The sequence below is a fragment of the Genypterus blacodes genome, unplaced genomic scaffold (assembly GCF_046128005.1).
Source record: "Genypterus blacodes isolate CSIRO-AG114 ecotype Tasmania unplaced genomic scaffold, CSIRO-AGI_Gbla_v1 ptg000055l_1, whole genome shotgun sequence".
Lineage (NCBI taxonomy): Eukaryota > Metazoa > Chordata > Actinopteri > Ophidiiformes > Ophidiidae > Genypterus > Genypterus blacodes.
Window position 1 is genome coordinate 2897798 of NW_027466867.1, and position 60948 is coordinate 2958745.

The 60948-nt window shown below is 47.4% G+C and overlaps 3 protein-coding genes across 4 annotated transcripts; 2 read left to right on the forward strand and 1 right to left on the reverse strand.

Moving 5' to 3' along the window:
- Positions 1-18724: 18724 nt before the first annotated feature.
- dlx4b (distal-less homeobox 4b) lies at positions 18725-25817 on the forward strand. Its single transcript, XM_076152331.1, has 3 exons — positions 18725-19319; positions 20243-20436; positions 21738-25817. The coding sequence occupies exons 1-3, from the start codon at positions 19007-19009 to the stop codon at positions 21984-21986; spliced, it is 756 nt and encodes a 251-aa protein (XP_076008446.1). The 5' UTR covers positions 18725-19006; the 3' UTR covers positions 21987-25817.
- Positions 25818-29070: 3253 nt separating this feature from the next.
- On the reverse strand, positions 29071-31861 carry dlx3b (distal-less homeobox 3b). The gene is made up of 3 exons (XM_076151483.1): positions 31321-31861; positions 30371-30555; positions 29071-30096 (listed from the first exon to the last, which is right to left on the reverse strand). Exons 1-3 carry the CDS (start codon positions 31661-31663, stop codon positions 29779-29781), a joined length of 846 nt encoding a protein of 281 aa, XP_076007598.1. The 5' UTR covers positions 31664-31861; the 3' UTR covers positions 29071-29778.
- A 10793-nt stretch (positions 31862-42654) lies between these two features.
- itga3b (integrin, alpha 3b) lies at positions 42655-60535 on the forward strand. Of its 2 annotated transcripts, XM_076151909.1 has the most exons (26): positions 42657-43016; positions 50977-51104; positions 52283-52365; positions 52455-52704; positions 52908-53006; positions 53640-53838; positions 54376-54569; positions 55189-55277; positions 55368-55504; positions 55626-55715; positions 55808-55875; positions 55958-56100; positions 56187-56333; positions 56417-56514; positions 56738-56906; positions 57055-57129; positions 57219-57298; positions 57384-57461; positions 57562-57664; positions 57880-58056; positions 58883-59017; positions 59112-59225; positions 59335-59433; positions 59516-59641; positions 59813-59968; positions 60399-60535. In XM_076151909.1, the coding sequence occupies exons 1-25, from the start codon at positions 42802-42804 to the stop codon at positions 59921-59923; spliced, it is 3207 nt and encodes a 1068-aa protein (XP_076008024.1). In that variant the 5' UTR covers positions 42657-42801; the 3' UTR covers positions 59924-59968; positions 60399-60535. The 2 variants fall into 2 exon arrangements, with proteins under 2 accessions (XP_076008026.1, XP_076008024.1); XM_076151911.1 differs by lacking the exons at positions 58883-59017; positions 59112-59225; positions 59335-59433; ... (1 more) ...; positions 59813-59968; positions 60399-60535 and adding an exon at positions 58279-58853 and having other exon boundaries at positions 42655-43016.
- The last annotated feature ends 413 nt before the right edge of the window (positions 60536-60948 follow it).

Here is a 60948-nt window from a genome sequence, read left to right on the forward strand (position 1 = left end):
CTTTTTGTCATTCATAATCTCATAAAGGAAAATTAACGACAAAAGCATTTAACGTCATTTACGATCTTATAAATCAGAGCTAAATGTACAGAAGGTGTTTTTATTGGGTTCACAGCTTGAAAAACGATCGTCAAAATACTCCATGTCTGTGCGTTAAGCTTCATATAGCATAAAGGCCCTGGAGGATATGTGGATACGCTGTCATGCCAACATGTCAAACTCCCTATGTAGCCTTTGGGGGGCGTCGTGATGTCACACAGTGGGTCACTGTTGCCACCCTGACAGCTGCTGTAGAGCGCCGAGCCACCTGATGAACAACCTCAGCACCGTAAACACACCTGATGGCGCTCCCTGCGGTCGAGGGCTCTCGGGAGTCCGTGCAGATGACTGGGTGATCGGTTTCGGGCAGCGTTCCAACAACAACACTGGAAGTCAACGGAAACTGAGTTTGAAAGCAGAGCTCATAAAATCACCAATCACACTTTTATGTTTTCTAACCGTCTGCTGCCGCGGAGGAGAAGCCCTTTAATGAGGCCGTGTTCAGTTATTCATAATGCACGGCTCCGTGATAGAAAACTGCTGTGTTGCTATTGCACGGTTTCACATTTTTGAACGATATCCAAGCCAGTGAAGCATAAAACCATACAAAGCTCTCGCAAATTCAGCCTGAAATTCAAGACTTGGGTGTCTGGTCCCGCTCCAAGATCTCTAAACGGCGCTCAGGAATCCTGGAGCGAGAGAGCTTCGCCAGACACTCCCAGCTCCATCCTCGGCTCCCTAATCTCCCTGAGAAACCAAGGTGGGACTCCTGGGTGAAAAGGTCGCCGTCCCCCCGGCATTCCTGGCCTGGCAGGGGGTGCAAGGGTTTGGGCTGGGCAGGCTGAGCATTGTAGGTGAGCAGGGGGCGTTGTATGTCCAGGGGCAGTAGCTCAGTTGGGACAGGCCCGTTGGCTTTTGTTGATGTTTTTTGTTGTTATTGTTGTCCAGACTTAATACGATGTTCCCCCTGGCTCTATACGGGGCGCTGGAGAAAGGTAGCAGTAAGGAGGGAAGACGACAAAACAGATGGGGTTTTAAATCTTGTAGGGGCAATTGATGGTGACCCCCCCCTCCTTCTCCTCCTCCTTGGCCTTGTTTTCCTCCAGGGCCTTGGAACTGCATGACAATGACAGTAAGACACCAGTAACCTGAGGAAAGATTGATGAGATACAGCGTTTGTCTCTGTGAAATCTGTGACGGAAGGTGAGATAGGAGATGGATGAGTTCACCTATAACTTCACTCAGAGCCAGAGAAACCTTGCACAACTGGTGTTCTTACATGTTTTACATTGTCAAGGATGCCAGATTGACTGATCGCTGCATTACGCCTGTAGAGGGTGAACTTGGAATTCAAACATCTGTCTGAAATGATGACTTTTAGTGCATTTTGTCTATCAAGGAGTCTTAATTAAAATTTTAATCCAATGAAAAAGGGGCCAAGTAGAGGGAATCCAGAGAGCTCATACCTCCTCCAAGGCCCTGCAGTCCTCTGATTTTGCCAATATAAACACAGAATATCGTAGTAAGAGTTTGCAACATCTGGATCAGTGTATGGATCAGTTTGTATGACCTTATATCCTTCTGACAAACCTGGACAGACAGATGGATAAAAGCCATCATCCAAGATAAGAAGAAGAAAACATCATTACTCTCTAACTTCAGTCTGCTACTATTAATGTTAATGATTTACAGCCAAAATAGGAGATAAGTGAATTTCCAAATGTGTTTCCAAACTTCCCTGTTACACTTTTACACAGTCAAGATTATACTCAATCATCAGATATACTAAGATAACAGACTTAATTCATTTCAATACATTTCACTGTCTCAGATTTTTGTTCCTTTATGCGTTAAAGCTTATCCATCAATCCAGGGTGATACAGGAAGCAAAACAATCCCTTAGATCCTCCAAATCACCCTCAACAACACAAACCCTCCTTAGTTTGCCTGCAGTGTCTTCGTCGGAGCTGATGGGGGTCAAACTCTGGTCAATTGATGCTTTGCCTACCTTCTTTTTTTTTTTGTCTTTGGTGTGTCTCAGCTTCTCGACGCTGTTTCCCAAGGCGTCCCGGCCCTCAGTTTGCTGGCCTGCCTCCGTCCTCCCGAGGCTGCTTTTAAAAGAGATTACAGGTAAATAGGTTGTTTTAGCCCCGAGCCTCCTGTCACTGAAATATGGATGCGTTTGAAGTGCCTGGCTCCTACGCAGGCCGACGAAGAGGTTACATGTTTAGGGTATGAGCGGGATCAGTCACTGCGCTGTGGCGTTATCACGGCTAGTTCATCATGTCTGCCAAACTAAAGCGCGGCTGAATTCCTCAGTCCTAGATTTCTGTCCTCAGGTCAGCGTTTGTGTTTTTTACTCCTCAGCTTCTGTGTGTGCTGTATGGAGACGCTTGTCCACATAAGCGGTTGGATCCGCTTGGTTTCTGCAGTTAGGTATTAAGCTAACTGGCGTACAGTGGAACCGCACAGCCGCCCGGCCGCCACAAGGCATATTTGTCTACACATGCAGATTTTTAAAGCAGCTATTTCTGTTATCTGAAGGCTTTGAGAGACTTTCCTTTCTGCCTCATTCGACCAGGAGATCTGCCAAAGCGCCGTCCATCAGATAAGACATTTTGTTTTCATCTGAGGAACATTTCGCCCCGAGCGCTTCTATGCCGTTGCCATTCAGAGGTTTTTCATGGCCGGGCCCTTGGGAGCAGATTATGACTAATGAGGCCGAGTTAACGTGACCAGAGGAGGCAGCTGGCGAGGAGCGGGGCCCGGCCTAACCCTTTATCACCACATCGCTCCAAGGGCCAGACGGAGGGACAAACCCACGGGAAGTACATCGCTGCAGACGCCGGTCACGTCCACCACCAAGCATTATGAGCCACACTGACTTATAAGGGAATGTAGGAGACGGCGGAGAGGCTTTGGGTTCACACCAGCTGCTTACTCCAAAGAGGAGAGTTTCAGTAAATCAGCTTATAAAGGAACACGGGTAGTTTACTGTTGATACTGGTGAATCATCTCAAGACCGCCATTTGAGATTATTTGATCGTATCTGATCTTATGTTGTCTTGTTGAAGTCTAATCCAACAAAAAACACATCTCAAAAGTGGACTGGATTGTTGACACATTGATATCCAGAATATCCATTATTAGGTCTTATTTTCTTAAAAGAAGCTTATTGTTGCCCTTCATTTCATTGTTAACCTTCATCTCAAGAAACATCTTCAACGTGGCTTTGAAATCTATTATTATTAATAATTTATTTATTTTTGCTCATACTTTTGCTTGATACTAGGATGTTTTCTTTTAAGTTATCTAATGATGTCATACTTCAGGCGTGTGTGTGTGGTTTGGTTTACCTGAGCTGATGAAGAGCTGTATATGCTGCACACCTGTTCCCTGCTCCCCTGTGTGTTTGTGTGTGTGTGTGTTTGCGTGTGCTTGTGTTCTTGTTTACTATTGTTAACATCGGTCACAAGGGATAATTAATAAGGGAGGATGCTTCTATATCTCAACAACTACTATACATTCTATTTTTACTATAATTACACCACCCAAAAACAAAATGTGTGTTTTAAATCAAAGCCTCATCATTCTTTCCGTCCGCTGCAATGTATTGACAAGATGATTAGGACAGTTTCTCCAGTGCTGAATCTGTGTGTGTGTGTGTGTGTGTGTGTGTGTGTCCCCTGTGTGCCGTTTTGTTTTCCCCTCCTGCTGGCTTTATTGAAACCCTGTTGTCAAAGCTGACAAACAGAAATAAGTAATCAGTAATTGTTTTGTGGTTCTGGGGCTTGGAATCTATTATTATGCCTCCCCTGCAATAATTTCCTGGCTGATTTAAACGTGAGCTCCCACTTGGTAAGTCATCAGGGCTAATTGAGACCTGGGGAGCTCCGCTGCAGGACAAACTGTCGGCTCTCTATTGGCTCAGTGTTGCGGCGCACCGCGGCTGAGAATTGTGTCAGTGGTAGCATCCAATAACACAACTTACTTTATACTGTGAGCTTCACCACCACCTTAGGAATTAAAGGTAAATCCAAAGTCTAGACCCACATTTCCACTCATCACATGTCCAAGAATGATGGAGTCGGTGAGTTATGTTTAATTCTCAATAGAACTAATTACACAAAAAGCTTTTCTCAAGTAGATTGATCTGATTTTTCTTGTCTTTGTCTCATCGTCCTTAAACGCATAATTTTCACTGTTGACCTGTCTTTGTTTGTTTATACATTTTTATAGGCCAATTATATATAGGCTCAATTCTCAAGTCACTAAACTTTACATGTTGAACGTCTGGACCAAGACGGACAAAAGCTTCATCTTTGTTTTTTGATATGTTTCGTTTTGCTGCCAGAATTGAGTGGGCGTGGCTCAACCTACAAGAAGTCCTGTATATCATGAATGAATGGATGAATGAGTCTGTTGTCACCACATGTTGTGCACATTTTCCCACTTCTTAGGCCAAACAAGGTGACCTGATGGTGGCCCTACAACAACAGCAATAGTGACATTTTGTCAGTAACTTTTGAACCTGCCACTTTATACTTGTGTACCTTCTGTCTGGTTGCGTTTCTTGTTGATTTTAGCCTCTGGATTAATTTGTATTTTGGTGTAGATCTGGTCCTCCTATTGAGTATGTGGGCTACAAAGCCTCTTAAACCTAAAGCAAACTATGATTCAATGGCGTTGTGATTATTGACACAGCTCACATCTAAAGCACATTCACTCTACCTGCTCACCACAACTCTGACTGCCACTCACGGTGCCAAGGTGAGAGCAGCAGGTGTGGGAATAAGCCGGGACCCACCCAATTCGGCGGGGGCCCCTATTCACACTCCTGCCTAAGCTGCCAATGGGCCATTGTGTGGCTGTGGCTGAAGAGGAGCAGAGGAACAGGACAATTATGACATTAGGACTGGGTGGCTGAGCAGAAGTCCCAGCTGGTGAGAAACAGAAGGGAGGAATGGGCACCCGGGGAGAACTGGTTCCCACAGGAAAGCAATCCACCACATAGAGAGACGGCGCTCGGTCACCACTGGGTGGATCTGATCCCGGGTCGCCCTATGGGGATCGAGGCCGAGGGTGTAACGACTTCATCAAACATTTGGCTTGTGATTAACTCTCTCATCACAAAGCTGGGGCGTTGCAAAACATCCCATCTCTATGCCAAATATGTAGAACAAATTTAAATTAATTGGTTTGACTTCTGACAATAAAGCACAAACAAATGTGCCGCTTGTGTATTAACACCTACAAACATTTTATTATTAAACATTTTATTGCCAACCTGTTAAGCAGTAGGCCGTAATTCACTCACGTTAGTACTTTGTCACTGATTTACGCTGATGAATACTTCCTTTATTTTGAAATATCAAGCCTCAGATTTCCTCCCGTCTATGATTGGTTATTTTTTATTAAAATCCCGAATGTGTCAAATTTGATCTTTAAATATGAATCCAGTCTTTTTTATCTCCACTGTATGTTGAACATTTACGCCATCTTGTACTTTGTGCCTTTTGTATTGTAAAACCTGTCTTAGATCCAATTAGAAAATAATGGACAGTAGGTGTTAAAGAGGTGTTAAAGTGACATGAGATTAATCCCTGATGGGCCTCATTCCCTCCTAAGGGAATCGGGTGATTGACAGGAAGCAGAGTGATGTAATGAGAGCACTTCAAACTTGATGAAACGGAATCTTTGCCAAAACTAAATCAAGGCTCCATGTTGTCCTCAATAGGTGATGCAGCTCAGGAAATCTGTGAGAGTTGTTTCATAGTATGGACGAGGAGAGGGTAGAACATGAAACGTGGGAAAGTATAATCATGTGTACAGTAACACACCTGATCATATAGACTGACTTCGAGGAAAATTAGATGTTTTAAATGTGATTGAGAGTGTAATTTATAAGTTATGAGATGTTAATTATGTGTTTAGATGACACATATTATCTCTATTGTTGGCTAGAACTAATTGCTACAGTAACAGGTGAGTCATTGAATACGCTCACGCAGGGAGTGAATACTATCTTTGTAGTGTTAAATACATATTAAGCATTCTAGGTATCGATGTGTGCATTCAATATTGAATGCCAGACTTGGAGCCACCAAGGTGCCATTGTGAACTGTTTACCTTCTGAGCAGCACCTTCCTTGGCTCTGCTCCATCCAGGTGTGTTGCTCATGTTGTGTCTCTTGTGTGTCTCTTGTCCACTAAACCAGACCGCTGACATCAAAGCAGAGAGCGGAGGGGGAGGTTCTCAAGGCCGGAGAGAATGTCACGGGAGAACGATCCCGGGAGAGGCCGGCCCTGCCCCAGGACGCTGTGGAGCCACCTGAGAGGAGAGGTCAGTGCATTCCACTGGAAAGTGGGCAAGAAGCCCTGGCGTGTCTGAGGTAAAACCCGTTTCACAGTCATGCCTGAGCTATAGAATACTGCTGGGTGTGCCCGGCTTGCCTTCGCTGGTAATGTGTCATTAGAGCCACTGTCCCGAGAACCAGCACACGTGATCCACCTCCTCAACAATTGAGAGTATGTCACTATTGCCAAAGCACCTCTGACATGTCAGTCCTGCCCAAATCTGTCATGTCAAGGACTTTTCCACCCTGTGTGGCCTCGTGTCGGATTAAAGATTTGATGGTGTCTTTTACCTTCCACAGAATCATGAGTCAGTTGTTAAAAGCGCAAATTTCCCAATGTAGGTTGGAAGGGCTCGTTGTAGCCTCGGTGTTGAGACTTGAACAGTTCTGGCAGCTGAATATCTGAAGTGGCCTCGTTGGTCAAAGTGGTACTCTGCCTTGCATGCAGCCTCCACAACATGAACGCGGATGAGCAGCAGATGAATAGATGAATTTTCACCAATTGTTTTGAATTAATAGTGTGATTTTTTCCTAGCGCCTTCTAAATATGTTTTTTTTGCACCTTGACCCTTGGTTGGGGGCCCCCTGCTGGTCACATGGTCCTAAGCAGCTACTAAACATGTCTGGCTGCCACTGGAGGGGAGGTCAAAATAACATATTGTATCCAAATTAGTTATGTCATCTGTGCTTAAAGTGACCAAAGTCCATGCAGCAAACAAACCTTCCACCTTAAATGGACACGAGCGACGTCACTGTTTTGCCTTTAGGGGTCAGCGCTGGTGCCCTCTGCTCCGTCCGGTTGCATACCTGAACTGACGGCGTGAGTAATAAAGCAGGACCTCCTTTGATGTGATGTCCCACCCAGAGGCTTCTCCCTCCCAGCAGACACAATGCTCTAATTCATTACTGGACCTGCCTCTTCAAAGCTCAGCCACTCCGCTCAGCGCTCTGGGAAACTCTAAACTTACGGCCCAGACGCCCACCCTACCCAAACCGCCCCCACCCACCCCGGGGCTCTGAGGTGGCGGCAGGATGAGTCCACATGCATAAGTCACGGTGGCCTGCTCGCATCCCCTTCTCGGCCCTGCAGCGCCACACCTAACCCCCCCAGGTGACAGGTGGATTACTGGACATTGGTATTTCTGCATTCTCGCTCTCTCTCCCTCTCTCTCTCTCGCTGGCTCTCTCACTCGCTCGCTCTTGTTTATAAGCAGGGCCGTTAAGTGTGGGAAAAAGAGGTTGCGGTATTTCCAGCAAATTGTTGCTTTGAAGAGATTTCTGGGTTTTTTTTACGTCATGTGTAAATGTTGGATGTTGTGATGTCAGATCGTGACACTATAGATCGTGGCTCAGGTACATCGGGTCTTGATCTAATAATCTACTAATTTAAAGAGATATCTGTGAGAATTTACCCCCAGTCCAAGCATAGATTTTAGTCTCGATTTTGCTCTACGTGCATAATGGGACCAAACTGATCGATTTGTGGTTTTATTTCATCTTTCTTTTGAGGAACTTGACACAAATATGCCCAAAGAAATCGAACAAATTTAAGGAAAAAATCCCCTGCTTGGTTCCTGCCTTTTCTTCCTTCCCTTCCGCCCACATTCGCCCAAATCGGTCCCTTAATTCTCTGTCATCACCAAAGAACCAGATTTGTGTCTAAACATTGTGCACGACAATCCAATGAAAGCAAACCTCGCATTTCTTCTTCATCAGGTGTGTTCAAAGCCTCCATCTCTTCACACTGGCTGGTGTTTGTTGTCTCTGTACGTAATCCCTTGTTATGGCCTCGGATGGTTGGGCGCTGAGAGGACCGACCGGCGAGCCACTTGAGTCAAACCGAGGTCGAGTGGCTCGTTTCAGAGAGAGAGGATCAGCGAAGTGCTCAGCAGTTTGTCGTCGCCATAAATCTACCGGTTTAGTTGACATTTCTGCGTTATGACAGCCAGCGTCTTTTGTTCTATCGGGCCTTTCAGAGTGTGAGCGCCGTAAAGCTCTGTGCGACTGTAAACCAGATTAAGGGCTCCGCTGCTAAACAGGGCTTGGATTAACTGGATTGTTTTTGTCGCATATGGGAATCAATCGGCAGTAACACCTGAGATTTGGAGGAGATTAAGCCAAAACAGCACGCACACACACACACACACACACACACACACACACACACACACACACACAGTTATTTAACTCGCTGCACAAATAGAGATGTGCTTTACCATCATCAGTGGGTGGTAAGAAGCAAGACAAAATCTCACAGAAACCTCAGCATCTCATCTTTCTCTCCCTCTCTCTCTCTCTCGCCCCCCTGTTTACTCTATTCTTGCCAAGTCTGATGTCAGCCCCTCTGCACACACACACAGAGTCCCTGGGCGAGGGTACAGTTTCTGTTTTGACACCCGTTCCTAATTACACATGTAAATGATTGATCACCTGGACTTAGCGAGGCAGCAGTGATGGAGGTTCTTCCTTACATGATGGCTGTGCGGTTACATCCCGAGTTCAGGACGGGCGACGCTGCCGGGAATCGCGCGGTCGTGTTTGTGTGCGGGGGGGAAACGGATACCTGCAAAGGCCCGAGAGCCTCAGAGATTAAGTTCTGAGCACCCGACATTTGGTCCAAAGACTCTCCCCCCATTAGCGGCGGTGCAGGAGCAAGTCGCACAGGTGTGGCCAGATATCTGTGGCTCTTTGTTTGGTCTAATCCCACCCAATTTAGAGCAAGGCTCACTGCCCACTCTGTGACACCTGAGGGGAGCGGCCGCTGAAAGCTCAACTCAGCTACTTTTGTGAAATGTGATTTGGCTAATTGATTTTGGAGTGGCCAGTCTGAGTGCCTGAGGTGAGGAGCGCCGACGGCCTGAGAGACGAGCTGAGGGGGAAATATCAACAATCAAGTATTGTACTTGTTGTTTTGAGCTGCTTTAACTTTACTCCACCACATTTAAGACAAACTAGCTGTTGTTATTCGTGACTTTGCATTATATTTTTATGCAAATCACTTGTTCACTCGGGTCCCAGTTGAGAGTTGCATCTTTTTTTTCACCTTGTCCATTAAAAAAAACCTTATTTTAATTTTTGTAAAACTTTAATTGTGTAATTTTGGTGATTTTTTTTTACTGACACGATTGTTCAGACCGTTAATTCTGGTGACTTTCACTATCACTTTTAAATTATTGGTAATATTAACTAATAGTAACTTTATATTGTGGTTCTCAAACTGTGTTCCTGTGGCTACTTCATTGTGTGGAAATCTGTTGTTGTGGCTAATTATTCCTTGTTTTGTTGACACTCCCTGTGCTCTTCTCAGCGTTTGTATGTCTGCGTTGAGATGTTTAGTTTTGTGTGAACGCAGCACATTCTGTCCTCTTTTCCATGATGGTGTGAGCTCGTCTAAGGTCGTCCACCGTCGCAACACGAGCAGGAAAATCAACCTGCCGCGTCAAGTGTTCCGTCGTTTTAGGTGCAAAGTTAAGCGAGCGTCTGGCAGCGAGCGCGTTGATATGACATGCAGGCATCTTTGCTCTGAGTGAGAAAATAAACAGCTGGCCGCAGCCAGGAACCCTGTAATGCTTTAACAGATGGGGCCAGAACCTTTGTTTCCTTGCTCTGCCTAGCAACAGCTGCCGGTTCGTCTACACTTTGACTCAGGTATGGAGCCAATCTTAGGGCCAGGCGGGTTTTAACCCCAATCTTCTCCCCTGTCTGGCAGCCTGGCACACATGGGCCGTGCAGCTGCAGCTCCCATTGATCTGCGGGGCTCCCTGGATGGCTGGCTGGAGGGAGATAGATTGGAGGGGAAATGGCTTAATTGTCTGTACTCTCACTGCTGGAATGCAAATAGCTCTCCACCGTCGGCCTCCACTGTGAATAGAGCCCAACTCTGAGAACGCTAAAAGGCCCCGTTTTGTTGTGGGCGCACACGGAATCACCCCGGCAGCGTTTCACATTTGTGCCCATGACGCATCAGCTGGATTAGTTCAAGCAAAAAAAACGCCTTTTCAGATTTTTGTTTTTGCGTTCGACAATTCCCCCCATGAGCCAGAGGTCGAGCCGCGGGGTCACGCATGGTGTAGAAAGGGTGAGAGATGAAAGAGTTAAACCCTGACGCGTATGTATCCTGTCTGACTTTGATCTCTCCCTCAGGTGACTCTTTCATAGCCATCCATCTTGGCCAGGAGCTGACAGGAGGCTGCACCCTCTGAGATCGGGCTTGCTCAGACCAAGACTGGCTCCGCGTCTTGTCAGAGCGCCAGCATGACATGTAACACACATACACATTCACACACCAAGCTGGAAGCCCACAGAAAATTCGGCATATCATCTTCTGGGATTAGACGGTCGTACAAACAGACACGTTAAATAGGAGAAATCAAATCAGACCTCCAGGAAAGTTTGAGTTTTTTGAGCAAAGACCTAAAGGAACCCCGTGATGTGTGGCAAGAATGCAGGGAGGCGGGGCCGAGGGTGTGTCCCAGTGAGGTTCAAAGATGATACGAGCGCGTCTCCGAGGCTTTGATGTTTCTTGGCAGGCTTCAGACAGCCACAGACAATCTGACGATCTGGGGACGGGCCTTTCAAATCCCCGGCCCGTCCCGGCCCTCCAGTGACAAACGCTTTAATATGACAAGGTCAAACACCTGAAGCACCACAGCCGAGCCGAGGGGTCAGGGGAGCACTTTAAACCTCAGTGGGACTCACACGACAGGTCGCATCTTTATTCACCAGCTCAGCCGTGTTCATTAAAACACTAATGAGTTTCTGTACAATCTGCCTTTGTGAACGCAGAGTTGCTAACGTCAACATCACCTCGCTGTATACAGGCGCCGTATCGGGTGACAACAGGGAATCCTATATACAGCACGAGGAGGCGTGTTTTCCTTTACATTTTATTTTGTAACTGATGATTTAATGATTTAAAAGTCACATGTTGTTGTTAAATAGCTCAAATCTGTAACCACGGCAAAAATCTAAATCAGTTATTATTGTTTTCTGACGTACTTTAAGGTTTGTTTACATCGTTCATGTGTGTAAACCTACTGTAAAACAAGTATTATGATATACAACGTGACACAAAAGTCTTCAATTACAGATGAATTTTGATCATTATTACACTTTTTGTTTGTTTTTGCAGTATTATGCATAAATTATGAACCAATTTGAACACTTATTGTAAGAGAAGAACCCATAACATTACATAACCTCTCCAATCCGCAACAATTTTTAAATTTGGAATGCAGTATATTATTAGAACAACATAAATTCTGCATGTAAAAACCTGCATCTGCCTTCCAGAATTCTTTGTTATGACTGAATTCATCTCCGTTCGATCGTGTTAGTGTTTGCCTTGGAATTCTCATGGAAAGCACGAAAAACAAACAAATAACAGAGCGAGAGAATAAACCTTACAATGGCAGCATATCTTAATATCAGTTTGCCAAGTTTTTCTCTGTCACCCGATAGGCAGCAAGGGACAGGCTGGGTGCTGTGGGGCCATTGTGTCCTATTGTAGGTCACAATGGAACTTAACACTTGACAGAGCCGGGGCTTGTTGTCAGGAGCTGAACTTGATCCCGTCAAGTTGTTCCCATTGAAGAGCCATAAAGAAAAGGCTTTGACCTCACGGCTGTGCCAGCTCTATATCAAAACCAAATATTAATTCTCCATTCAAAGCGTATATAAGGAGTATGTGTGTCTTTGTGCGTTGCCAGAAACCTGTTTTGACATGTAGGTCACTTATAATTGTTTAGGCTTTTTCCGAACGTCTCCGCTTTTTGATATCTGTCGGATACTGGGGGGAAGATTAACGCGCCCGCCGGTTCTTTAGAGCTGTCAGTCGCCCGTGTGCAAAACTGGCAACCTCCCGTGACACATCGGAGGCGGCGGCAGCGGCAGTGGCGGTCCCCCGACAGATGTCCCCGTCCTTCAAGGCCCCCGTCGCCCCTGTCACCTCTGGCGTTTCCAAAACCGACGCTTATCTAACACACTGTTGCCCTGCAGACCACAAAAGGGGCTTCACGTTACCAGAGGGGGGCCGGTAACTTCAGATGGATAATCCTCCGACCTGGTAAACCGGTCTTTTTTTTAACGGGGCCTTATGTCTAAACCTGGCAACCCCAAGCCGCGTGTCATTGTGCGTTGATTGGGTGTGCATGCGGCGGCTCCCCTGGGCAAATCATTGTCCAGTATGTTCACTATTTCCACCGCCGTCTGTCATCTCAGCTGCCCGGGAGGAGGAACGCGTCCACGCCTCTCCTCTCAGTATGGAGACGCACACGTTTACTAAAGTACCAGTTTGAGGTACATGAGTCTGATTGCTTTAGTTACTAGTTTCTGGCAACTAACTGCGTTCCCTCCTTTTCTTCTCTTTTTCTCTCTTTCCTACCTTTGATCTTTATCATTCCTTCTACAAATGAACATGAAAATCCCCCAAACCTGAGTCATGAACTCTGCTCTTCTTTTGATTTGAATACTTGCATACTTTGTTAAGTGTATCAGCGTACTTGTTGGGTTAAATGTAAGATACCTCACTGTTACTTTTAATGGAGTATTTTTCCACTATGATATTGCTACTTTTCTAAATTCCTCCTTTCACCGCTGTCTCAACATCTGCAGCATGTTAATCCTCCAGGCCTTTATAGTGACTTTATGGGCTTTGTGAATCTCTTTCATTGTTTCAGAGGAGCTTTACGGGCTCAGTATATTGTTTGTGCGCTGCAGTTTTCTCACTAAAGGCCTCGCTGGATGGGACTTGAAACGCTCCCTCGTTGCTGCCATCGTTGCGCGACCCTCAGACGTCTCCTCGTAAACGGACCACGTTAACAAACCCGGCGGCCCTCCGGCTCCGTGCTGCCACTCCCCCCCCCTTGCCCGGGTTGCACTGACCTCAGCTGAACCCTCGCCTTGCCAGGCTGCCGCCAAGCCAGGCAGGATTCTCACATGCAACCCTCTGTCCCTCCTAGCCACTCCGCCTCTGCCACCCTGTGTCGCTCCCATCGCTCCATGCCAGCTTCCAGCTTTTGTTTTCCTCCCAGCCTCCCCTGGCACTGGGGGCAAGATTTACAGTGGAAAAATATCGTATATTTTCCCCCCATGTTGAGCTGGTGAGTCTGGAATGTGTGTTTGGGCACGATTTTGTGAGCAGTGTGAAAAAACAACAGAGTTGTAAACACCAAGGGTAGACCCAGACTGGGTTCTTTGTTCCAGATGTGGAGCAGGCGCGGACTATTAGTGGAGCTGCAGCCAAACTTTGGGCTGCAACTCAATACACAGCCACTGTGTCACACCGCCGCCCATCACTGGATTCATCTGGACAGGTAAATGGGAGATCTTTGCACCATTTTCATTGACAGTAGAATGTGTGTGTGAGTGCAAATGCCTGCGTGCAATTTTTCAGAGAATTGGTGCCAAATGCTCCTGTTGCTCTGCATTTCAGACTCGCCCAGAGGAGGAGCAGCTTAGGAAAAACGGACAGCGCATAATTCTGACATGTGACCGCCGATCAGTACAAATGAAGCCGTTTAAATGGGACGCCCCCGTGTGACACTGGGCTCAGGTTGCACTGGAGCGGCTTACACGCGTATTACGGTTAACGGATTCCAGACCATTTTTTTCCCGGCGTGCCAAGGCCTCTATATTCAACTAATCAATTAAAAGTTTAAATCACACAGTCAGAGTAGTGTGTGTGTGTGTGTGTGTGTGTGTGTGTGTGTGTGTGTGTGTGTGTGAAGCCGCTGTCATCTGCTGTCTGGCAACAATTATGCCAATGATGAATTCAAAGCTCGAGCCAGAGGAGCAGACACACTCCACTATTTCCCACGCAACCATTTTACACAGAGAGACTTTAGTTTGGGGGGAAATACGCCTTTGATTGATGATTTAATTGAAGTTTTATTTCATTTGATTTGATTTAGTTCTATTTATATTTTCTATTGATTTTATTTTAATCCAGCTGCTTCACTTTGCCTAATATGAGACGTCTCATTCACACCAACAGACCTGACTAACTTATTAGGTTTTTAAATTTACAAATTGGCTTTTAATTCAACAAAATTATTTAATCCAGCTGTAAATTATTCCAATATGAAGCAATATAAGGGAACAGTGAATATGTGGGTTATGGGTATATAATATGTATGAATTTGCTTTTGTTTATTTTAACCAATGAAATTAAAATCTGTCTCTTTTTTTAGAGGACACACAGAAAATTCAAAATGACTACATGCTGCCAAAATGATACACGTATTGAAGATTAAGTAGAAGTGTCGAAAAGCTCTTAATGTGACATCATCACTTCAGACACAAAGCAGAGACGTTTGCAGATGTTTTGCCAACAATTTCCATCAATTACACTTTTGTTTTTCATGGAATTTGGTCCAAACTGCTCGTGCAAATTAACGACGGATGTAAAAATGTTCAACCATTGTATCCTTAGAAAACAACCTTTTAGAACAAGATGAAGCAAAGTGGATTTTTTTCATTTTCACAAGGCAAGCACGTGGCGTTTGCATTAATAAGAGTCGACGTTCCTTATCTCAAAAGCTAAAGGAGTTTAATTTGACTGGCATATGTGACAAAAACAGCTCACATAACAAACACTAAAGATGCAGAAGGTGAAGTTCCTGAGTTTTTAACTATATAAATAACTAAGAGCTACATTAACAAGAGAAGAAGAGTTGACTTTCAGCACACACACACACACACACATACACACACACACATTGGCAAGCGGCGTGGCTGTGCTTGCGAATGAGACCCTGGGCAGGACAGATATTAGCATTTTCTGGTGGCGCCTGGAGGAAGGATTAGGCCTTGTTGATCTTCCGTGCTCCTTCTCTTCTCTCTGCCTCCTTCTCTCTCTCTCTCTCTCTCTCTCCCTCTCCTGCAGGCAAAAAACAGTCACAGAAAAATGTAAATCCTATTGTTTGCGCTGGCTTTGTCGGTGCGGAAGACTTGAAAAACTGCCGCCTTGCACGGCGCCGAGGCGTTCCAGCGAGGTGAGAGCCAACGAGGACACGAGGACACCTGCCTGACAGTGGAGACACGACTGCAGACGTCATCAATCACCCAAAACAGACAGAATCAAGACGAGCAGACGAGTCGTACACGTTAAATCTTCTCAACTTCGGCTCAGTGATATTTCTGACATTTTAGCAGCACGGAAACTGAAATATTTGTGAGGATATTTGCGTGTCACAGCTCGCCTACGTGCTTTTATTCGCCCAGGTTAACTGATGGGTGCCAGCTTTGCAGGGATGAAACCTTGAGCCCGCACCTCAGCTTCAGGCCCCTCAGCAGGGGGCCAAGGGGACGAGCGGCGTTTGGGTCTTTATTCCCGTCTATTATGCTGTGAGCTGAGCCTATGATAATAAATTCTGGCGTCCTGTCAGGGTCAGGGACTGTCAGTCTAAGCGGGCTGAGCCCCACCAACAGAGGTTCACTTGTAAAACATGACGTGCCAGTGGGGAAGATCACAGCCTCGGCAGTTGCATGTGAATGTGCACTTGGTTTGTACACAAGGAATGCTGTCACTCTGCATCAGAGCTGTGTGATGGACAAAAACGGTGTGTGTGTGTGTGTGTGAGCGTTGCGTGCATGCACTGACGAAAACACACCTATCCGCCTACACACATGCGTCTGCAGACAAGTGCCCATGCGCAGTGTGCGGCGCAGCAGACGCCACTGTGTCTGGGCCCTGCTCAGGAACACTGTTTTTAACATCTTTCCCCTTTGCGTGTATTAAGGCGGCCCGGGCTAGAACCCATCCCAGCCCCATGACTGCAGGGCTCGCCTTTGTTGTTCGCCCGTAATGCAGACATAATTACAAGCCTTAAAGAGCCTCCTCTCTACCTTGCTTTCTCCCATTCTCTCCCCTGGCTCATGCCCACACCTTGGCTCTGCCGGGGTTATGACAGATCTCCACATCCTGGGCTCAAATCTTCTGCATTCAGTTTGCTCAGGCGCCGCACAAGAGGCACATGTTTTTCGCCCATGGGCCTCTTTCTCTCTGTCTCTCTCTCTTTGGCTTCAAAGCCGTGTATTTTGTGTTATCTTCATTTGACCCACAGTGATCCCTTCATCTGTCAAAGGAAGCAGTGACTTTGCCTTTCCAAAGCTTGTTTTCCCACTGGGCTCCTGAGCTAAGCGGCTGTGTAGCAACGAGGATCTTTCTGTCACCGGTTGCCAACTGGTAAAACCATATCGCTCTGATAATCCCAACACCAATAAATGTGAGGTCAATAACGAGGTCGGCTCACTGACGAAGCCACGGATATCGCTTTCTACCCCGGCCTGTATTATCTCATATGGTTCCCCAGCTGTATGTGTGAATTCGCCAGCTTGCGCCCGCCGCAATATGAAATCGGCCTCTCAGCGAAGCGTTTTTCACTGCGACTGAATTTTTTACAATGATAATAATTTGTGGCTTTGTTCTGGCTGGCTGCTCCGGCTGAGGCCTGTGGGGATCGGGACGCGGTCTAGCCCCCCTCCCGGCGGGCCCGGGCACTGTGCATATTCCCGGGCAGGACATGACCAAAATGACTGGGTTGGACTGCAGCTCAGCACCGCGCTAGAAACCCACCGAAACGCTCTGTTTGTAATTTAGCTGCATCTTACATGCGACTTAGCCCAGCGGAAAGGTGAAACGTGTGGCGGCCGTATCAGAGCGTAACGTGACACATGGGGACTCCATCAGGTTTTGGGGAGGGGGTTGCTGGCAAATGATGTGCTTTGTGTTGCGAGGGGGGGGGGGGAGGAATATGGAGCCTGGTGAGCAGGATATCCACACTTTTCCTTCTCCCCGCAATGTTTTGCTCCACCTGTGGATTTACTTTGGGTGAGAGTGAGTCAATACGGGCTGGGAGACGGAGACAGGGAGCCTCTCTGAGCCCTTGTGGTCTCCATTTTCTCCTGATTCCCACACTGTATCCTTATGCACCTTGTGGGTTTCTGCTGAGTGTGCAGTCTGTCCCACAATACCTCCCTCTTTTGGCAGGTTTGCGTTTTCCCACATTTTTCCTGATTTTATGTACTCTGTCACTCAGTCGGGATGTGACTGACGTGCTCGGGGGTCAAATATTTTTGTTTAGTGAAATACTGTAGTCAGCTCAGTTCCTCTCAGGCACAGTTTGTCCTCATTACGTCTGCTCAAATGTTAATTTTCCAATAATTTTAGACCACTCACATGAATAAAATGGACAAATATCAGAGCATCAACACTTAAATGAATGTGTTTTATATTCCAAAGCACTCAAATACGTTTAATACAGCCCCCTGCACACCACTCACACACTGAATATAACAATAACTGACTATCGTAATTGCTTGGGAGCAATCGGTGTGTAAAATATGTATTTTCTGAGGTGAAGCTTAGAATAATGAGCAGCGGAACGTGCAACTTCTGCTTCCCCAAATCAGGCCCTGATGCAGCCACGCAGGCCTCAGCAGCCTCAAGAGCCATGAGTGTGCGAGAGTGTATGTGTGTGTGCGTCAAACACCATCTCTCTATCTGGAGAAAATCAAATGTATTTTATTTTGAAGGAAACGTAACGATTCAATAACTTGCTGCTGAATAGGAGGAGCAACAAATATACAATTTTTTTTTTTGTGTGGTCACGACGTTTTGGTGAAATCTGAGAAAGTTCAGAGCTGTAATTTGTTTATTTATCGGTTGTTTATTTTCGTAAAATAAAGAGTAAATCTGCGCTCACGCTTTAAAAAAAAAATACAAATTCTACTTTACGTTCTGTGCCGTAAATGAGTCCGTCAATCAGTTTATTTATTTGTTTTTATAACGTTTTTTTCAATCTTATTAGGCAAATCCTAGCCTTGACTTCGCCATATATTCTTCGCTTGACTTTAAATATGAATCAATGTCACATTTAATTTTACTGATCCAGTAAATAGGAGATAAAGTGCCGATTACCATTTAATTTATTTGAAATGATGTTGCAGTTTTGCCTGTGGAATCAAATATAACAACGCGAGATCGTGACGTGTTTTTAGTTTAAACATCCAACTGTAATTTCTTGAGCTAAATCGGATTAATTTATAACATCAAAACAAACAAAAATATTGGAAAAGGTTGCAAGAAATGAATTTCCCATCAGAAGAAAAGAGTCCAGTCGATGTGTTTTGATGAAAGCAGACAGATTAATTCCCTTTAACAACTTTTTATATTCTTATATTTGATGTGATAGATTAAAGCTCGGTGATATGATGATGAAATAGTAATTAATAGTAGGAGGTTTCTGCGGCTCCATCCTGTATCGTGTATGTTAATGAAGTGAATGGTGGAGCTCCGTGACAGCTGCTGCAGGAGACCAATCAGATCCCAGTGTGATGGAAGGCAGTGTGTTTGAGGCTCTGCAGGCAGGAGGTGTGTGGAGAAGCATGTCAGCTCTTACCAATGATGTAAAGAAGGATTCCTTTCGCTTTTATTCCGCCTTTTCTACCAAACTGCCGCGGCCATGATCGCTGTCGGGGTGCCTCGATCCCGGGCCACGCGTTGGACTTGAGCGTGGATTTGCTCCCAACGTTTTTTTTTCCTCTCCTCCCGACACAGAACTCATGCGAGCCTCTTCAGAGCGACGGGTTTATGGACTCGCGTATTAGCTAATGATGTCTATGGGGTTTATGCCTGACAGTCTGAATGGCTCGGATCCCTCCAAGTCGGCCTTTCTAGAGTTCGGCCACGGACACCCGGCGCACCAGCAGCACTCCCCGGGTCTCTCCCACATTTACCCCGTGCATGGCTTGCACAGCGCGGGCCATTCCCAGCACGAGAGCCCCTTCCCTGCCAGCGCGTCCTATGGCCGCTCTTTGGGCTACGCCTACCCCGGCGCGGTGAACGCTCATCCCGCGTCCGCCTACATGCCGTACCAGCACGGCAACAGCGGCAGCCTGGGCCACGGCAGATTAGAGCAGACAGGTACGCGCGTGTGTGTGAATGTGTGTGTGTGTGTCATGATGATAGCGGCTGTTAAATTATGACTCTTGTTTGCCATCATGCATTTGCGCAATTACGCACAGACCGCGCAATTTTGGAGACGATTTGCAGGCGAGAATAATTGCTCACTTCAATGTTTAGTTACTGAACACAAACAATTGAGTCTCCTGCAAATTCTGACTGAAAGAGTCTTTATTCTTTATTGTGACGCATTCGCACTTGTAATTTTAGTCTTTGGACATTTGAAGCGTCAGCAGTGTCAAATCAAGGCCTCGTCTTCAACCACCTTTACCACTCATGTTATAGTATAATCACGGCAGATGGAGCCATTAATTTTATTGACCATAATTTTCTGTGGGTACGTCCAATTATGGCCCGTGTTGCCTTCATGGGCCTACCTCAGGATCTGGTTTTTACCCTCATTGTTAGTGCACATTAAGAAAACGACTGCAGCTCTTCCATTTCTGCGTTTGCTTGCCTCCCTTTTGCCGTTTAGGAACCTTTTTTACTTTTCGTTCTGTGCTTAGATTTTTAATTCTGTTCAGCCGATACCCGCGAATCCCTCGCTAACGATCTAAATTTAGGATGCATGAAAATGGAGGGAGAAGAAATGAACGTGCAGATCATTTGTTGATGTTTTCATAATCGTGAACTATAAAAACAAGGCGTTCTTGCCCTCTGGTGCCAGCAGAAAAAGGCCTGCATGTGATTTACTGCCTCTGTCAATAATATCAATGATCTCCTTTAGTTTGAGAATTTATCCCTTTAGAAACACTGAGGGCTTTAAACGCATCACTGGGTCTGCGGTCGCCATCATTTGTCTCGCTTTATAGCCCAAGGAGGGAGAGGTTGTAAATCATAACTCGCCATAATTCCATCTCCACTTTCTACTCCATCTTCAAAAGATCGCGAGAAGTCCACGGCCATCGAGAACAGGGACATTCGCCTGAATGGCAAAGGGAAGAAGATCCGGAAGCCTCGGACCATCTACTCCAGCCTGCAGCTCCAGGCTCTGCACCAGCGCTTCCAGCAGACCCAATACCTGGCCTTACCGGAGCGGGCAGACCTGGCAGCCAAACTGGGCCTCACCCAGACTCAGGTGGGCCTTCAGAGTTCACATTCATCTCCATTCATATTTACAATCCCACAATTGTGCCTCTTAGATCTTCCAATCTCACACCTGCAGTATATTGACCTTTAGTAAGCTTCAGTCTTATATTCTAACGTGCTGGCTTAAGCTGCCTGCTAACAGACTGAAGACTTAAATTAGCAGCTGAGTGATGGAAGCTGCTGTCAGTGTTTGTTCGCCATTATCACGTCTCACCGCAGTGGCTGAGATGAGATGAAGACGTGATTAGTGAGATTTACCCAACAATCTTTTTTAATACAAATCATATTTACTGTACTTAATGTCTTTGCTTTATTTCCTTTCTGAGTCGAGAGGTAGAAAAATCAACAACAAGGGAAAGAATAATAAGAATTTTTTTTTACTGTAAGGGGTATTTTTTTTTCATGCTTTCTGATAGATCACTACACGTTATGGCGATTAGATAAACGTTCATTTCACGCTTTATATTGAAATTTGTTAAATATATGACATAATTAGATGTGTTTGTGTTTTTACTCGTCGTAATTATTTCGTATTTGAAGTTGGTGTGTTAGCAGCTCTAATATGAATAGTATGACACACACACACACACACACACTCTGAAACTGACAGTGTGTGGGTCGATACACACGGATTTTGGAGGTTAAGCAGGTGCACGTTTCTCCCTCAAAATATGACGCAATTCGGTCCATTTCCAACTCAAAGCGCCTTTACACTTTTATTTTCCAAATATCAAACGAGCAAATCAAACCATTCTGCCAATTAGCTTTTGTTTGCGACATTCTCCTAATCAGCTAATCTGCCCCAGTCTTCGTGTGGTCCCGGCTGTTTTTACGGCTGTTTACGACTGTTTACGGCTGCTTTGGCGCTCTGATGCCACTTTTATGAATATTCACATCGTTACGCGCCTCTAAGAATAACCGCCGCTGTTTGAAGTCAGCAGATATTCCAGTGATCCACCACAGTGTGTGTTTGTCATTAAAGCCTCTCCGGGGCTGTTTTCGTTTCTCTCACACACACATACACACACACGCTCGTGCTTGTCGCTGTCACACTCCTGCACCACTGAGCTCATAAACGCAGAACAATAGGGGGGCTCACTTTTAATGGGTCAAGTGTCACTCAACTCCACTCATCAACAACAACGCTCCCCCTCCCTTCTTTATTTTGATTCCACTTTGGCTTCATTTTTAATTCTGTGGCTATTATAATAAAAACACATTCTCGGAATTATTCAACCGCAATGATAATCACATTTTGCATTTCTCTCTTTTTCTTTTTTTGCCTTCTAGGTGAAAATATGGTTTCAGAATAAAAGGTCCAAGTATAAAAAGATCATGAAGCACGGCAGCGGACCTGAGGGAGAGCACCTCCACAGCACTAACTCTCCCTGTTCCCCCGGGTTGCCTCAGCTTTGGGAGGTCTCCATGGCGAACAAAGGACCCCCAATGCACCCAAACAATTACATGAACAATTTTGGCCACTGGTACCCAAACCACCACCCGCACCAGGACGCGGTGCCCCGGCCTCAGATGATGTGAGTGGATTGTTTTACCGGCCTGGAGCTCCACGCGAGCACCAAACCTCTCAGCCTGGACTGAACTAAACGTGTCTCCATGTGTGTGTGAGTGAGTGTGTGGTCGTATTCTTCGTGTATTCCGTGTGTGTGCGTTTCTCATCGACCATTTTTTAAAACTTTTTTTGGTTATTTTTTGCGCACAGCCTGAACTAACTGAATTGTGGCTCAGCGTGTGTGTGTGTGTGTGCGCGCGTGTGTGTTGAACGAGGGGCTCCGTATTGAGACGTCGTTTGGTGCATTCACGGTCCAGACCTATAAGCAGTATGCAAATAAAGTAGCTGTTGGATTGGCGTTTGTTACTATCAGCTTCTTGTGTCACGTTATTGCTCCCAAAACGAGAGTGTGTGTGATCACATTTGCAGCGATTTTTCGCGTCAAACCGCTCGTTTTAGCGTCGACAAGCGTGTGACGTTTACGGCCTCGAAAAAAGGCTTGAAAATGCGCGTTTGATTGTAAAATCTCGCTTGTTTGTGACGCAGCAAAACACGGCACATCGATTCACGCTGGGAACATCTTCACCCACTCGTTTAATTTTCGTTTTAAATTATGAAGAAATTTAAAAAATAATGGATACAAAATCTTTCTTTTTGGGGAAATAACGCGGTAGAAATGAAACTTTACGCACGGCTGGTTTGACCTTTTACGCACGGAGGTCTGGCTCGTCTTCTAAATCACTACGCAGCAGACAAGCGCAGCATAGACACGCAGCGATTTATCGTTTCTTTGAATTTAGTTTGGGAACTAAAACGACAGCAGCTTAATAGTGATGAATAAAGCTCTAATTCTCCTCAGCAGCATTTTAAAGGTGTAAAGGTGAAACACCATTCGTCAGAGGGACACACACATTTAAAAGGGGTGTGTGTGTGTGTGTGTGTGTCTCCTCTGAACAATTAAACCAGACCGCGATCATGCCCCTTCATCTTGTTTCTCATATTCAGAGATTTCAGTTCAAACCCAGAGACGCGCTGTTATGGAGATATAAACTCTTAAATGCCGTTAGTGCTGTTAGACTGCGGTTCACTTTGTGTTTAACGAAGCCAAATGGCTGCTTTTATCTTTTCCAGTCATCATTTTGTCTGGCAAACATTAGGGAGTCATAAAAGTCAAGATTTCACTACTATATGCATTTTCTCCCCATTAAAGTTGAGTGTAAATGCGGCCTAATAATTAGAAACTAGTCCTTTCTAATAACCAGGCTGCAACTCTGCATGTGTGATGTCATTTCAAAAGATCATGACATGGAGTGACCTTTGGAGGCTTTTTCACGCTCTTTATGTAAACTTGGCTGTGGTGTAAAGTTAGTGTGTTTAAGAGCGCCTGGCTTTACATAACAGCTTCTTAATTTAGATCCTGAAATCTGATTCAATACAAAGCTAAAGTTGACTCATCGCGTTTCTGTGTTGCAAATTAACACTGTGTACATGACAGAAACTACTTTGCGTTGATCGCCATCGCAACAGGCCATTCAGTCAAGCACACACACACACACACACACACACACACACACTGTCCAGTCTTACCTTAGCCAGAGAACTGAAGCTTTGTGCTGGAGATGTAAACCAACAAAGCCAAACATATCACAGCCCCATGTTTTCACTCCTCCAAGCTGATTTTCTCAGACAAAGACGCGCATTGTGTTTCATTAACATCTCCTTCTTTATATATACACACGCTCACATACACACACACACGCACAAACCGCCATCATGCCCCTCTCCTCATTCTCCATGATTATGTGCCTTGTTAAACATGCAGGGCCGGGGGAAGACGAGGCGAGCAAAGTGACGGGGCATCAGTGGAAATTATAGGCAATTTCACATCTCCAGATTAGAATAATGGCTGGTGGAGTTGGACAGACAGAGTAGGACCTTTCAAACGGGGGCCAATTATCAAGCGGGGCAGATTGAGGGGGGAACGTGAAAAGGCTCCTCGCGTAATAGACGAGCGAGGAGGAGGGGAAGGAAGGTTGGGAGATGGGCTGAAGGGCGATGATAAAGGCAGATCTGACTGTATCAATGGCGGGGAGGGCTCGGGCTTATCAGATCCGAGGTGTCTGGTGGGTTTTAATTGCAGGATAGCAGCGAGAGGGGAAAATAGCTTGTTATTAGAGAGGTCCCAGTCTCTTTCGGAGGGGACGAGTGGCAAAGCCGGTCTCCGGGGGTGATTATTGTTATTAGCCTGAGTGATCTGACATCTCAGATATTGTGCCCGGCCTCCCCGCCAGGCAGAGCGCACACTTTGGTTTCATCTGAAGGAAGGCTTGACTTAGTTTGGGGGCTCGATGTGCGCTTTGCAAGGATTAAAAATGGAATACAGCTTGGCAGGCAGGAAGGAAGGCCAGTCTGACACACACACACACACACTGTCTCTCTCAAATACACACAGTAGATTCCTAAGGTAAACAAAGGATTTAAGTAGGCCGAGGCTCAAACTAAAATTATGTGACAACAGAATGAATCTCTGCGTGTTCAGCAGGTTTTACTGTTTGGATCCTGAGTTTGGCCTCGCAGGTCACCTCACTTCACTTGTGGGAGGGCGACTTGTGCGGCGTTAAACCCTAAATGCGATGGGAAGGTTTAATCAGAAAGGGATGAGACTGAGAGCAGAGCGTCAGCGTGCGTCCCGGGCCTGAGGTCAGCCAGGGTTCACAGCTGTCAAGAATGCCTTTCTCTCTTCATTTCAGCCGGGTTTCCAGCAAAATGGCGCAGCTGAGTGATCCTAATGCGGGGGAAGGCTCGGGCCCTGGCGTGGGCTAAGTGTTGGACAGCTGCTGGAAATCTGTCCGTAGATGCTTTTGCCTCGCTTGACGAGCTCCCGACCTCCATCTCAACCCGTATCGCTGCGCCCCAGAGACGAGCGCTGACACACTGTTGACTGTTGTAGAGAAGGGGGGGGGGGGGGCAGCAGAGTAGAGGAGCCTATAGGGCCGCTGGCCACCGGCTCTATTTAGGGTGTTGTGATGCCATGCCATGCAGGATTGCATTCGAGTTCAACAGTTCACCTCCACCTCTACGGCTGCTTGCACTTGTTAATGTTCAGAGATTACATGTATGGACATGGCTGACCCCAGCAGCCCACACACACACACACACAAGCGCGGCCTGCAGCGAGCACACGTTTGTCTTCGGCACAAATGTTTCCCCCGACGATGTATAAGCAGCCGACCGCAGCCGAGGGCCACACACGCTGAGGGAACGGCTCACATAGACGCCTGATGAGATTTCATTGATATCAAAAGCCAATATAGTAATCAGGCCGGGTGTGTGATGTCAGCGAGCCACAGCGCAGGGCAGCACAGTGGTGAGTGACGCTGTAGACAACTGGTGTAGAGTTCAGGGAAACAAACTGAAGCATGAGGAGGGACATGGGGTCATACGTGTAAAGCTTCTCATGCTGTGGCAAAATGGCGGATTAAAGGAGTTTGAGATGTGTTTGAGGATGTCTGCTCAGCTTTGTTGGCATGAATCACACGTTAGTGAACAAATTACTGCTGTGTAGTGACACACACTCCAAACTACAGAGAAGAGCTGTGAAATAATTTACGATGTTGAAATATTTTGAGTTTAGTCCAACACACTGTATGATGTCATATCTAAACCCTAAATCATTCCGCCTTAAAAATGTTCCCATTATGAATTTCAAAGAAGTGAGGGAGTGAAAAGAGAAACTTAATTTGTACTTAAAATAAATGTAATAATTTAAAACTGTGACTGGGTTCATCTGCAGATTCAGTGGCTCATACTGTACTGGTGTAGAAATGATTACTGCCTTATAATCTCTAAATAAAATGTACATGTGATGAGTCAAGATTTATTTAACATATTTATGAACATAAGCAGCTTAAAGGTATGAATAAAAACTAATCAATCAAACTGGAAACACATTATTAACAATACATTTAGTTATTTGAATTGACTAAAAAAAATTCTTAGAAGAAATCTCAGGTGGAATAATAAAGAATATATTGTAAATTATGTACATTATTAAGTATTGTTACTTGTAAATCCAAACTATTCTTCATGTTTTGCAGTGATTTCCTCATATTTTCTCTTGATGCCAGTCTAATTAAGAAACAGATTTAATCCTATTTATGGAATCATATTTAGCACTCATGAACTTCCTGGTAAAAGCTTGTTAAGGTTAATTCAGTGACGTCATCCGTCCCTAAACGCGTCCAGCTGCGGGCACGTCCTCTTCCTGCCGTGCGTAATGGCGCCTCGGTGGTCTCCTGTGGTCCGTGTGTGTGTGTGTATGCAGCAAAGCGGTTTGGCTTGCGGTGTGTGTGTGTGTGTGTCGACTCAGCGACATATTTAATAATCGGCGGGTTGTGCCTTTAGTGATCAGACGCACAGAGAGATAAGATCCTCTGACGCGCTCAGTGGCGCTGTCACAACACCGATTAGTGTGTGTGTGTGACGCTCACGTGACACCTCATATAATTAATAACTGTGTGTGTGTGTGTGTGTGTGTGTGTGTGTGTGTGTGTGTGTGTGTGTGTCCTCCAGTCATGTGCGCGTTGTGTGTGCGTTACGGTAATTCGTGTTTACCTTGATTATGTAGGATTTAAGGAAATGCGCGTAAACATACTGGGGCAGCGTATCAATCATCTCTGCAATCCCAGCCAATCAATCTGCCTCCTGTCGCGTTACAGTGTTTGCTATGGATCTAACGATCCTTGGTTCGAACAGGCGGACACTACACCAGAAGTTGTGATCAGAAATAAGGTCAAGGGTTTATCTGGCAACAAATAACAACAAATAAGTTGTTCTCTAACAGTCTCTGGAGGACCAGGCGGACATGACGAACAGGGAACTTGAGAAAATAAGAATGGCGTCCAAGTAAACAAAAAGTCCCTCAAAACGTCATTAACAAAGTTCTGAAAAACTGCGGGAGCATTTGTGAGTCCGAACGGCATAACCAAGTATTCAAAGTGGCCTAAGGAAGTGTTGAATGCCGTCTTCCACTCATCTCCCTCCCGGATGCGCACCAGATGGTAGACATTAAGAAGGTCCAGTTTAGAGAAAATGGTTGCAGGGACTCAAAAGCAGAATTCATTAGCGGCAGAGGATATTTATTTTTGACTATTTCGCAACACATATCCCATAGTACAGTTAAAATCAGAACAGTAAACAGACAAACATGGAAACCCGTTAGTGTGCACAATTCATAGAATAACTTAATTTAGCTTTTTTAAATGTCCATTAGTTAGTGTCCCAAACACTTCTTCAAAGGCTCATCTGTCATGGCCTTTCAAAAGCCAAAAGACAGGTTCCATCCGTAGACGTGGGGGTACAGATGGAACAATCCAGTTTCCGCCCCACTTCTGAACTCCGCCTCCTGATCCCCGCACGGATTTGTCAGGACACTTCCTGTTTCAGTCCTCATAGACTCTGGTGCTGAGGATAATTTCATTGATGATGGTTTTGTAAGGAAAACAGGCTCAGGCGGTGATACTGATGGTGAGCAGGCGGTGTGTTTTGCTCCTCCGCATACTAGCTTCAGTCGTTTTACTTCATAACGTAACCACAGTATGATACAACCTTGGGGGCGGCAGAAGCTCAGTCTGCCGAGTGGATTTGGCTGGAAGCTGGAGGGTCGCTTCGAATTACACGATGACCAAAACAATGGAATATGGGCTGGTAGCTGGCTGGCTGCCAGCGCATCTCCTGGGCACTGCCGAGGTGAGCCCTTGAGCAAAGCACCTAACCCCCAAATTATCCAGTCCAAAATCGGATCCATTTGGTGGCCACATAATTCAGAAGCAGGCGTGATGGGTGGAAGCACGGAGATTGAGTCTACAGAAGTCCAGGAAGAGACACAGCACAATGACAAAAAAAGGATGCAAGCACATATATAAGCATGTGTTGCATTCGGAACTATCTGACGAGATGATCCGGGGTTTAAATACTTGCAGCTGATGAATCCTGGATGGCTGATGAGCCTCGGGTGTGTGGAGTGAGATGACAGAAACAGGAGTCAGGTAACCACGCCCAGACACGTATGACAACACAGGTATGGAGAAAACAGAGAGGAAAACAGGGGAGAGGAGAAACACATCACAAAACATAGCGATCACGATCAGCTCCTGACAGTGTTACAGTGCTACAAATCAAACTCACACTAAATACTAAAGGATCGAGTTTTCTTGAGCCTCGAATATCTGGCAACTTTTCTATCCAACCTGCTATGCGTGTGCGTGGGAGAGCCAACGGTGAGAGACTTTGAACCCCCCCCCCCCCCACACACCTCTCTTTACACCGCGCTGAATGTTATCTGGCAGCAGAATAGTAATAAACCCGAGTGACTCCAACATGTCTGCTCGCCCGTCGCCTCCTTTGCACGCAGCTCACACGTCTCCAAACACACACACAGGGAGAGAGAGAGAGAGAGAGAGAGAGAGAGAGAGAGAGACACACACACACACACACACACACACACACACACACACACACACACACACACACACAGACACACACACACACACACACACACACACCAGTCAATTCACTTTATGGGCCTCATAAATTAACTATTTCTGTAGAGTTGTGGATCATCAATTCCCCCAAACTGCTATCTTCCCTCTCTCCTGCTTGGTCTCTTATTTCCATTATAAGAAAGTTAAATACAGATTTTTAAAGCTTCACGTTTGATCTTCATCCTCCAGCAAATCATCCATGTTCTATAAACTTTAAACTATAATCATCTGCTCGCTATGACAGCCCGCTGATTGTTATTCTTCCAAGTGGAGTGAAGGGAGTCAGCGGAGCGTGAAACCGCTAACAAACATCCCCCATTCACATTCAGGTGCGGTAATTGCAGCGTAGAATCCGTAAGTATTTATAGTCACGGCGTTTAAAAATACTTTTAGAAACTGAAACTAATTTTCTCACCGCCTGTAATTGAGTTTACTTCTCATTTACATTTTTCTTTGTAATCTAATCTGTACCTTTATTGACTCATCAGCTGATTTGATTCATTAAACTTCTCACCCCGCTGTTAGAGAGGCGGCAGACTGCAGCATGAAGGCGCTAAGACACACACACACGTTTAATTAACACCTTTATTCAATTGACAGGAAGGCAACAAGTAGGCTAATGACATGAATATAAAAAGGGTTTGGAAGCACCGTCGTTCCGTCTCAAAAAACACAAAATATGATCATAGTGGTTCTGCATATAAACACATATTTACAGCCTTCGACTTTTGTTTTGTACAAATCCTTATAAATATGACCTGAGTTTAGTGTCGCGCTCTCTACAAACACAAACAAACATTTGAATGTAGCGTGGATCAAATGCACAAATGTGATATTTTTTTTGCTATTATTCGGGTTTGTGGTTGGGCTAACGTGTTAAAAAAACAAGAGAAGTAAAACTTTGCATATTCATTTACAAACGAGAGGTTAAAGAAATACAACAGAAAGTGATAAATAATTTAAAAACCACGCCAGATGTCTTTTTTTGTTTTGTTTAAATATTCTGCCACGAGTTATGAGAGTGTGCTTCATGTGTGCTTTAGTGGAGTGGAAACCTCCAGCTGTGAAACATCTGAGCAGGCCTACCCAGATCATCCAGAACCAGAGGACCCGGGAGCGTCTCAGCCTCAGGCCTCCTCCCCGTCCAGTCTGACTTCAAGCTCTGCAGAGTCTTTTATTGTGGAGGGGCCTCGGTGGAGAATGACGACGACAACGACAACGACGACGACGGAGACACCTGAATCGAGCTCTGCTGCCTTGCTCATCGAGTCATTGTTTTTTAGTAAACCGCTCCCACGCTCTGCTGGGGCACCGGGTGGTGCACGGTACCCGGATGCTGTAGATGTGATCCCTGCTGGTACCAGTGGTTATTATAATCCTCCATGTAAGGCGGCGACGAGCTGTGCGTCGGCTGCGGGACTTGGGGCCTGCTGATCGGGGTGCTCTGAGGAGTGCTGCCCTCCCACACCGCGGAGGGGGACGGCGGGGAGTTGCAGGCCATGGAGTCGCTGGCGTTCGGGCTGTGATCCAGCGGAACCTCGCCGTTCTTGTACAGCTTCTTGAATTTGGATCTGCGGTTCTGGAACCAGATCTTGACCTGTGGAAATGAAAGCAAATGTTTATATTAGACGATGTTACACAAAAAAAGAAAATTAAGAAAGCATATATCATGTCAAATAAGAGATTTATTTAATTAGAGGGCTTTATTTTGTTATACTTTTAATAATAGCCAGACGTTTGTTGTGCGTAATTGCGCTATCAGCAACCACGCACCTACTTTAACCTTTAGTCACGTGAGCCCAATTACAAATACTGATGATTGTTAAAGTGTGTGTGTTTGTCTGTGTGTGTGTGTGTGTGCAGCTTCGTACCTGCGTCTGAGTCAGGCCGAGCTGGGCCGCGAGCTCGGCTCTCTCGGGGAGGGCGAGGTACTGCGCCTTCTGGAAACGTCTCTGCAGCGCGGCGAGCTGGTAGCTGGAGTAGATCGTCCTCGGCTTGCGGATCTTTTTGGGTTTCCCGTTCACCATCCGCACCTCGGGCTCAGGCTCCTCTTTCACTACAAACACAAGAACACTCAGGTCAGTACAGGAAAGCTTTAGGTCGTGTTCAATGTGTGAGAGCGTGAAACACAACGAGCGTTAAAGTGTGTAAAGCCTCTCCAAAAAACACCATTTTAAAAAATATGACGTAATTCTATAAAATATGATTTGTAAAATGAAAATAAAAATCTTCGCTCAACCAAAAATGAAACTAAAGTAAATCACGGTAATGAGATGTTTGACTCCATTATAATATCTGCATTCATCAAACCATAATGATGTTTATGTTTCAGCATGTAGATGATATTAAAGGCGACATTAACGCCCTGCCTGCGTGTTAAAATACACATCAGTGATAAAATCGTAGTAGAAGTAGAAGTTTCGTTTCGCTCCAGTCAAGTTTAATACACGAACAAACCCCAGAATAGGACGTTGGCTTTGTCTTTACGCCTTCATGTCACAGCTTATTAATCACAATGCGACCACAAATGTGTCTCAAATGGCGACGTTAATGAGAAACATCAAATACTGTTTGTTCGAATATGTTTCATATTTTCAAATGCAATAAATCTGTAGCGTGCCAGACTCTCTCTCTCTCTCTCTCCCTCTCTCTCTCTCTCTCTCTCTCTCTCTCTCTCTCTCTCTCTTTCTCTCTCTCTCTCCCTCTCTGTGTGAGTCTCTATGTTTCCCTTTCTCCCTCTCTGTGTGCGTCTCTATGTCTCCCTCTCTCCCCCGGTGCACGGTGGACTCGGTGTCGCCTCGGTGACCGTCTCGTGGTTTACCTGAGCTGGGGGGCGACGCCTGCAGATGGTCTCTGTTGTAATGTCCGTACTGTCTGTAGCTATTCGTGTAGGGGTATTCAGACTTGGCGGGGTAAACTCCAGCGGCCCCCATTCCGTTCAGATTAAACTGATGGTGGTACGAGTTCATGGGCTGTCCGTAAGCTTGGCCCTGGTAGTATTCGTGGTGGCCGTGCGCCGTCTGTCCGCTGTAGTACCCCATGTCCGTCACGGAGGACTCGGGGAGAGTCGGCGAGTCCTTGGAGCTCGGGTGGCAACTCATAGATCCTGGAAGATCGGTCAAAATACTCGCAATCTTCTTCTCGTAAGTCTGCCCGGCGCTCATGGTGACAGAAGCCCTCCACAAACAACAACAAGCAACAACAACAAAGTCCACCGCTGGCTTGGTTCTGTGTTTGGAGCGCGGAAAAGGGGGGAAAAGTCACAAGTGTTTGGCGTGTGCGCTCTGCGTGAGGAGACGCAGAGTGTATAGTCCACTGAAACTCTCCCGGCTGTAGACACTCAGTTGTGGCGTCGCTCTGCCCGTGTGACACAGAGTTATAGAGCGCTGGGCTGGATGCTGCCTCCTCATTGGCTCTGGCGTGTTTCCCCTCAGCGCTGCAGGCGGAATTGCGGTGAGACCCAACCTCCAGCCAGGAGCGCATACGCACGCATACCTCTCAGGGCTGTTTCTCCTCCTTTAGCCTTACCTGTGCCCTGATGCAGGTCCGGGGGCCTTTAAGGACTTTCTATACACAGATTCCCTCGCCTATAGCTCAGCTGATTCACGTTGTTTTTTACCGTAAACACACATATGAGCGCACAGAGACTCCCTGCTTCCCAAAAGAGCTTTTTCTGTGGCTTCACTGTGGCGCAGCCAGAGCGTCTCCATGCTGTTTTTATGCAGTATTTTCCTACTAGGGCCCGTAGATTCACACTCATTCAGCCCATTGAAAGCGCGCCAGCCAGCCTCCCGTTTATGCGCATTGTTATTCAAAGGTGTTGGCGGACAGTGAACTTTAGGAGAGAGATCGAGGCGACAGATTGGAGTCGCTCCATTGATATTGCCTTCGGGTACATTGGCCTATGAAGTGTCGCCTTGTGTGTGTGTGTGTGTGTGTGTGTGTGTGTGTGTGTGTGTGTGCAAATTTGATCAACACTGATAAATAAAATGAATGTAAAACTGCTGATTTTATTTGAGGGATCATTCAGCAGATAAATTAGATTTTGGGAGGCGTTATTTGAAATTGAGCATATTTCTAAAAATGATTTCACTTTTTTAATGTAGACATGGGAAATTTTCTTTCTGTCTGTCTAAGTTTTATTTTCTGCATGTCGTTCCTTTGTAGGTCAAAGCGTGGTAAACAGTGCTCCCTGCTGGATGTAAAGCGTACTGCACAGTGAAGTTAGTTACATTTTGCATCGACCCGAATCTCACAAAACAGTGATTTTTGAGTTTTTGCTGCCATCTAGCGGTATTTTTCTGTAACACAGCCGGGAAACGAACCACTTTTAATTCACGACTTCACAGTTCTTTTCCACCCAATATTTGACTACTGAATCGACCTGATGGTGGCGCTGTAACGACAACAGTTTCATTTTGTCAGTAACTTTGGAATCTTGATATAGTGGAATCAAAACTTTATTGATTTGTCTTTGGGGGGAAGTAAATAAATGCGCCCCCCCCCCTGTGAAAAAAGAACGTTATTCATATTCTTTTCATCAGCTACAGTAGAGAAAGAACGAATTTGACACAATCTCCCAAACATTCTCTCATTTTAACACACTGTTGGTTAAATCATAAGTAGCCGCAGGGGGGCAGTAGCGCCATTGAAATGGCCACAAAAGCCCTGAAACCCTCGTTCAATTTTAAATGGTTACAGTGTTGTAGTACAACAAAATATCCACTAGATGGAACTAATGTCCAGATTTTATCACGCAGCGCCTTATTATCCTCACCTGTGTTTGGAGTTGTAAAGTAGATTTTCATGGTCTTCTTCGAAATCTGCAAGTCCGATTGAGCTGCATGTGATAAACGACGTACTGTGTTTACATTGTATTTGAATTCTTTTAGTTTTATTACTATTTATACTAGGAATTTTGAAAGTTTTATGTGTTGTTCTTCTTGTTATCAATGAAGGCCAAATTTATGAAACTGTGGTACAACTGCAGACCTGCAGCTACAGTAAACCCAGATAAGCGTGGTTGGTAAAGGTGTGGTTGTGTGTGTGTGTGTGTGTGTGTGTGTGTCTGTGTGTGTGTGTGTGTGTGTGTGTTCAAGCGTGTTCTCTGATACCCAGCTGTCCGAAATGATCCGTTTTTCTGGTATTTAGGTGAAAAGCCTGATCAACTTTCTAAACTTCCGGCAGAGTGAAACAATCAAACCCTCTCAGCCCCCAGGTGCCACGGTAACAGGAGACGGCTTTTCTTGGGGACACGTTTTGTACGTCGCGTTCAGGGGAAAAAAAGTGGAACAGCTGGCTGGGTTCCAAACCGGGACAAAAGCTCAGACATGGCAATAAAAACCCAGCAATTACGGGCTAACTGGGGGTTTGGTGTGATTGCTGAGACGTTACCTTTTGTACTGTACTCTACAAATGAAGCCATTTCCCCTCAGAGAAAGCAATTTTCCTCCCTTTAAAAGTTCTCAAATCTTCCTGAGAGACCATCAGGGTGATTATGGAACCCCCTCCCCCCTTCCTCCTCCTCCTCCCTCGCGCCCCTGTAGGCCTGAAACTGGGTGAGACGTTAATGGCACCGACCCACACACGTGAGGTATGCGGGAGGATCAGACGGGGCGACCGGGCCGAGCCGTGAGGTTCTCAGGACCTTGACTAGGACGATAGCGGCGCACTTATCAGACAGAGTTTTACATCTGAGGACATGCTGTGCCTCTGTTTTCCCAAGTCGCCTCTCAATTCCAGAGGCCAGACCAGGCATTCCGGCTTATTTTGATATTTATGATGAGTGGGAAGAAGCAGAACCTCAGGAGAACTCATTTGCACTGTTGGGACTTGCACAGCAGCACTAACAACATTATATTTAACCCCCTACACACACGAAAGGAGCGCTCATGTGCATGTTAAGCCACACACACACACACACACACACACACGCACACACACTCAGGCTCACCTACGCTGGCAGAGGATGTTTAGAATTTAATTAGGCCGGAGCCATGACACCGCAAAACAACAAACCGCCGCTCTGTGCTTCCTTCGCCCACGCAAACCCGTCCACGCAATTTTTTCATTTCCCTTTGAAAACTTCCAAGGCAGCGCTCCCGGCCGGCCTGCGCTGATTGAGAAGGTCGGAATGGGCGGAGCGGGAAAGTCGATTAACTGCAAGTTCTTTCTGTCTTTTTCTCTGCTTCCATCGCCCTGATTAGAGATAAGAGAGGAGAAAATGGTGGCGAGTCAAAGGCTTTGAGTCGTGTTTGTGTAAATGTGTGTGTTAAGAGGGGAAGAAACTGAGCGGCCTGGGAATTCTGATGTATATTCTGGAATCGTTTCCAGCTTCATCCAGTCCAGGACCTGCAAAATGCATTAACCATTAACTGACAGGTTCATGTATGGAATCAGCGCCGTCGGGGGGAAACGGACGTAATTGTGATTTGGCTTCTCACAGAACATTCAGCTCTCACGTCAGGCCTCCCTGTCTCACACCATGTCAGTGTGCGGCGTGTGTGTGTGCGTGTGTGTGTGAGTTGCTGCAGTAAATGGCAACGCAAGCAGCGAGCCCAGGTAAGGCTCAGGGGTAATGTGCTCCTCAGGGGGGCCGTAGCTTTGTAACTACCAAAGTAGTTAAAAAGCTTAATGGAGGACAGATGTGACCAGATGTGAGAGGGCGCGACCTTTTCCCTGAACACACACACACATGCTCACACACACACATTACATTACATTACATTACGATCATTTGGCAGACGCTTTTATCCAAAGCGACTTACATTACATTACCACCCTTCGCAGAGGGGGGAGCAATTGAGGGTTCGGTGCCTTGCTCAGGGGCACCTCGGCAGGGGCTTGAACCAGCAACCCTCCAGTTCCCAAGCGGAAGCACTACCCACTGAGCCACTGCCTCACCTTAACACACCTTCCATCAGCAACCGCTCCTCAGTAGGGTTGCTTGAGTCTCCATGGGGCTGAAAGACGCAGAGGCTGTGCTGTGATTGGCCGCCAGCGCTGACGACCTTTGCCCTCTTTCTATAGTCACGCTCAAGTATGTGGTGGTGTGATTGTGTACGTCTATGAAAAATCTCTGTATTATGTTTGCGTTAATACTCTGAGGAGGAAGTAAACAAAGCACCAGTGTGTGTGTGTGTGTGTGTGTGTCAGTTGTCGTCTTAACTAATTACTACTAAATAAAAGGAAGTTATAAAATGTAAAATAGGTCAGTCAGTGTCTTAACCTGTAGATGAATTAAGACATTTGTCTCTTTTTGAATGTTATCTGTGCGTAAATGTGCTCCTCTACCAAACCTATGACCTCATACTCTCTCTCTCTGCTTCTCCACTTCAGCTGGCACAAGCACCCGACGCCACACTGGAGGCACAAGTGTCCCCGTCCTGGCACCCTGTCCCCCCCTGTCCCCCCCTGTCCCCCCCCGCCGTCCCCCCAGTCCCCCCCAGTCCCCCCCTGTCCCCCCCTGTCCCCCCCACGGTCCCCCCGTCTGTCCCCCCGTCTGTCCCCGCTCAGAAGAAAGCATCTATTCTCCGTCTCCACTCGTCTTCAAGTGGCGGAGTAAAGACCCCGTCCAGCAGAAGCAGCTGTTCAGGGGGGGCTGCTATCAAAAGAGAGCGGTGGCTGATTGTGACCCTCTTTGTTCCGCCGATCCACTCCAGCTTTTCCATTCACCGTTGTGAGTTGCTAGCCGAGGAGGGAAAGTATGCAGAGCAATCTTCAACTCGGTGCTTCACAGCTCTGATTGTGTGTCTGCGCCGTTTGACGGTTCGTCTTGACCTTCCACCCCTTTTGTGTGCGCTATATCTATCTAGCCTCGCTTATCGGACGTGTCGCCTTGGTTACGGCAGCCCTCTCCTGGAGCCTGCCTGGGTTGAGATGCCCTCTCCCAGGAAGCTCAAAGGGAAGCTCCACCCTGATGCAAATCTCCTCTGCTTTGGGGTCAGAATGAAGCCCGTCTGTCTGTCTGTCTGTCTGTCTTCTTCCAATCATAATCAAAGTACATCGTAAGAGGTTTGTCAGAATCTTCAAATGTAAACAAACAGTGGTGCAAAAGACAAGAGGCCGTGACAGTCGGTGCCTTCGTGTGCGTGTTTGGCAATTTTCAAGAGAAACCCGGTGATTGAGAGAGAGAGAGAGAGAGAGACGTGCCTGAGCACGAAGAGGAGCGTGGGAGTTCCACCCCCGCCCCCTTTTTTTAACCTCCCCCTGGCTCACACAAACCTTCGCCGTGCGGTTGTTGGCGTTTGTCATCGCCGTGACCTTTCAGTCCAGACGCTGCAGCCTGACTCAGGCCGGTCCGTAGGTCTGACCCACCTGATCCTGAGTGAGCTGCTGCACAAGTATTTGGCCCCCGGGAGGTGAGCGCCCCCTCACCCCCCCCTGCTCCCTGTGCTGTCCTGCTCGCTCAGATCTGCAGTCCTCAGGGAGAAAGACACTGGAGCGTAGGAAGAAGGGATCTGCACCTATAACATAACATCACCATTCAACCGTTTGTTGTATTGATCAAACGGCGTCACGGCTCAGAGAGGCGATGAGTTCAAGTGTCAGTTGCGTGTCAGCACTCATCAGATGTGTTTTTACCAAGCGAGGCACTTATGCTTACTTGTGAAATGTAATTAAATTTGTATATCGATGAGTTAAAATGGAGTTTGGATCGCACAAACACACAAACACTTCAACCTTTAAGCCGTCTCTAGGTTCCGTCTCTCAGGTGCTGCCACCCACAGTGCTACAGGACAGAACGATGTGAGGGACACACACACACACCTCAGATGGGCCCCTCGGTGTTTGTCTTGCCCCCCCCCCCCTCCCTTGTCTGTGTCCATCACTAATGACTGGACATTTAATGATCTGAGAGAGACGTTCAATTGATTGGAAAACATGCCGGTCTGTGGAGAGCAGATCCAGCCTGTCATAGGAAACAAAGGGGACTGAACCCACACACACACACACACACACACACACACACACACACACACACACACACACACATAGAAGAGAAGAGGAATGGAGGAGATTCACACACAACCACACATCGTATTGAGTCCCAGCAGTGGGACACACACTCTTTAACACACATGCATGTGCAGGTCACACGAGCGCAGGCACATAAACAACACGGCCCCCTGCTGTCAGCCAGGATCCACTGCAAACAGCCAATCAAAGGACAGGAAAGACAAAGATCCCCAGTGTTTACAAGAGGACGAAGAGGACGAGCGCTGAAGTTAGCAGGGGTCAGACGGGCAGACAGGAAGGAAGCTTTAGAAGGAGAGACGTAAATCACAGCGGGTCAGGAGAGGAGGACTGGAAATGTCTGTGTGTGTGTGTGTGTGTGAGCTGGATTGAGTCATTCATCTGCGGGTGAGATTGCATTAGGTCGTCTCGCAGCACCCATGCATCAGGTTTACTGCCCCCGCCCCTTCACCTCACATCCAGGGTGAAGAATGGAGAAGCCGCCCTGCAATCGGATTACCACAGAATAATCATCCCCTTTATCAGCGTGATGTTCAGAGAGAGAGAGAGTGGGGGCGGGGCCTCGTCGGGCTCTCATGTTTAGGGGTCGGGAATGTTTTGGAATGAGCCGACCCGGTTCCAGGTTTTGAGGTCATACCTGAGCAGAACCTCAGCAGGACTCAGGTTCAGCTTCCTCTTTGGTAAACATGGCAGACGAGGCTTCACCGGGTTGTTAAGCATCAAGTTGTGAGGGAACGCGTCCCAGGGGAGGAAGGCGAGCTTGATTTAGGTAAAAACACTGGTTGGACCTCTGACCTCTCCGTGGCAGCCGGCCTCAGTCCCTCATGTTGGTCTCTGTTATACATTACTCCTGTTCTGGCTAAAGGTCGAGTCTCTGCTCCTCCCCCTCACTCGCTCGCTCTTCCTTCCCTCACGAGGCCACACTGGATGAAGCCTACACACAGATCTGGTCGATGTTTTTGTTAAGGTTATTTAATCTCTCTGAGTGAGAAGTTATCAGGCGCCCCGGCCTGGATCCAGATCCTCCCCGCGCTCCCTTTCTTAAAGAGCTCCTTCTTAACCTTACACTCCTCCGCACGCCATCACAAGCCGCCTCAGCCGTCTCTTCGACTCCCTCTTTAATGATTAAGCGTCAGTGAAAGCGTTCTTTTGTACGGCGCTCTTTCTCATCTTCATCCTCACCGGCTAACAAATCATTTACCTCGTCACATTCCTATTACTGCTAATGCAACGCTTCCAGAAAGGACGCGGGGGTCACGTTGTTGATATTATCGGTGCCAGTAAGCTTGGCGAGGAGTTTACAGGATGAATGATTCACCCCTGATGAATCCTAGCTACAGTTTGAAATGTGTGTGATGGTGTTTGTTCCTTATTCCCCTGCAGCGCCCGGAGCGTTGTTTTCTGTATGAGATAAGTTAATAAGTAACAGCTGTTTCCTTAACACACACGCCCCGATGTCTTCCTGAGAGCCAGAGCTGAGAAACAGGTGCCCTCGGACAGTGTGAGAGGGCTGAGGCCACGCCCCCTGCTCTTCATCCGCCTCCTCCTCTTCCTCCAGCTATACATTCCTACACTTCTGCACACAAACTGGAAACGTGACGGAACAACAAAACCTTGTGTGGGTCCCAAACCCCTGCTGCATTTCCTTCCTACCACACACTCACACACACACCAAACACGAGCATGTGGGCGCTGACACACACACACACACACACACACACACACACGGCCCCCTGAGCTCCGATGTGAGCCAAGATTGATCTCCTAAAAGACAAAACACAAACCCAGAGATGTTCTAAAATGGAGTTTGGGGAATAGAATGGAGGGGTATGGTATGACATCATACCAGAAGCTTGATATATGATGTAAAGCTCATCCATATGTGACCCAGCGGGGGGCGGAATGGAGACTCCATGTTTGCAGCACAGAAAGAGACTAGATACAGGAGATGATTGAAAAAACACATGTAGTCTCAATCAGGCCAAAGACTGGATTCAATGCAAACACGACTACGATCCCTGTATGATGGTGTGTGTGTGTGTGTGTGTGTGTGTGTGTGTGTGTGTGTGTGTGTGTGTGTGTGTGTGTGTGTGTGTGTGTGTGTGTGTGTGTGGAGTGGAGACAAGAGGAATGATGGCTCGTCTGTTTACAGCAGTAACAGCTGGATGTACAACACGGACAGATTTATTAGATTATACCTTGTGCTTTATTTACATTTGGCTCTATTAATAGATTTTATGGGTGCCAGGAGGTTCAGGTTGCATCAGGAGTGTCAGGCTCATTGTCTTTTATCTCCCTAGGGTGCAGGAAAGCTCACCTGATACTCTGCAGTGGAGCTAAGTGTAAAGGGAAGAGGCAACGCGTGAGTTTGTAGTCTGCACGGGACAATAACATGTGTTGTTTAAAGGCTGTGTGTTAGTTAGTTTGTGTGTGCGTGAGAGTGTGTGTGTGAGAGTGTGTGTGTGTGTTCAGCGTGTGCGTGTTTTTATGTAAAAGCTTGTTTTTTCGCGGCTATAGGAGCAGATCGTGTTAAACTCCTCTGAAAGGTCATCAGAGTCCCAGCTGGAGTTTAAATAGACCAATGCTGTCTTCATTCTGGGTTCATAGCAACTCAGAGCTCCATGGCAACGGTTGTCTACGTGGTCGCCCTGGAGTCAGGACTTGGAGTGAGAGCGTGCTGTGTTTCATATTCAACCAATGTCCTCCTCTGTGAAATAATCTGGATTCATATTCATGGACATTCGTGCTGACATTTAGTTGTTTGGAGGCCTCAGACTGGATCACAAGGCTGTGTGTGTGTGTGTGTGTGTGTGTGTGTGTGTGTCTCTCTCATCCGTCTCTCCAATCGGCCTTGAACGTTACACAAAGTCTGCTTCACGTTCCGTACAATAGAGCGTCCATTCTGGGCTATGGAGCAGCATTCATGAGGAAGTCCAGATAGCATCTCGCTCCCCGCTCGGCCCTCCAGAGGCCTCAGTGTAGGATGACGTCGCCTCTGCGTCGACTTAACCCCCACAATTAAATGCATATTACAGAGGCGGAGCGGGAAAACATTGGAGTAATGAGATGGGGAAGAGGGGGAAGAGGGGAAAGAGCGGGAAGAGGGGGATTTTCTGTTTGTCTGGGACAGTTTGGTGATGGAGGAGGAGGAAAAAAACAGGAAACCGTGAGATAAATTTGCAAATTACATTCCGTGTGTGTGTGGGCTCAGGCTGCAGGGTTGTGCAGCGGGGATCTCCGGGGGGCTGCTGTGGCGACTTTTGTCCCCCCGCAGTTGAGGCAGTGGCTGGTGTTGGCTTACGTCGGGGGGGTCCGGGGGGCTCCGGGGAGTGCACATTTCAAAGACGGAAGCTCATTGTTTGTCATTGTTCACTACTGTAACAACGGGAAGAGAGTGAGAATGTGCTCAGTATGCTTTATTTATTCAGACATTAATAACAAACTTTTGGACCAATCCCAGGTCTTTAAGGGTCTTTGTTGCTCCTCTTCTTGTTCCTATACATTACACCCTTTACTGTACAGCTCCGGTGTGACCACAGAGCCTTAACAGTGATGAATGATCGCGGTGTGCAGAGCATGTTCGTGTAATTCACACCCGGCGCAGGTGGACGTATCTTTCAGCCCGTAAAGAAGAAAAGCACTCAGTCAGTATCAGCTGTCAGTCTTCGGCGGCGACACGTTTCAGATGTTTAAGGGCGGGACGGAGACCCAGAGGGGCCGAGGATCAGGTGCTCTGTGCATACAGGGGATGAATGTATGGGAATCGATCACATACAGTAAAGTAAAAGGTGGAGATCCAGTTGCTGGTCTTTTGTGGTCATACAGCTTTTAATGCCGTTTTGCTAATGACTTCTGCAGGAGGTTTGGTTGATGCTCGCACCCTCGTGTGGATCTAGATCCATCTGGGTAAAGGCAGCGGCAGGATATTGACACTGCACACACCGGCATGTTGTGGTCTCACCTTTAATCTGAATACTCAAACATAATGTTGAAGCCCAAATGAACTATTAAGAGTGTTGCATACTGGAATCTACAGCTACGGTTCTTTAGTTTGTGGTTATTGCAGCATTTTGCTTTGTTGGTGGAGAGGAAGACTTACTGTATATCAACATGTATAAGTCTATGGAATGCTTCTTAACCTGTGGAACACATCAGCTGTTATTCTGCTTTGCTGTTCCTCCTTTGGTTAAAAAGTGAAGTTCAAACTGAAAGTGTGTTTTGCATCTTGACCTGTTCTGACTCAAAGCAAAGTAGCTCCATCAATCTCCTCTAAACACCCGAGGCCGGTGCATGGAGGAGCAGGAGGCAGGATCCTGTGGTCGGCCTGTGGAATGTGCACAGTGAACCATATTCACCAAAGGGCATTATTCCTTCAGGGCCAGAGGCGGGAGAGAGATTAGCTCCAGGGGTGAGAGAAACTCCTGGAGCGTGAGGAGACGCAGAGTGGGAGCTGCAGCTCATCAATTAGAGGAAGTCAGCGGTGCCAGATGTTTCGGAGAGAGGAGTCGGCCAATAAAGCAGACGCGATGAAAGATCACACATCGCCGTGGAGATGCGAGGAGACGGAGGAGGACGGAGCTGGGGTTGGTCTCTCCACACCCCGGGCTCCAAAGAGTGAAGGGGTGTGTGTGTGTGTGAGGAAAGGATACTCTTAAAAACCTCTGGCATGTTCTCTGGACTCTCTAAGGGGATTAAGGGTTAAATGAACAAGAGTGCTCATGTGAGGGCGGCTGTGTGTGTGTGTGTGTGTGTGTGTGTGTGTGTGTGTGTGTGTACATCAGTGTGGAGGAGGTTTATTAGCAGGCCTGACTCTAATAAGACCCCCCCCCACACACACACACACAAACCAAAACACCACTGAAGTCCACCAACCTTAATGTTCAAGCATTGACCGACCTGATCAAACTTTTTCCTGTGAAAGTGAAAAATAAAATAAAATAAAATAAAATAAAATAAAATAGACTAAAAGTAGGTCAGAACGTTTTGTGTACTTTTTTCTTTTTTACAATTTATTACATTTTTTGGAACTTATAGAAGTGATAAAAAATGCAAATACATATTGCACAGATGAAATGTTCAACCAGTACAGAGAGAGAGAGAGAGAGAGAGAGAGAGAGAGAAAGAAAGAGAGAGAGAGAGAGCGAGCAGGGGGAGGCACGCACACACACACACACAAACTCATTCACTCACTCACTCACACACACGCCGACACACCAACACCTCCGCAGCCACAGTCACTCCAGAAAGCGCTGGGGGACAGGCGCCTTTCTGCGGGCAGCTACCTGTTGGACCTCTCGGTGTCGCGCCGGACCCGGAGCCGCGCCGGATGATCTCGGATCCAGGCGGACCAGGCCGCGGCCCGATCATGGCTCCGAGCCTGCTGCTGTGCGTCGTTCTGGCCGCGTATCACGGGACGCGGACCTGCAGCGGATTTAACATAGATGAACGGTTTCCGGTGATCAAAGAGGGCAAAACCAGAGGAAGCTTCTTTGGGTTCTCCGTCGCGCTCCACAAACAGACGCAGGGATCCAGCAAGTACCTGTAAGTGACCCCTCCATGTTCAATAACGTCCGCATTTACACCTGCTCCGACCCACATAACCGACCAGCGTCGCTCCGGCACATTGCGGCTGTTTGAGTGCGTAAAAGCCCGAAACGAAGCTTTTTACTCGGAGCACGTTGCGCTTTATCACCTGTCACAGGTTTATAAAGTGGCGCTAACACTTGTTAAAAGCTTCCAGCGGCTCTCATTGCGAAAACACACTTCCCTCGTCGGTGCTTATGGCGGTTCCTCTCATTTAACGAAGCTGTAGCTCATTAAAAACTGTACAAATGCACAACCAAACCCAGTTTAATGTAAATTTAACAGAACCGAATGGTTTCATGTGTCCTGTGTGTTAAAATGTGACGATTTTAGGGAATTAATACACGTGAGTGTGCGTGAAATGATTCATGTAAGTCCTTTAAAAGCCTCCAAAAGTTGTGTATGTGCATTTTCAACCAAGGTTTCTTCTAATTTCCCACAGAAAATCTATTTATTTAGTGTTTGGCATCATTTTTCAACATTTGAATTAACTGAGTGAGCTATGCAGTGATAGTCCTGATTAAATGGAGGTTCTGCTGGAGCTGCAGGTGGGTCAGGTGAACTGCATCCCAGCTGGGAGATCATCTGAGCTGTGCAGTCCAAACTGTGTCCCTCAGTCTCGTCCCATAGTGAGGACAATCAGGCTTTAACACTGAAGAACAGGAGACGTCAGATCAGTCTCGGGTTGCCATGTTTGTCCTGTTCTGTGCATTTTCCCCTCTTATCCCTTTCTGGAATGCACAGAGCGCCGTGACGCTCCACTCCGCTCCTCCTATCCCCGGGCTAAGAGCGTTCAGCTGAGACAGAAGTGGGGTTTGTGTTTCGCAATAAAGGTGTTCACTGGCCTGTAACACTTGTAGGTTGTTATTACCAAAGACACACAAACGCTGGCGTGGAGTTAAATGGAGATTGGGAGGATTTGCAGGAAAAACTCTGTGTGTGTGTGAAAGGAACAAGTTGTGTGTTTTGAGGACAGGAATGTGTGAGACACGTCTGCTTTTGTCCTCCACGGATTCTTTGACGAGAGATCTTCAAACTGTATCATTGTAAGGATTTCCGTGGCCAATTACAGCAGCAGCCCCTCCCCACCCCACCCCCCTCCTTCCGAATCCATGATCACACAGCGTGTTCATTACTGGCTACTATCTGTGTGCTCGCACCGCTTTGAAGAGAAATTCAGGGAAGAAAATCGCAAACCAGGGCCCACTTCCTGTGTGCTGTCAAGCGAGTACCCCCCCCCCCCCCCCCCCCCCAATGCACGGCCTATCAGCCTGTAATCTCTGCAAAGTGGGGGGGTTGATGAGTCTTTACTGAGAATTCCCCAGTTAGCAGAAAGGAGAGCAGTGTCCAGCTGAGGCGTGATCGATGGGCCACCCTGTCTCCCCGAAGAGATGGAGTCACCGTCCAGAGGGGCTGCAACCTAAGGAGACGACACACACAGGGACCCAGAGAGGCCGTGAAACGTCTCATCCAGTCTGAGTGTGAGGACATCGATCTTTAGCCGGCTGTGATTTGCAAAAGATGCAGTTTTAGGAGGAGAACGTTTACATAATATATGACATCGTACTGGATCACTTGCTATGTTTTGATATTTGAATTGGACCATGTTTCCATGGCTGCTGTATCTCATATATGAGCTCTTTAGTCCCCCGATGCCCCCGGTTAGTTTGCATCTTGCTGCTATATACGCCACACAAACAGCAGGATGTCAAACAGTGTTTCCGTGACCTTCCATGACCTTTTTTGGAATGCACTTGTAACCTGCACCTGCAACCACAATCTCTCCCTTTATGTTACCTTAAGGTCAGCGGCTCCATGTCTGTGTGTGTGTCTCTGTGCACGTACGTTCCTCCCTCACAACTGGAGTGTGAATATTTAGGAAATGCGAGACGGCGGGGATACGAACCAGTCACGGCACGTACGGGTTTAAAGTCGGAATGCTTTGAGTCGGCGTGAGTCAGACGGGGAGGAAAACGAAAACGATGGAGGTTTAGTGAAGATACCTGCTTTTATCCAATTAGTCTGAATGCGGCAAGGTGTGTTTTGCCTCGGCTGAAGCCATTTGAAGCACGTATGTTGCGTGGGGGGGTCCTGGGGTCGGTTAGTAACCCCATCTTGCCTCTGCCGTCTGTGGGGAGGAGCTGCACTCAAATCAACGTCAAATCTACCTGAGGCCAATTTGTAAGACACCTCCTCTCCCCTCCCCCTCTGCTTTGACTTGCCAGGAGAGATTTTTGTGCCTGAGAGGGCTTCTTTTTGTGAGTGTGTGTGTGTGTGTATTTGGGATCGTGGAGGAGGGACCTCCGGGCTGTCAGCTGGCCACCTATTGGCTCTTGCAGGCCCCCTGACCCCGTGGTATGCTCGGAATGTTTCACCCTTCTCTGCACACCGACGCGACCTGCCAGGTTTCAGGTTGAGACAAGACAGGACAGGGGAATGATGGTTTGTGAGGGGACAAACACACACACACACACACACACACACACACACACACACACACACACACACACACAGACGCACACATACACAGACGCACACATACAACCTCAGATACAATTCAACAAAATTAAACTTCAGCCGTCTGCAGCCAGAGCGAGAGATGAATATTTAAGGGGCTTTTCCAGGTAATTTCTGTCTGCCCGCTGTGGCCCGAGGTGATGAAAGTCGGCCATTTTAATTTGTGGGGGCTTTCCCCTGGCCCCGTTCCTCCTGCCAGGTTGAGATCAGCGCTCGACCTCACTGTAAGGCTCAGGCGCACTCATGTCTGAAGCCTGGTTTGAACACGCTCAGTGCTGCGCCGCATTCCTGCAAACCTCCTCTGCAGAAGAAGAAGAACACGTCACTGTGGTTTCCCCCAGAATGATAGAAAGATCATGATATCTGACCAAAGCACCATTAAACACGCAGCACCCGGGCCCTGTGGTGTGTGAGGCTGGAGTTGGCCTGGCCCTTTAAGGTGCATTAGCGCGGTGTTAATGGCGTTCATTGCCTGCGCCCAATCGCTTGGTAACGGCGTCACGTGTGGTTTTGTGTGTCTTCCCCGAGTGAGTGATGGCTTCTAATAAGGCGCTGAAGCGGGCAGCGGCAGGACGCCCGCGGCCTCCTGCTGGACCCGAGCTTTCACTGGAGAACCCCCTGCTGTGAAAACACTTTCAGTCCTCATCAAACTGGGGAAGATCGTTTTTGTATGGCATTTCACATTGACATGACATTTCTGACACCAGGTTACACAGAAAGTGGGTTATACGGGTGTGTGTAGATGTGGTGTGTGTGTGTGTGACCCTCCGTGTTTCATCTGTCGCTTGGTGTCCTAATGAGTTTGCTCTCTCGTCACTGTTTCACCAGGCAGATGGTCGTCTGCAAACAGCGGGCGATATCCCTGATACACGTACGCGTACGCGTACGCGTGCGTGTGCGTGTGCGTGTGTGTGTGTGTGTGTGTGTGTGTGTGTGTGTGTACTTTGTGCCATTTCCGCCTTTGTTTATCATCATTCCATCTGGTTCCCCTTTACGGCTGATCACACACACACACATTTCAGTGCTTCCACTCTGGTTCCTCTACGTCTCATTGTTACTTCACTTCCCCCGTCGGTCGATCGGCCGGTTACCAGACGACAGAGGAGGTGAGAGAGCAAGCCAGGCAACGGGTCTCTCGCCCGTAGAGACGAGCAGAGAGAGAGAGACAGTGCCTGATTGTAAACTTGTCCTTGGGTGTCTGCACGTCGTCTCTGTCCTGCTGTTCCGTCCACCTTCTACCTCGTTAATGATCGACACCATGTGACAGTTACACTCATTTGACTCGGCTTGACTGGCTTTGTCGCCTCTCAGCTCGGAAGGTCCTGAGTTTGAATCCCTTCTTTGCATGAAGTTGCAGATTGGGTGAAGTTAAATCTTTGAATCAACCCATCTTTCCTTCTTGCACCATCTGTTCTCAGTGCCCTGTTAGATCATGTAGGAAGGTCCAGGGCAGCACAGGTGGGTGTGAGTAATGCTGCTGGCACGGCGGTGATGCGTCCTGCACTTTCCCATTCCCAGCAGGTTGATCCACCGCAGACCCTCATGACTCTGTGTTTGTTTAAGGCCGACTCACCCGATAGCCACGAACCTGAGCGTGTCCACACAAAGCCAGCGTGTTAACAAGGGGGCGTGCTGCCGGTGAATGGCCTGATAGCTGTGTGTGTGTGTGTGTGTGTGTGTGTGTGTGTGTGTGTGTGTGTGTGTGTGTGTGTGTGTGTGTGTGTGTGTGTGTGTGTGTGTGTGTGTGTGTGTGTGTGTGTGTGTGTGTGTGTGTGTGTGTGTGTGTGTGTGTGTGTGTGTGTGTGTGTGTGTGTGTGTGTGTGGTCAGAAAACACCAGATTAACAAAGCTGCGTTGCAAAAGAGTGAAACGCACACAGTGATCACGTGACGTGTAACTGGGCGCCTCTGCAGCCGCGCTCGCCGCTCTCCGGCTGAAGCCATTATGTCGTCATAAAGTGCATAAACAGATCTGAGCCCCGGTCGCCTCTCGTCCTCAAAGCTTAATCCAATCTGCAAATTGAGTCCCTGCATTCAATATTATGCTTGTCTATTCGCTTTGTGGCTCTAAGTGGTAAATGTTCCCTGAAATCAATAGAGTTTCCTTTACTGTAACAGCCGAGTGATACCAGTGTGTGCGTGTGTGTGTGTAGTGTAATATTTTTGGATTTATAATAAGACACTTTAGAGAGCAATAATGTCTCCGTCTCTCTGTGATTACATTTCCGGCTTGGTTCCGACTTTATTGAAAGTATGTAACGGTTGTTGCTATAGCGCCATCATCAGGCTGATCTGGTTCCAGCTCGTTCACATGTAACATTCTGTCATGATTGACCCCAGAATTGTCAGAGGAAATGCCAAAAAAAGCCTGGATATGGATGAAACCCAGGAGGAAACATTTAGATTCCATGACCTAAGAATCCCATCCCCTGATGGGTTCCAGTCCCTCGTGGGTTAAACGGGCCCCGAGGTTCTGAAGTTCTTCTCGTAGCCTGGAGGGCCACGGCCGCGCCCGGCACAAACAGGTTGCCCCAGGGGCCTTATCTGGACAGGTTATCCGTCAGTTGCGTAACACCGACGCGGCTCAAACACGCCCACAGACGCTCAGATTCAAACGTCTCCGTCTCTCATTCCGTCTCTCCGTCTCCTTTGTGTCCCACTTGCTCTCACTTAAACAACAGTGTGTAATGACCCTCTTTCCCCCCATTGGCAGACCCGACCTGTCTCATGTGTCTTTATTTAGACGGGACCCAGATGAAGACGGATGTGCGGTTAATGAGACGACACAGAGCTCTTCAGTACTGACGCGACTTGGCGGCTCCTGCTCTGCTAATCCTGCAAAAATCCAAAGCGGGGAAGAGGAGAGAGACTTGGCGTATCAAACATGGCAGCCGGGGCGTGTTTGGGTTAGTTTGGTTTGGTTTAGCCGGTCGTTTTGGAGCAGAAAGGGGCGAATTTCAACATGTCCTCAGAGTTGGAATGCGGCTGTTGGTCCCCTCCTCCTCCTCCTCCTCCTCCTCCTTGGGCCTTTGACAGCCTGTTTATGAGGAGGTGATGAGCAGGGAGGAGAGCTCACAATGTAGCAGTGGGAACGTTGGGAAGACAAGGAGGCGGAATGTGACTGAGCCTCAAATCTATACTTGTATTTATGTTTTAATCTTATAAACTCAACTGAGGAAATAACAGACACAATGTGATGATTTGTTGTAAATAGACATCAGTATAAGCTGGAGTGATTCGGTCAGACTTCTTGTTTCCGTTGATCACTTCCTGTCGTCGATAGTAACATCATTAGTTCTGCCTTCCCACAGTCCTCTGTCTCTCTGTCTCTCTGTCTCTCAGTCTCATTGTGATGGTGTCAATCAGCGGCGTCCAATTGCCACAACAAACACAGACTGGGACCCACATGGCCGTGACGGGGGCGGCGAGCGTGTTTACCAAGCAGGCCGCCGCCCCTTCACCGTTCAGGGCTCTTTATCCTTTACGTCCAGTCCGTAAAGTTTGGTTGTCTTTCTAGCTCACACACACACACGTCTCTGTTGTGTCTCTCTAACAGCCGCGCTCGTTCTCCTTTGCCGTCTCTCTGCCTCGCTCGCTCTGCATGTCCTGTATAATCTCCCACGCTGTTGTATAATGAGCTTTGTTGTCCCTCAGGAATGGCTGAACTTGTTATGAGGCATTCAATGCTGGTTAGAGTTGGGAATAAGACGTCAGGTGGTCAAGAATCTGACTTACTGTAGTGCACACACACACACACACACACACACACACACACACACACACACACACACACACACACACACACACACACACGTCATGGAATCTGCATTACTGATCATGATCATCTGAACCCTGAGACGTGTACTTCTCTGGCCTCCCCCCCTAAAGGCGGCGGGAGGCCATCTGGTCTCGTCCCGGTTGTCATCACTCGGGCGAGGTCATTGATTAACGGCCCGCTGATGCTCGTGAGGCAGCAGAATGGAGAGATAATCATGTCTGTCTGTTTTCGGGACCATGCTGACGCGACGTGATGCAGCTCAGCTAGAAGACGAAGCCGCACAGTTTCAGTCTCGGTTCATAAGCAGACTAGAAAAGGTTAAAATCCCTCCCACGGCCACATTTCAGAACTTTCACACTGGCAGATGGGATGTTTGATCTAAACTGCTGAGTGTGTGTGTCCGTCCATGTGGAGGCTTTATCAGGTAGGTGTGTCTGTTTAAACACAGACTCCAGTGTGGGTGTGGCAGCGCCTGGTACAACCTCTCAATCTTTCCGTTGAGAGTGAAATCCCACAATGTGACCACATCATCATCATCGTCTTCCTCATCAAACACCTGTGATTCATTTTATTTGAGCCTTAGTAAATGTTTAACCTCTGAGACGAAACGGTAACAGAAGCATTTCCGTTATGATAAGAGCTTTGTGTGTGTGTGTGTGTGTGTGTGATTGTGTGTGTGTGAGCTTCTTCTCTCTAAAAGCTCAAACTGAATAGAAACAAGAACAATTGAATGATGGAACACCAAAGAACTCATAAAACTAAACTTTGATCTCAGGCTAAAATGTGAAGCTGACTTCCTGTTGAGTCATGGGAGCTGTTCTGATCTGTTGCCATGGTGACCTCGCATTAAAGGTGCTTTTTAAAGGCTGCACCCTTTATTTATCCAGACTTATCAGTGCCTCTCCCTGCAGGATGATTAACCCTCGCATGGCAACAGGCAACACGACCTCCAGCTCCACTCACACAACAAACCCTCTGCTTTAACACACACTGCAAACAGAACTGTGTGTGTGTGTGTGTGTGTGTTTGTGCTGGCCAGAAGAAGTGAGGCTAATAAATCTTGTGCACAGAGGAGTGAGCTCTTGACTTCAAAGGTGCTGATGGGGAGTGTGTGTGTGGGTGAGTGAACTAAAAGACAAGGTTCATCACCAAGTGAGGGGTGTGTGTGTGTGGTGCCCAGACTTGTCACAGGTCGTGCTCTTACTCCCCTGCTGTTCTTTGCCATCTCTCTTCAGACATACACACCCTTTTTGTCTCTCCGTATGAACCCATAACACAAAGCTGAAGCCTTGAAGTTGCGCAGGGGTGGGTGTGTGTGTGTGTGTGTGTGTGTGTGTGTGTGTGTGTGTGTGTGTGTGTGTGTGTGTGTGTGTGTGTGTGTGTGTGTGTGTGTGTGTGTGTGTGTGTGTGTGTGTGTGTGTGTGTGTGTGTGTGTGTGTGTGTGTGTGTGTGTGTGTGTGTGTGTGTGTTGACTGCCAGGTTTATCCTTGAAATGATCTGATGTTCATATGTTGCTGCTACAGTCTCAGTGTGATGTCGTATAACGCCACCAGACAGCTCTGATATTATCTGATCCCCTCTCTCTCTCTCTCTCTCCCTCCCTCACTGTGTGTGTGTGTGTCTAGACTCCTTACAGGGGCACCCAAAGAAAAGGCCTTATCTCTCCCTAACGTCAATGAAACGGGTGCCGTCTACTCCTGTCCCATTACCATGGAGACGGCAGACTGCTCCAGAATGGACCTGGTCAGCTCAAGTAAGCGCGACTCCAACACCCAAAAGAACTCAAAGCAGTGTTGAGGCCTCTTAGCAGCTACTTTACGTAGCGTGAGAACATGGAGGCTGACGGGTAACACACAGCTGTGGTCCAGGGTGAGAACGGTCAGCCATTCGGGAGAGAAATCTAAGTAAAGTCTTATGACATGTTCTCACAGTGATGTCGCCACAAACAGCTCAGCCTAGATTCTGCATCTAAGCTGACAGTCCACAGGTGCAGCTCAATGAATTAGAATATTGTGGAAAAGTTCATTTATCTCAGTAATTCAATTTAGAAAGGTAAACTCTCATATATTATAGATTCATTACACACAAAGTGAAATATTTCACGTCTTTATCTGTTTTAATGTTGATGATTCTGGCTTACAGCTCATGAACAGTTCCATCCTGTAGCCTCAGGGTGTCTCACTCTAATCAGCTCATGAACTCAAATCACCTGCTGAGGTTTCCTGAGCCTTTCCATCGTCTCAGTCGGCCACACACTCATGGGGAAGACCACCAGAGTCTCCCTTATTGAGAGGAACCTGTAGATTTAGGTCATTTTCATCCAAACTGGCTCACTGACATTGATTTCTCAGTAAGTTTTATCATTCTGGAGATATTTGGTGTCCAGTTTCTTTGTCCTTAGGCCTCTGAATGGACTTGTTAAAACCTTCACCTGAAGTTATAAATATAGTTAGATACAAATGTGTTCACCATTGCCTCAGAAAGTGTTTTACTCTGACATTTATCCAGGAAACGTCCCTCTTGTTTCCTTGTTCAGTCAAGCAGCTTTAATATGGGGTCATTAGCTGATAGACCTGGAGGTGGTCAGGCCCTCCGCAGGATCAGAGTCGGAGCCATAATGAAAGATTCTTCTTTTATTCCTCTGCACGTTTGATGTCGAAGGTTGAGGCGACTCTTAACATTTGTCGGGGCATGAACGCGCTGGGGCTGCGTTTCCTGTCACTGCGATCAGAGTAATGATGAAGGTTTGTGATACAATAGAGGGGCTGACATGGTTGGAATGTCTACTTAAGCCTGGTGGGATAACTGGAAATGGAACTTTTGGTATGAGATTACTAAACTATTACTATATCTCTAATAAGACCAGCGATGTCCAACATGCACACACACCCACACACACACATATATAATCAGTGTATGTACCACCCACAGCAAACCCCTCTGAGATGGTGGAGGGCATGTGGCTGGGCGTGACGGTGGCCAGCCAGAGGGATCAGCAGGCCGGACGTGTGCTGGTGAGACCCATTCCATTTCTCTGTTCACTGGCTTGAACTCTCAACATGAGGTTGCCAGGTTTGAACACTCACACCACCCTACTCTCCAGGCATGCGGTCATCGCTACGTGAAGATCGTCCAAGGCGGCACGGAGGAGCAGTGGCGGATGGTGGGAAAGTGCTACGTCCGAGGCAACGACCTGACCTTTGACCAGACGGATGACTGGCAGGCTGACAACTTCGAGATCTGCAACCCCAACTTTGACTACAACCTGGAGGGAATGTGCGGCATGGGCATCTCGGGCGGCATGACGGAAACAGACGTCTACGTGGGCTCCACGGGCAGCTACGTGTGGCAAGGTGGGCACGGAAATAGTTAAAGCCCAAAACCGGCGCGTTTAGTCTGAATAATGGGCAGGTTTCACAGACGGGGATTAAACTCAGGCTCAGACCATCCAGGTGTTAGTCTAACTGTGGGATCGGTCTATGTGTGGGAAGCAGCTCCTTTGTTGTTTGGAGCAGATTTGAACATTGTTGTGTGTGTTTGCTTTGTGTGTGTGCAGGTGACGTTCATGTTATGTGGAGAAATCCAGATCCAGATTATCCCTGGGACAACACGATCAAACACTTTGACCAGCTGAACAGGAGATACAGCTACATGGGTAAGAGAAGACACATGGGGCGTATCACTCAAAGCACACATTGGCTGAATTCAGACATTAACCTGTGACTTCATACGGCCGTTAGACTCTTTAGCTTCCCTATCTAAAGAGGAAGTGTATACAATTAAAAAGTGTGCGGCGAATCGACTGGAGCGTCACAGCCGTGGTGCCAAAGATAACAACCTGGGGAAGACAAAGACCACACTGTTTGTTATAATAAAATCATTGTGATGTGCAGAATCTCAAAGTTGCAGCACCAGATGTTTGCACCACTTCACTTTGGAAAAGAAAACCAGTTCAGTCACTTTTGATTTTAAACACTTTTGATCAGTTTGAGGAAATTATTCAGGGTTTCTTGAAGTTTGATAATCTCTCTCTCTCTATGTCCCTCTCTCTCTTTCTCGTTGTTCATATCCTTTGTGGTTTCAGTGAACGTGCACTCTGCCTTGTGTCTGATCTCTCATCTGTTCTGCTTGCCTTACTGCGGCTGGTTGTTACTTCCTGTTATCTGTCTGAGACGCGTATGCAGCCACACCTGTAGCCGCACTGGATGATCAACGTCTCGGCTCACGTTGCCTCACTGTGACTCTTCCTCTTTGAGACAATGTAACTCACTGATTAAACAATTCACAGGTTATTCGGCCCTGGAAGAAAAGAAGTTGCTCAGCCAGGATGACTACACAGTGGTGGCGGGGTCTCCCAGGGACGAGTCCAAGGGCTCCGTGCTGCTGGGGAGGAAAGTGGACATGGTGCAGCAGCTCATCATCCCCGGGGAACAAGTTGGCTCCTACTTTGGGAACAGCCTGGCCGTCGCCGACCTCAACAATGACGGGTACGACCGCGATCATGGGAAACATCACAACACACACAGATGTTTTACAACTTAAGTGAATGATATGAAAAACGATTATGAGTAAACAAATCCACATCAGGACGCCATGGTAACCCTGCACCAAATCACTCTTATACTGGTCGGACTCCGTCACTTATTAATGATACAAATTATAAAAGAGCGATTGTTTGATAGATAAATAGGCCAGGGATACAAATAGGTTTGTAGTTGAAGGATAATGGCCGGCCTGTAACTGTGTGTTGCTTGCCTCGTGCTTGAACGCTCTGTGGCACTGATGGGCTCTGTTATGTGGAGAATGTGGGGCACTGATGAGAGCAGAGATCCTGTCATCAGCAGCTCAGATAAGACGTTCCTCATGACGCCACGCTGGAGTGAGACAGGCAGGAGTGAGACACGCTTGGCTGTGCATTGTCACGTTAAAGAGTCCAGAGATTTAGAGATGCAACCTTGATGATGAATTATGAGCAGTGTTTGGCGTGTGTTCACTTGTGTGTGTGTTGTCTCTGCGTGTTCCAGCTGGAACGACCTGATCGTGGGCGCGCCGTTTTACTTTGATCGCATGAAGGATCAGGGAGGAGCAGCCTACATTTTCATGAACGAAAACGGATCTTTTCAGAAGGCCGCCAGCTTGGTGCTGACGGGTCCGGTCGCCTCTGCGTTCGGTTTGGCGCTCGCCGCCATCGGTGATGTCAACCAAGATGGATTCCAAGGTATGAAGGCTACATTATCCCTCTCTCTCTCTCCCTCCCTCCCTCCCTCCCTCCCTCCCTCCCTCCCTCTCTCTCTGTGTGTGGACTTTCATTGTATCATTACAGGAAATAAAGGATTATTCTGCCTTTGTAATTTGTTTGCTTTTCCACCGTCTGCTCCTCGTGCACACCTGGCCTTTGGAGCAGAGGGAGTCCCTCTCCCAAACTTTCCTCCCCCTCTTACATTTTTAAGGGGGTTTTCCCTTCATTATCCTCAAGAGCTTTTGGCTGGGCTGGGAACGGTTTATTGTATGGGCCTATAAAGTACACAGAAGTTAGGTAGCAGCATTTCAGACATTGACCAGTGCTGATGGTTGATAAATGCTTCTTAGTGGCGTTCAACCCCTCGAACTCCACATTTGTAACTCAAAGTCCCCGTTTATGACCCTCCTGTATTTTCACAATGCTGTGTTGTTACATGGAGTTGCAGTCCGTTTGATCCATTCTTTTACTTTTCAATATCTGTTACTCTGCTGCCACCTAGAGGCATGCTCTCCCTTCATACAGGCCTCTCTCCTTTCCTCGCTCCCTCCCCTCTAGTTTCTCCCTCTCAGCAGCTCTCTGTTGTATCTGTCTGCAGACATTGCGATCGGAGCGCCGTTCCACGAGACGGGAAAGGTCTACATCTGGATGGGAAGTAAGCAGGGAATCTCGAAGGAGCCCAGTCAGGTAACAGTCACTTTTGCTGTGATGGCTATAAGATCTGATTTGTTGTTTGTCTCTGGAGTCTCATTAATGTGTCGTTGCTGCCTTCTACAGGTGATCGAGGGGAAATCAGTAGGTAATGGAGGATTCAACACTTTTGGATACTCCATCACCGGAGGGATGGACATGGACGACAATAAATATCCGGACATCTTGGTGGGATCTCTGGATGATCGCATTGCTCTGCTCAGGTAGAAAACATGTACTATAATAACTATAATATAACTCTTTGACTTTGTTTTGTTTATAAATTTTAGCATTTCTTAGATATTTACACAACTTTTTTAATTGTTTGTGTGTGTGTGAGTTCAGGGCCCGACCGGTGATCCACCTCACCAAGACTTTCACTGTGGAGCCAAAGATAGTGGATCCAAACCTTTGTACAGCTGGACAGCCGACCTGGTGAGAGGAGTCACTGTGACTCTCAGCCTGAACCTGATCTGCTCAACTTTAGTTCTAAAAGTTGTTGTGTTGTTGTCTTTTGTAATCCACAGTATCACAGCCACGGTGTGTGTGTCATACACACTCAGCAACGGCAACAAAGACTTCAAGAGGGACATCAGTAAGCTGACTTTACTTTGTTCCATTAATCGATGCAGCGAACGTCTTGATGTTAATTTTATCCGTGTTTCTTCTTTGTAAAGCGGTCAAATACACACTGAAGGCGGACATGGAGAGGAGGAGCCCACGTGTTCGTTTCCTGGACAACAACCACGACATGTACAGCGGCTCCATCACCTTGACGTCGTCTAAAAGCAAATGTGTTGTGCAGGAACTGACTGTGATAGTAAGAAATACAGAAACAGACGCTTGTTTGAATATTAAACATTTATACAGCCTATAGAGTAAGATGCAGCAAACTGGGTTCTACAGGCGCCTGTGAAGGACAAACTGGAGCCGGTGGTCTTCTCTCTCAGCTTGTCTTTAAGCGAGCAGAAAGCTAAAGTCAGACGCACCCTGCAGAACCTGGACGCCTTCCCGGTGCTCAGCCAGAAGCAGAAACTCAGTCAGAGAGCGGAGGTACGGAGCTCAGAAGTCATGAAGACGCACAGATAGAGAACGGAATCTGCATCCGCACGTCAGTAAACTCTCCTTTCCTGCAGATTAATTTCCAGAAGGAGTGCGGCTCCGACAACAGATGCACCAGCAACCTGCAGCTGACGGCTCAGTATGCCGACGATAAGGAAAGTCCTTACCCCAGGTGAGACGGCATTCCTGACTGAATAGTTACACACACACACACAATTACACACTCACCTCTCAGGCTCACACAGATACTTGTATTGGCCTGGAGCTGCGACTTCCTGCCAAAATATGTCAGCGTTGGATTTAACCCATTTTATGCTTCAAAAACAAACAAACTCATCAATAATTTATCAATAACGTTCAGGGGAAGTTGTTCCTAATGTCTCCCTGCGTCCCAGGCAGGGCCGGTTCCAGGTGCTCCAGTTCAGCAGAGACGTGAAGAAGGTGATGCTGATGGTGGAAGTGAGCAACCTGGCGGCACCGGGGAAACTGAACGAGGACGCCCATCTGGCTGCGCTCAACGTCACCATCCCCGACGCGCTCAGCTACTATGGCGTCAGGTCCATGGTACGTCCAGCAGGGGGCAGCGTGGGACAGAGCAGAGGGAGGGGTTGATGGCGGAGGGTGGTTTTTCCATCTACAGCAGTGCATTCGCTTTGTGGTTGTCATAGTAACGGCACGGGATCGCTGTTTCAATCTGCTCTCCTGTGTTTAGGATCATGATGTAGAATGCAGATTTGAAGACTTTGTGATTTGTGAGCTGGGGAATCCACTGAAGAGCAACGAAAGGGTGAGTTTGAGGAGTTTCCTTCCTTCCTTATTTCCTACTTCCTTCCTTCCTTCCTTCCTTCCTTCCTGACGCTTGCGCACATTCCTCAGGTTTCGCTGCTGCTCATCTTTGAGACGCTGGGCATTGACCTGTACACACAGGAGGTGGAGTGCCAGCTGCTTCTGTCCACGTAAGACATCTGTCCAACATCATGATGAATTCTACATTTGATGGATTCTCTAGAAGGTGTCATGGTAACAGTGTTTTTCCCTCAGTGTCAGTGAGCAGAATGACCTTCGACCTGTGCCTGTGGTGCTGCTGATTGAGAACACCATCATCCCCTCCTTCTCCATGTGTGTACCTTTTTAAAAAAAATATATACTACATATAAAACTTCTTCTTCTTCTTCTGCTGCTGCTGTCATGGTAACGTCTCACTCCCGTTCCCGCGCAGAGAGAAGTCACAGGTGTGGAGGTATTTCAGCGGGACAGTGATGGGGGAGTCGGCCATGGTGGCGACCGCCGACGTGGGCAGCCTGGTGGAGTTCACCGTCAATGTGAGTCATGAGGTCGTGCGTCCGTGGCGCCCGTTCATTTGAGGCCAGCCGGGTTTATTCTCGGCGTGTTTGGTTTGTGGAGGAGGCAGGACGAGGGGGCGGCGGCTTTTACAAGCGAGAATCACAAGCCGAGCGAGTCAAGGATGTTATTTCACACAAACATACATGTTTGGTTTGTCTCCTACTGAATCTATCTGACCTTTGATCCCCTCTAGGTGGACGCCGGGGGCCAGCCGCTCGGGGACTTGGGCACACTGGCGCTGGAGTTCTCGTGGCCTTTTGAGGTCGCCAACGGCAAGTGGCTGCTGTACCTGACGGAGATCATCTTACAGGGGACAGCGGAGACGCACTGCGTCCCTGCAGGAGGTGTTGTCAACCTGCTCAACCTGACCGTAAGCATCACAACAACAACAACCTCAACAACAATGAGGTCATACCTTTACTGTGTTTATTGTACATTTAGATACAGATTTACATCCTTCCTTCTTTCCAAATCGACATTTTCGTCTCCTAAATCCAAACACATTAAAGCTTTTAACTTCTGATTAGCGAGTTGATCTCTCAGCTCTGGTTTGTGACACGTTCAGCTTTCATATCTTGCTCCTCTCCTCCAGTATTGTTGTTCCACTGAGGCTTTGATGGCTGCCGCTCCTCAGCCCACTGCTCTACACACACCCATCCCAAAAAACACCCCAAACACCAGCGAAATACCACAACGGCTCTAATGAAAGGCTGGAAGAGGGTCAAAATCTGGGGCAAGGTTCCTTTATGAATGCTGAGGAGAAAGCAGCTTTTGTACTCGCAGAGCGTCACAGAGCGTCCCTGATCTAATCTGTATTTATACGAGGTATTTGTTATTGTATTCATATTGATGTGTGTGTCTGAAGCAGCTTGCCGTCGCGATTTCCAGCTGTGTGAGTCTGTGGCACAGCAGAGTGTGAAGTTGCTCCCTCTGCCAAACCACAGCTGCTCAGAAATACATTTTGGAAAAACTTGAGCGTCGCCACATGCAAACCTCGCACAGTTCAAAATAGTCGCTCCTAATGTGTGTGTGTGTGTGTGTGTGGCCTACATATAGACAGTGGGGATGACAGTTCTATTTGGAGGAGAGTTTGGTAACGTCTTTATCAAACCCAGTAATTACCAGCAGTCTACTGATGTCATGTCTTCTTCCCTCCGTCTCCTCTGCTTCCTCCTCTTCCTCTCTTGTCTCCCAAGTTGCCGCAGGAGAGATTGAAGCGTTCCAAGCGGCAGGTGGCGGCGGACGATGGCGACGACGCCGGGCAGCCACAGATCATCGAGCCGCAGGTGGCCGTCACGCTGCTCAGCTCTCGTAAACTCCCCTACAAGCTGGTAAGGGTGTAGAAATGACCTTTGACCCTAAACTGTGTCCACAACTGGTGGCCGCTCGTGTGTGTGAGTCACTCTCTCTGGCTTTGTGATGCAGGATTGCTCCCAGGGGACGGCGCGCTGCGTGAACTTTACCTGCCCGCTGCTCAACATGACCAAAACAGCAAAGGTCATCGTCAGGTCACGCTTGTGGAACAGCACCATGCTCGAGGTCAGCTCACCCCCGCTGAGATGTACATGGAGAAATAGCTCAATAATTGTAGTTATGTTTCTACTACATAGTTACATAGTGATGATCATTTGTTCTTGGTTGCTTGCAGGACTATGCCAATGCTGGGAGGGTTGAGGTCAAAGGTCAAGTCATGCTGAAGCTCATCACAGACAAGCCAGCCATCAAGATGAACAGTGAGACCAGAGAGGTGAGCGCTGGGGATGATGAGGATGATGTGATGATGATGAACAGAGGATTACCGCTGACTTGGCAGCGTTGTCTCCTTGTAGTTCACGGTGCACATCGACCCCGTGATAGGAGAGGAGGCGCATTACGAGGTAAAGCTGTGGATCATCATCACTGCAGGCGTGGCAGGAATTCTGCTCCTGGGCGTCATCATCCTCATTCTGTGGAAGGTGAGAGGAGAACACGTGAACATTACGCCCGCAAGACCGATGATGATTTGTGTGCCACATGTTTTGCTGACACCGCAGGTCTCCTGTACGACCTGCTGACTCGTCTATCTGACTGTTCTGTAACTGCTGCCCCTCCCCCCCCCTCCCCCCTTCCTCCTCCTCCTCCTCCAGTGTGGCTTCTTCCGCAGGGCCAGCAGGAGGGAGATGTATGAGGCCAAGGCCCAGAAGGCTGAGATGAAGATCCAGCCCTCTGAGACAGAGAGGCTGACCGAGGACTACTGAGGGGCCCCCATGGGTCCCCCCAGCACGCATCAGTGGGGTTTTTGGGTAATGTCCCATCTAGCTACAGTCTGCGGTGTGATTCAGCTCTTTACTGACTTTGCTCTCTGGCTCTTAAACTTCTTCTGTCGTCCCTAAATAACGTTTCTTCTTCTACTCTTCTTCCAGGCTGATGTGTAACTGCTGAACCTTTGCTCACTTGTTTGTTGTTCACTAATTGATCTTTCTTTTCCTTCTTTCTCAGTGGGGTTTTTTCGGTTTCTCGCTTGCCAAACTTGATTACAGTCCCTAACCCTCTCCATATCATCTCTCCTGTTACTAACTGATTTACTTTTTTCAGTAGAGATAAGTTTGTCAACAGTTATAATCATTGAAGTAGCTTGTAAAGCTATTCAAATAAGCTTCCGCCCACACTGCCCTCCAGCTGTTTAAGCGTCTCCTCTTTAACTTCATCTCCTTGTCTCCCTCTCCAAACTAGCTGGGCTTTTTCAAGCGTGCCATCTACTACCGGATAATGCCAAAGCACCAGGGGGTGAAGATCCGCAAGGCTGAGCGCTATCAGTTCAATCTGGGCTTTCAGCCTGAGGAGCCACAGAAAAAGTATTGGATCACCAACTGGACAGAAATGCAGCATTTCTACTACTGAAGCTGAGGTCGCCGGCGCCACGCCGCTGTGACTCGGACCCAAAGGAGAACATTGGGCCCGGTCAGGACTTTGTAGTGTGTGTGGACCGACTGTGTGGACCGACAGCACATTCAATTTGAAACTTTTCTGTATATTTTAGTCATTTTCCAGTGCAATATACTGAACATTTGTGTTGCAGATTGTAATTTGTTGAGTATTTTTAATGAACACAGTGTTGTACAGTGGAGTCGGGTTAAATTGTTCTGATTATACTGCTGGTTTTATACCAAACAAGGTGTTTGCATGTATATTTTCATTTCTTTTCTCCATCGTTAGAGCTAATGCGGGTCATTCATAATTTTTACTCCCAGCGTGTCTGTTTTATCTCTAATCAGGAGTACGA

Coding starts and splice junctions, on each gene's coding strand:
- dlx4b (XM_076152331.1), top strand. CDS start 19,007: ATGATGTCTATGGGGTTTATGCCTGACAGTCTGAATGGCTCGGATCCC. Junction 19,320..20,242: donor CGGCAGATTAGAGCAGACAG/GTACGCGCGTGT, acceptor CATCTTCAAAAG/ATCGCGAGAAGTCCACGGCC. Junction 20,437..21,737: donor TGGGCCTCACCCAGACTCAG/GTGGGCCTTCAG, acceptor TTTGCCTTCTAG/GTGAAAATATGGTTTCAGAA.
- dlx3b (XM_076151483.1), bottom strand. CDS start 31,663: ATGAGCGCCGGGCAGACTTACGAGAAGAAGATTGCGAGTATTTTGACC. Junction 30,556..31,320: donor GGCGTCGCCCCCCAGCTCAG/GTAAACCACGAG, acceptor TTGTGTTTGTAG/TGAAAGAGGAGCCTGAGCCC. Junction 30,097..30,370: donor TCGGCCTGACTCAGACGCAG/GTACGAAGCTGC, acceptor TCATTTCCACAG/GTCAAGATCTGGTTCCAGAA.
- itga3b (XM_076151909.1), top strand. CDS start 42,802: ATGATCTCGGATCCAGGCGGACCAGGCCGCGGCCCGATCATGGCTCCG. Junction 52,366..52,454: donor AGCAGGCCGGACGTGTGCTG/GTGAGACCCATT, acceptor CCTACTCTCCAG/GCATGCGGTCATCGCTACGT. Junction 53,839..54,375: donor GCCGACCTCAACAATGACGG/GTACGACCGCGA, acceptor TGCGTGTTCCAG/CTGGAACGACCTGATCGTGG.